At 37.3% G+C, this 72,089-nt stretch overlaps 3 protein-coding genes and 1 long non-coding RNA gene across 5 annotated transcripts; all 4 read right to left on the reverse strand.

Annotated features, from left to right (window-relative positions):
- Nucleotides 1–1,492: 1,492 nt before the first annotated feature.
- LOC109215607 lies at nt 1,493–3,389 on the reverse strand. Its single transcript, XR_002066377.1, has 5 exons — nt 3,195–3,389; nt 2,648–2,758; nt 2,108–2,230; nt 1,960–2,024; nt 1,493–1,804 (listed from the first exon to the last, which is right to left on the reverse strand). It is a non-coding gene; the product is annotated as an uncharacterized LOC109215607 (long non-coding RNA).
- Nucleotides 3,390–18,492: 15,103 nt separating this feature from the next.
- Nucleotides 18,493–18,870, reverse strand: LOC109215606 (uncharacterized mitochondrial protein AtMg00810-like). The gene has a single exon (XM_019379707.1). It carries the CDS (start codon nt 18,868–18,870, stop codon nt 18,493–18,495), a length of 378 nt encoding a protein of 125 aa, XP_019235252.1.
- A 3,852-nt stretch (nt 18,871–22,722) lies between these two features.
- On the reverse strand, nt 22,723–32,163 carry LOC109215608 (L-ascorbate oxidase). Its single transcript, XM_019379709.1, has 5 exons — nt 31,760–32,163; nt 30,894–30,986; nt 28,491–28,703; nt 26,293–26,487; nt 22,723–23,929 (listed from the first exon to the last, which is right to left on the reverse strand). The coding sequence occupies exons 1-5, from the start codon at nt 32,036–32,038 to the stop codon at nt 22,973–22,975; spliced, it is 1,737 nt and encodes a 578-aa protein (XP_019235254.1). The 5' UTR covers nt 32,039–32,163; the 3' UTR covers nt 22,723–22,972.
- Nucleotides 32,164–47,289: 15,126 nt separating this feature from the next.
- On the reverse strand, nt 47,290–53,082 carry LOC109215609 (signal peptide peptidase-like). 2 transcript variants are annotated; one of them, XM_019379711.1, is made up of 12 exons: nt 52,973–53,082; nt 52,341–52,434; nt 51,125–51,240; nt 50,883–51,034; nt 50,680–50,765; nt 50,449–50,576; nt 49,775–49,825; nt 49,346–49,432; nt 49,150–49,219; nt 48,355–48,491; nt 48,186–48,263; nt 47,290–47,529 (listed from the first exon to the last, which is right to left on the reverse strand). In XM_019379711.1, the coding sequence occupies exons 2-12, from the start codon at nt 52,378–52,380 to the stop codon at nt 47,455–47,457; spliced, it is 1,020 nt and encodes a 339-aa protein (XP_019235256.1). In that variant the 5' UTR covers nt 52,381–52,434; nt 52,973–53,082; the 3' UTR covers nt 47,290–47,454. The 2 variants fall into 2 exon arrangements, with proteins under 2 accessions (XP_019235256.1, XP_019235255.1); XM_019379710.1 differs by having other exon boundaries at nt 52,968–53,081.
- Between the last annotated feature and the right edge of the window lie 19,007 nt (nt 53,083–72,089).

The raw sequence follows: 72,089 nt of genomic DNA on the forward strand, positions 1-72,089 counted from the left end.
TGTATGTTGTAGAATTTAGCTAATTTAGTGTAGTGTAGTAGTTGTGGAAAGGTGAGTAACATATGCCTCTTGCTTGCCTTAAGGTGAATTCACTAAGCCATGAGCAATCACTTATATGTGTAGCATTGATTAGTGCCCTTTGAGCTATTGTGTGAATTCACAACCTTAGGCATAATTCTTGATGAGTTCTCACATTCATGATTATTTGTCTTGTAGGATATTATGGCTCATGATAGTTCTATCAAAGGCAAGGGCATTGGAAATTCCTCCACCACTTTCCCCGCGCCCAAAAAGCGAAAGCAAGGAGAAGGATCATCGCGGCAAGCTAAGGTTGCCGAAGGATTACAGCAGGCACCATTGAGACCGAGGCCTCGCTTGGATTTTGTCAATGATGCGGCTATTTCATGGCACAGGGACTTCGTGCCATATGGACGATACATCTCCGAGATGGGAATTAATACCAAGACTTTAGAAAGAAACTTCCCGGAGGTACTTGGCCGGCTACGCACACTAAATATGAACAAGTTCCTACAATGCCTCGGGCATGCAAATCTGAGCATTGTTCGGGAACTTTATGCCAATTGGGATGCATGATGGAGCACTGCACGTGTACGGGGGAAGAACGCGCCAATGGAGAGAGAGTCTTTATGTGCATATTTGAGGGTTGAGAATGCTGACCCGAGGAGGCTCCAGAAATTTGTCAGAAGCCCAAAATACATATTGATATATCACATTCTTTGTGGCATGGATTCAAATTCTAAGTGGACCATGAAGCAAGGCGACATTCACCTTATCGCTCTGATTTCAACAAGATTGCCAAAGTGTGGCAGAATTTCATGCAAGCCAGACTCATGCCAGTGGAGCACAGCAGTGACTGCACTCGAGCAAAAGTGTGTGTCATATTCTTTTTGATGACCACCCATTAATATGGGTGAGATTATACTCGGTGAGATGGCCCGCACGAGATTTGGGCGGCAAATTAAGAGGTTCTTCTTCGACAACTTACTCACACAATATATGCTATTCCGAGGAGTGCCGGAGTACCCATGATATGATGAGCTGGTGGAGGCTCCGTCAGGGCTTTTGGACATCAGAAAAAAAAGGGCCATAAAGCTGTGTCACGATCCAAATCCCACTACAAGAAATATGAGCTACGACGACATTTCATAAATATCGTATTAAGTCACATAAATGTCACAAAGACACTTTCCGACATTTTTACTAATGGTGGTAAGAGATTTACGACATTTATTTATTGACTTTTATGAAAATGTCACAATATAATTTGTGACATTTCATATAATGCCGGTAAAAGAATATTGGTTTCTAATTTATTTTATTTACGACATTTAGAAGTGTCGGGAATTTTTTAGTTTAGTGACACTTATGCAGTACATCTTATTAATGTCAAAATTACTCATCGACGTTTGCACTTACTATTGAAAGGACATTTACTAGAAATATAGAAATCATAACCATCAAATATCAAATTTATATACTTACAAATGTCATTCAACATAGAGAATGTGAAGCGAAATAAACTATTTGTATATAAAAGATCTTTATAACTAATTCCAAGAATGAAGTTGTGCATAATTGTACGTCTTTATAATTGAATAATGCTTGGAACAAACTATTAGTCTCGATTCATGTAAAATGCAACTAGTTCAGCAACAAGAGACTTCTTCACTTCCACAACTCTTTCTTCCACTCTTTCCGTTGCTTCCCTTTAGCAGCTTCCCCTCAAATTCCACTCTTTCTGCCACTTCCCTTTAGCAGCTTCCTCTCCAATTCTGCTATTTCCCTTGAATTGAGACAAGAAGGTTGTTTGAGGTAGACAATCTATATTTTTGTTAAATAGGTTATAAATTAGCAAGTAGTTGAAAGTTAAAAGAATATATCATAATCTACATGCAAGAATGATTTAAAAATATGAAGTTATAGTGCAACTTCTTTTACCAGTAGCATCATCTTTATGCAGTAGAGCAACCAACTGAACTATTCCAGGAGTTATCTTCCATCAACTAATAAAAAATCCTTATGAGTAGAAAAAATAACTTTAAGAAAGAAATAAGGTGTTTGTTGTCAAAATCTATAAGGACCTTACCATAAGATGCCACGCACTAGACCTTCTCACTATGACTCCATATCGCACGAACACAGGCCAATCACATGTGTACAACCTTATTTTTCAGCTAATCAACTAGCATAGCTGTCAGTACATTTCAACCTGGTAAAATGTACACATGTTTAGCTGTTGATTGCACAATTACCATAAGGATAGAAACAATTATCAAAGTAATAGCGCCCTATAATTAGACAATCTGGACAATGACTTATTATAAAGAAAGATGGAAATCTAATAACTTAACTTAATATTTTATCAAACACAAAATCAAAATTCACTTGACCAAAAAATATTTTTTAGCATTGAATATTTTTAGTCTAAAAAATATAAAATAGAAAGAGAAAAAGGAAAAAGAAAACGAGATACAAACTCAAACAGACACACACATATACAGGACACAAAGAACAGAGAAGAAGTATGATTTCTTGATTCCCAATAACATTGAAGGAAACATAATCTTCTCATTGAACAAGTTACTAAGCTTAAAATTTCTCACAGATAAAGCGCAGTGATACTCACAATGGAGGTGTGGAAGGCAACAACAGACAATAAGCATTGTTATCTTTCCTTCTTAATAGAGCAGCATATGAGTTGTGCAACCTTAGATTAGAAGAAACCTTTGTTGGTGGCCTGCACATCATTGAATCGGATATGAATTCAGGAAACCTCATCAATTTAGTTCATATTAGAAAATGAATAAACAATACGGAAGGTCAAATAATTTAAAATGCTCTCTCAATAATTTTGTCAAACACTCGTAGGGCATAATCTGTGAAAGTGATATTCACATCAGTATATTGTACAATAACACCCCACAACTTCTATTTTGCAGATCCATATTAAATAACCACAACATTACACTCACACAATAAAATCACAACATAGATTATGCGTCGAAATTATAAACTTAGAATACTTCTTAACATGATTCAATTCCTCCATGAAATCAAAATACAGAGGAGGGAACAATTCGAATCTAACCAAGAAAGAAAGAAAAAAGGTGATTTCCAATGTGTCAATATCAGTTACAGAAATAGAAAGAGAGAATTAGGCAAGAAGACAGTACTCTAGGTTATAATTCATACTGCTTTTCCTGAAGGTGTTTGAGGTTCACGGTTGGGGTGGAGGGATTTGGATGAGATAGAGAAATTGAGGAGGGAAAAATGAACTTGAATGTTATTGTTATGACTTCTGAGGGATATCGCAGGGAGTAGGGTTTTTTCAGAGGGAAATTTTGAGGGGAAGTTTTTCAAAAAATATTTTTCTCTCTTTTTGGAATTAGTAAGTAATAATTTTCTTTTTACCAAGAAAGAAAAAGTAGTAATTTGTTGACATCTATTATAAATGTCACTAACTAAATGTCATTTTATTACTAATTATGTGACATTTAAATCAAATGTCACAATTTTTCGTCATTTTTAATTAAATGTCTGTATTTTTGTAACATTTTCTAACAAAAGTCAATAATATATTTTTTTTCCGACTTTATTATAAAGGTCACTAACTAAATATCGTTGTAGCTCATACTTGTTCTAGTGTCCTCCCTCAGTGAGATGTCGTGACGACACCTAGTCTCTACGACTAGGTAAGCCTAACATTTGCGGAATAATAAAAATGAAAACATAAACTTAACAACTAACTGCCACATATATTTATATAACTAACATATTGCCGCTCGGCATGTACAATAACCAACTCTTGAATATACACATGATTTCCCAAAACCCGGAACATCATAAGTCACAAGCTTCTAAGAATTTGTCTAACTGTTTCTATACATCAATAACTAGAAGAAATAAAGGAGGAACAACATAAAAGGGATGGAGGGGGACTCCGAGGTCTGCGGATGCGGGCAAATATACCTTAAAGTCTCCGGAGCAGCAGCAGGTATGCAACTAATAGCGAGACTGGTAGGGGGTACTTGGATCTGCACACGAAAAATGTGAAGAAGAGTAGCATTAGTACACCACAACGGTACTCAGTAAGTGCCAAGCCTAACATCGGTCGAGTAGTGACGAGATCGGGTCAGGGCCCTACTGATATATATATAATAAATAAGGCAGAGTAAAAATATCAAAGTGAAATAAGAGACAGAAATTTAACAAAAAGGAAATCACAGAAGAATAACAGTACAGTAAACACGAATAATACAGCAGGGGATCTCCCGAGATACCATCTCGTTGTACCAAAAGTAAATATGGAGGGGGATCTACCGGGATACAGTCTCATAGTCCCAAAGTAAATATACGGGGGGATCTCCTAGGATACCGTCCCGTAGTCCCAAAGTAAATATGCAGGGGATCTACCGGGAACCGTCCCGTAGTCCAAAAGTAAATATGCAGGGGGATCTCACGGAATATCATCCCGTAGTCCCAAAGTAAATACGCAACTCAGAACAATGGAAATAACAGTTACAACAAGAAAATCCTACAGTTTAGACCAAGTACACCTCAAGGAAAAAGCAGGAAAAACCACTAAACATGCTGCACGGAGTTAAGATAAGCGTTTAAGACACGTAGACATGCGATACTAGGCTAAACAGGATAACTACACATGCTAGCTAGTATAACTCAATTAAGATGAAACAGGTTATTACAGTAAAAATTGAATTTTACAACAAACAGCCCGTGTATGCACTCGTTACCTCACACACATGGCGCTCACATATCACAACAGTACCAAATCCTAAGGGGGGTTTCCCCACACAAGGTTAGGCAAGTCACTTACCACGAATCAAGCTCAATCAACTGGTAACAATGCCTTTTCCATGATTATCTGACTCCGAATGGCCCAAATCTAGCCAAAAGCAAGTACATACAATAAATATAACTATAAGAAACTAATGTAGTTAATAAAATCAAGGCTTAAGCAAGAAAATAGAAAATCTCCCCAAAATGTCGACCCAGGCCCACGTCTTAGAATTGGGTAAAAGTCACAAAATATGTATGCCCATTCACTCACGAGTTCACTCGTACCAAAATTATCCAAATCCGATGTCAATATCCCAATCAAAACTCAAAAACATAGTTGAAGAACTTCTCCCATTTTTCAAAAAATTTTCTACCCAAATCCGAAATTAAAGGATGGAATTAATGATAGATTAGTGGGATATAACCAAAAACAAGTGTAGAATCATTACCCAATCGATATCTCTGAAGATCCTTCAACATCTCGTCCAAATCCGAGCTCTCTATCTCAATATTTGATGAAAATGGCTAAACCCTCATTTTTTAAATGTTATAGACTGGCGAGGTACTTCCTTCTTCGCGAAGACGGCCACACCCTCGCGTTCGTGTTGAACAATTAAGCACTGACCAAGAACTCTCCTTCGCCAATGCGACTGACCTCCCACAAACTTGTAGGTTCCACTGCCTACTGCTTTGCGAACGTGATCTCAACTACGCGAGCGCATAGAACAAAACCTTGGGGTCCCAGCTGCTCTATTTCCCCTACGCGAATGCGATGCCCTTCGCCCGTTCGCGATGCACTGATAAACAAACCTTCGCGAACACGGCCCCCACTTCGTGTACGCAAAGAAAAATTCTCCACCTGCCTCCAGCTCCTCTTCGCAAACGCAGGACTCCCCTGCGAACGCGAAGAATGAAATCAGAATTGGAGACATCAGAAAATCTACAATTTTTCCCAAGTCCAAAATGATCCTTTAACCGCCCGAAATCAACCCGAGGCCCCCGGGACCTCAACCAAACATACCTACAAGTCCGAAAATACCATACGAACTTAGTCGAGCCCCCAAAACACATGAAACAAAAACAAAAACACAAATCACCCTCCAATCCAAACTTAATGAACTTTGAAACTTCAAGCTTCAAACTTCAAACTTCTAGGACCGATACCGAGACCTATCAAACAACGTCTGATTGTCCTCAAATTTTGCACACAAGTCATATTCAACATTACGGACCTACTCCAACTTCCAAAATCGTAATCCGAACGCGATATCAAAACGTCCACTTCCAGCAAAAATCTCCAAAACTTCAACTTTCGCTATTTCCAGCCTAAATCATCTATAGACCTCCAATTCACAATTCGGATACGCTCCTAAGTCCAAAATCACCCAACGGAGCTAACAGAACTGAGGAAACTCCATTCTGGAGTCGTCTTCACACAGTTCCAACTACAGTCAAAATCCTAAGACTTAAACTTTCATTTTAGGGACTAAATGTCCCTAAACACTCTAAAACAGAAAACAAAACCTCACCGAAAGTCACATAAGCAGAAAAAGATACGGGGAAAGCAGTAAATAGGGTATCAGGGCTAATACACTCAAAACGACCGAACGGACCGTTACATCCTCCCTCTCTAAAAATAATTGTTAGTCCTCGAACGAGCATAGAGACATACCTGAAGTGGTGAAAATATGAGGATAACGGCTGCACATATCATGCTCGGTCACCCAAGTAGCCTCCTCGACCGTCACTATACTGAACCTTCACTGAAGTAATTACTTTCGTACCTACCTGTCCAAAATAGCCATCGGCTTCTCAACATAAGATAAATCCTTGTCCAACTGGACCGAGCTGAAATCCAACTCATGAGACGGATGACCGTGATACTTCTGGCGCATAGAAACATGGAATACTGGATGAACTCCTTCTAGACTGGGAGGCAAGGCAAGCTCATAAGGAACCTCCCAACTCACCGCAACACCTCGAATGGGCCAATAAACCTTGGGCTCAGCTTGCCCTTCTTTCAAAACCTCATAACGCCCTTCATGGGCGAAACCCGGAGCAAGACCCGCTCTCCAACTATGAATGCCACATCGTGAACCTTCCAATCCGCATATCTCTTCTGTCTGGACTGCGCTGTGCGAAGTATATCCTGAATCAACTTAACCTTCTCCAAAGCATCCTGAACCAAGTATGTACCCAGTAATCTATCCTCACCCGGCTCAAACCAAACAACTGAGGACCGACACCGCCTACCATACACAGCTTCATACGGTGCCATCTGAATGCTCGACCCAAAATTGTTGTTGTAGGCAAACTCCGCAAGTGGCAAGAACTAATCCAAGAACGTCCAAACTCCATCACACATGCACGAGCATATCCTCTAGCATCTAAATAGTGCGCTCGGATTATCCGTTCGTTCGAGGGTGAACTAATGTGCTCAACTCAACCCGGGTACCTAACTCATGTTGTACGGCCCTCCAGAACTGTGATGTAAAATGTGTACCCCGGTCAGAGATGATAGATACCGGCACGCCATGAAGCCTGACAATCTCGCAAATTTAAACTCAAGCCAGTTGCTCGAAGGAATAAGTAGTCATCATAGGAATGAAACGAGATGACTTGGTCAGCCTGTCTCCAATCACCTAAACTATATCAAACATTCGCTGAGTCCATGGAAGCCCAATAACAACATCTAAAGTGATACACTCCCATTTCTACTCGGGAATCTCTAAATTCTGAAGCAACCCACCCGGCCGCTGATGCTCATACTTCACGTGTTGTCAATTTAAACATCGAGCTACATGTTCCACTATATCCTTCTTCATTCTCCTCCACCAATAATGTGCCTCAAGCCCTGATACATCTTCGCAGCACCCGAATGAACGGAGTACCGCGAACTATGAGCCTCCTAGAGAATCAACTCACGCAATCCATCTACATTGGGCATACATAGCCTGCCCATAATCCTCAATGCACCATCATCTCCAATAGTGACTTACTTAGCATCACCGTGATGAACCGTGTCCTTAAGGACAAGCAGATGGGGGTCATCATATTGACGCTCCCTGCTAAGATCATAAAGAGAAGACTAGGAGACCACACAAGCCAAAACTCGACTCGACTCAGAAATATCCAGTCTAACAAACTGGTTGGGTAAGGCCTGAACATCCAATTCTAATGGCCTCTTTGCTGTTGGTAGATATGCTAAGCTCCCCAAACTCTCCGCCTTACAACTCAAGGCATCGACAACCATATTGGCCTTCCCGGGATGGCATAAAATGGTGATATCATAATCCTTAAGCAACTCTAACCACCTCCGCTGATACAAGTTAAGATCCTTCTATTTGAACAGATGCTGCAAACTCCGGTGATCAGTGTAGATCTTACAAGGGACACTTTACAAGTAGTGTCACCAAATCTTCAAGGCATGCACAATAATTGCTAACTCAAGGTCGTGGACAAGATAGTTCTTTCCATGCACCTTCAGTTGTCTGGACGCGTAGGCAATCACCCTACGGTCCTGCATCAACACCGCGTTGAGACAAATCCGCGACGCATCACAATAAACAGTATAAGAAGCCGAACCTGTAGGCAATACCAATACTAGGGCTGTAGTCAAAGCTGTCTTGAGCTTTTGTAAGCTCTCCTCGCACCCCACTGTCCACCTGAACGGAGCACCATTCTAGGTTAGCCTAGTCATAGGTGCTGCAATAGATGAGAAACCCTCTACAAATCGACGGTAATACCCTGCCAAACAAAGAAAATTTTGGATCTCTGTAGCTGAGGACGGTCTGGGCCAACTCTGCACTGCTTCCACCTTCTTCGGATCCACCTTGATCCCCTCACTCGACACTACATGACCAAAAAATGCCACTGAGTCTCACAAAAACTCACACTTTGAGAATTTTGCATATAAATTCTTTTCTCTCATGGTCTGAAGCACAATCCTCAGGTGTTGCTCATGATCCTCCCGACTCCGGGAGTACACTAGAATGTCGTCAATAAACACAATGATGAATAAATCAAGATATGGCCGAAATACACTATGCATTAAATGCATAAATGCTGTTGGGGCGTTGGTCAGCCCAAATGACATCACAAGGAACTCGTAATGACCATACCGGGCCCTGAAAGCAGTCTTCGGGATATCTGGCTCCCGAATCTTCAACTATTGATAACCTGAACGTAAGTCAATCTTGGAAAACATGCTGACACCCTGTAACTGATCAAATAAGTCATCAATGCGAGGCAATGGATATCTGTTCTTCACTATAACATTGTTCAACTAGTGATAATCAATGCACATACGCATAGAACCATCCTTTTTCTTCACAAACAAGACCGGAGCACCCCAATGTGACATACTAGGCCGAATGGAACCCTTATCAAGCAATTCCTGTAAATGTTCCTTCCACTCCTTTAACTCAGGATAAGCCATACAATATGAAGGAATAGAGATGGGCTGAGTGCGCGACAACAAATCAATACCAAAGTCGATATCTCTATCGGGCGGCATGCCCGGAAAATCAGCTGGAAAAGCATCAGGATAATCCCTCACTACTGGAACTGACTCAACTGTAGGGCTATCAATACTGACATATCTCACATAGGCTAGATACGCGCCACACCCTTCTGAACCATTCGTTGAGCTTTAAGATACGAAATAACTTTGTTGGGAGTATAATCCAAGGTACCTCTCCACTCTAACCGTGGTAAGCCTGGCATAGCCAGCGTCACGGTCTTGGCGTAACAATCAAGAATAGCATAATTGGGTGACAAATATTCCATGCCCAAACTAATATCAAAATCTACCATACTGAGAAATAATAGATCGGCTCTGGTCTCAAAACCACTAAGAACAACCAAACACGACCGATACACACGGTCAACAACAATAAAATTTTGTACGTTAAAGCTTCGTCGTATGTTAATCGATGTAGACTCGGGGATGAGATTATCTTGAGGTTATAAGTATTTATGCTATTTATAACAAGCGATAAGTAAGTGCCGTGAAGGTTAATGGGTAAACGAATCGAAGAAAACGAGTTTCGTTGAAGGTTGTCGATTTGGAATATAATATGATCCGAGCCATAATATCCAGTATTTATGGATTAGTGCTATACACATGACCATGATAGTAAGGTATATGAAGTTTACTAGTATTTAAGTGAAATGAGACATAGAAATTATTATGTGGCTAATTTGATAAATATGGGATAATAAAATAAATAAATTTTATATACATTAAGTACTTAAATGTGGGGATAAGCATGTGGTGTATATATTTTGTCTTAGTAACCACTATTTGTCATAAATGTATGACTCCCACCGCCAATACATGGCTAGGTTGATGCCAAACTTTTAATGACCTTTTGCTCTCATTTTTGGAGGCTATTATAACATTCACCTTTCATTTGGTGTGAAGAAGGAGTTAAAAAACGTTCAGCACCCTTAGTTAAAGATTAACTCAATCATTTTTAGGAAATTCATGCCAACACCATGAGGATAATTCTTTGGAATATGTCCAAGTTTGAATGTTCAAAAACGACCTTCTCAAGTTCTTATGAGTAATTAAGGTATGATAAGGCTATCCATTCTTTTCTTTTGGTATGATCTATGTAATGAACGTAAACGTAATGTTATTCCATAAATGATTATACTCTTAGCAGTTAAGGATGTCTTTGTTATTCATTCTTGTAAAGTGATATTCAAGCATGTCTAAGTATGTTCCTAAGTTTCTATTGAGGTAGTTGATAAAGATGTTAATGTTTATAATATAGTGATACATGCATCTTCATTTACAACCATGCTATAATCGGTTGGGCAGACTTGCATCTCCATTTATCACCGGGCTACGGCCGGTCAGGCAGTTACCACTGGTTGGGTAGTTATGTATTATTATTTACTACTGGCTGGGCAGTTATGCATTTACCACCGAGCTACGGCTGGTCGGGCAGTTACCACTGATCAGTTGGTAAGTTAACGTCACGAGAATGATGTAATCGAAACTATTATATGGTAGTTTAATTTTTATATACGAGATAGGTCTTATGCTATATATTATGGCCCTCAGTGGAAAGTTAGAGGTTATAAGTTGACTCTTATCCCTCCCCGACAGAGTATCGTTTCATTTCTGCCTTACATACTTGATACATTCTTTGTACTGACGTCCCTTTTTCTTGGGGCGTTGTGTTTCATGAAACACAGGTGTAGATAGGCGAGGTGAGGATCATCCACTATAGGTTGCCTCCAGATATCAGCTTTTGGTTGGTGAGCTCCACATCTTCCTGGAGTATTGCCGAGTCATGTTCTATATATGTTATTTAGTTATATGAGGATGTTGGGAACCCTCCCGACTTATATATATGGTCATGATGTCTTATAGGTTTTGCAGACAGTGTCCTGTGAATAGTTTTAGGTATGACATGTCAACGGCCTTGTCGACCTCTATGAATCTATATAAATCTTTATGAATTAGTTATGTGAGTTAAGTTCTAATATTGTTAATTATAAATATTGGTGAGGCCTATCATGGCCCGTGATGAGTCTTATACTAAAGAAGGATAAGGTACGTGGAGTTCGGTTGAGTAGGCACCGGGTACCAGTCGCGGCCCTCCGATTTGGGTCATGACAAAGTTGGTATCAGAGGGATCTGTCCTAGGTTTGTCTGCTAGCCGTGTCTAGTAGAGTCTTATTTATAAATGTGTTGTGCACCACGTTGTATATATAGGAAACTACAGGGCATTTATGGATCAGTTACTCTTCTTTCTTGATATTAGATCGTGCAATAGAGCAGAGTCGTAGGGAATATAGCCCTTGACCTTTGACTTGTTTTATATATACAGTGATGCCTATGACCAAGAAAGCTACAGCTAGTAAGAAGGGTAAAGCAGTGGTAGAAGGGGGCATTAGTAGAGCACCAATGTCTAGTGAGGGCCAGAGTAAGTCCCCGAGGGGAAGTCTGACAACCTCGCATAGTTCTCCGATTTTGTTAGCACCCGAGGAGATGAGGAGGAACCCAGTACCTCGACATATTGCTCATGAAGTGTATATGGATATGCGGAGTGCAGTACGGTAGTCGACTAGATTGGTGGCCCCTCAGGCTCAATGCCAGGTAGGTACAAGTGTTGGTTACATTGACAAGGTTATTAGCGCGAGAGTTGGTGACTTCATGAACCTGGACCCTCCAGTGTTTACCGGATCCAACAAGGATGAGGACCCGTAAAACTTTATTGATAGGATGCGGAAGACTTTGAGGGTGATGCATGCATCAAACAATGAGTCAGTAGAGTTGGCCTCTTACTGATTGCGGGATGTTGCGGTTCAGTGCTATGAAACTTGAGAATTGTCGAGAGGGACATATGCATCTCCAGCAGTATGGGAAGAGTTCTCAGGGGCTTTCTTGCGTTATTACTTCTCGGCAGATATTCGTCAAGCGAGGGTAGACAGGTTCTTGGCTCTTAAACAAGGGAATATGAGTGTGTGGGAGTATAGTCTCCAGCTTGATTCCTTGGCGAGGTATGTCCCCTCGATTGTGGCTGAAATGAGTGACCGAGTGCATCGGTTTGTGGTAGAACTTGGCCGCACCTAATTAATGAGTGTTTCACGGCCGCTCTGCTCGATAGTATTGATATTTCCTGCATCCAGGCTTATGCTCAAAATTTGGAGGATCGGAAACGGAAGCAATACGAGAATCGTGATGAGGGTCAGCGTAAGAAGGCTAGGTATGCTAGAAAACCTGAATATTTTCCGGGTGATCCTATTCCACCATATCCTGTTGATAGTGTCCGACAGTTTCAGAGGCCGTATTATGAGGGATCTTTCTATTTTGGATCAGGTTAGGGCTAGAGAATTTCAGGTGTTCAGAACCGGAGGGATTCAGCGCATATGAGGGTGCCTCCTCTGCGGTGCAGTCAATGCGGTAGAGCTCATTCCAGACAATTTCGTGAGGGATCTAATGTATGCTATACCTATGGAGACCCTAGTCCTTACATGAGGGATTGTCCTATGAATGATAGAAGCGGGATGGCTCAGCCCACCAGATCTATAACAGTCTCCTCCTCTTCAGTACGCCCTCTAGAGCGAGGCCCTCAGGCATCAGCTGGTAGAGGTAGAGGCCGGGGTGGAGCATCTAGCTTCGGCGGTAGTCAAAACCGCATGTATGATTTGGCAGGTCATCAGGACCCAAAGGCTACACCGGATGATGTGTCAGGTACTGTGACTATGGGTAATGTTCGATCTTATTAACACAAATTACCTAGTTAATATGAATAATATAATAGTGAGTTGGCATTACGTATGAAGGGTTAAGGGAAACCAAGGCTAGCTTGAAAGCAAAGTAAGAACCCGAGGATAGTGGACTAAGGGAGGAAAGGGGAGTAACCTAGGACATTAAGAAGTTAGAACTCTGATAGCTCTAACGCACAAGGGAGGAAACAACATATAGTACGCAAGATTTTGGGAAAGTTAGTATAATGGAATAGAAAGTTATGAACCCGGTTATTAAGATTACAACTAGTAGGTGACGAATGGATTAGGAAGTTGTTATATGGAGGGGTAATGTCCTGACCCCGTGAGAGTCTGATATTTGTTTCATTGGATTATAGCCCGAGAATATATATACATTTATAATTTATGAGTATGATATGTACATCTTGGAAGTTTAAACATTCGAGGACGAATGTTTCTAAGGAGGGAAGGATGTTACATCCTGCGTTTCTCACGTTAAAGTTTCGTCGTAAGTGTTATATCCCGCATTTCGTACATTAAAATTTTGTCTTAAGTTGATCGACGTAGACTCGGGGATGAGATTATCTTGAGGTAAAAGCATTTATGTTATTTATAACAAGCGATAAGTAAGTTCCATGAAGGTTAAAGGATAAACGAAAAAAAAAAAATGAGTTTCGTTGAAGGTTGTCGATTTGGAATATAATACGATCCAAGCCATAAATACCCGGTATTTACGGACTAGTACCATACAAGGTACCCAATGACCATGATAGTAGGGTGCACAAAGTGTGTTAAGTGTGTAGTATTTTAAATAAGTTGAGGTAATTCTTAATTGTATGGATAATTGATCAATTATTGGGTAATGGGATATTACCTAATTAACTAAGAAATTATGGGATAAGATTAACCCCCCCCCCCCCCCCACAAAAAAAAACATTAAAATGACTCTTAATGTCTTGCATAGATGTCACATTTTGGAGATTCAATAATAATAAGAGAGGGAGAATCTCAGATGGAACCGGATGGAGAAAATGAAGAAGGAAGGTGAATAAATGAGGAAGAATGGTGAATAAGTGAGGAAGAAAGGTGAGATATAAAAATTATTAGGAGAAAATTTAAAAAAAAATGAATGAGTGTAGGCTAACTAGCTGTTACATGCTGTTAGGTGGGGCATTTTTTTATGTTTTTTTCAGCCATCACGCGCTCAATAGCATGTTATTACACACGATTTGTCAGAAATACGACAAGGGTGTTTTAATATGAAAGAGAATATAGTTTGAGGGGTTTTGGGGACACAAGATATTTTAAGCAGAAAACTGACAAAAACGTTACAGCTTAGGGGTTTTTAGGGTATTAATTCGGAAAATATTTCAAGAAGTTTCAAAACTCTACGTCGAAAGAAGTTTACGAATAATTATAACCGATGACAATTACCAAAATCTACAAAGAGCAACAAAGCTTCTAGGTGTTCATTACATGAGAATACATGTAAGATTACATTATGATGTAAATTTTGATAAAACCTTCATATATATGTAAGTGTTACGGTACAAATATGAGGATTACTAATTAACTATATGAGAAGTTGAGAACTATCATATAATAGAAGAAGCAAAGCGAAATAGCATCTAAATAAACATGAGATGCAATAATGATATATAGGATAGCTAACTCTGGGGAAATCGGTAGTACCAACATGATAGAGTGTAAGTGAAAAACTATTTTTAAAAATGATGTTGAAATCTCAAAAGTTAGATGGGAGAAAGGTCCTTAATATAACTCTGTTGGTTTACTTAAAAAGAATATTCTATGATTGAAGGTCAAAAAAGGCATTCAACTTTTGATGTCTATTTTAGTCTTTTTAACGTTACATTTTGGGGCTTTCCACTTTTAGTATGATGATGTTTAATTTCATCTAATTTATTGGCTTCAGCAACGTGTTTCTGTAAACTTAATTTTATACTTTTATTTTGGTTGGAACAAGAGCTCTCTTCTGACTTACAAGAATATTGAATGATTGTAATATACTATGAGATCATAGAGGAAGTAATTATTACTAAATGTCAGGGAAGGATTTGATAGATGTGAACCCATTTAGTTACGTTGCTGATGCCAACTAATTTGGTCCTTTTACTTTTTTGACATTCTTGTAGGCATCTGCCGCGGGAGCTCTCTCCGTGTGTGTGAAAGACCAGCCAAAAAATGTGATACTTTACCTAGATGGACTAGTTAACAAACTGCTTGTACTTGTAGTGTAATAGCAATATTGTTCGCTCTAGGCATAAACCCTGTCGGGTTTAAAACGCGGCACTACGACTTGTTAACTTATATACCCAGCTTCCCTCTTGTGTTTTGCCGATGTGGGACTCTGTCTAAAGTCTGAAGTGTTACATACACCCCTCTTATTACAAGTGGAGGGGGATGATCCTCCTACTAGGTACTTGCTAAGGATATGTGTAAATCACTTAACTTTTTAAGATCAAATTTCTTTATAGTTTGGCCCTCTTTCTATTTTCGTAATTTCACTGCAGCGATGTGCTGCAATTTGCTTCTGCCTGGGACAGGATTTTCTTCCTTTAATGAGAAAAGTCATGCCCTTTTTTATTCAATGTGCTCAACCTGATCCTACTTCAGCATGTTTTATCTTATACTGCTACGCTGAGAGATTAAAGGAAGACTTCTACCCCCCCCCCCCACCCCCCCCCCCACCCCGGTTGCATTCTGCTAAATTGGCTGTTGAGAAAGGGATTGCTCAAGGTGGAGCTGAGTCATATTTCACAAAGTTTCCAGGCGATATAATACTGTCTCTGTATAAGCTTTGCATGAGGTTGTCCTTAACATCAGTACTTATGTTGTTTCTTCTTTTCTTTTTTTATGGTGGGAAAAATATTTAAAAGTTTGGTCTATTTGGATAAAGAGAAAGTGATACTTCATTTTTATCTCATGCAGGAGCCTATGATAGAAGTATGTGCAGTCATGTTGTATGTATTGAATGATTGTCTGAAGGTTTGCTTATGTCTAACAGAATTTCTTTAATATTCTTGATCCAATTTTTATAGCATTTCCTATTTTTGTGGTATATTTCTTTTGAATTTTTATTTACCAACTTATTCATACTGTTGGCCTTTACATTCCCACACAGTAAATAACTCCATTTTTTTTCTCCTTCAAAAGATATCTAAAGATAACACCTGTCCAAGCTAATATTAGTTGGTATTCTCTACTAGAAGTAGAAGAAAGCTCAGTACAGCTCTTATACAGAGGAAGACATTAGACAAAGAGCAATGACTTGCATTCTAACATTTCCAGGGTATCAAGTAAAGTTGGTGTGGAATTAAATTCACGACAGATAGGGTAATCACATAAGGTCTCTCGACATAACTAGATAAGAATAGAGAGTCTGACGAACATCTTAGCAACTTTTTATAACATTGACTCCAATGGGAACCTTCTTTCCTGTAAACCCCTAATCCAACTTCTAGCTATTGGCTGAAATGTTCCATTAGTACTACCAGAGCGAGAAACAATAATAGAAATCTTAAATTGCAATTAGCTTGATCAATGACTTTTGTGGCATCAAAGGTGATGTCAATTTATGTATAGAAATCATAAATTGCATAAATAACTCGCTCGTGTAATTGTATTCATGAATAAAAATCATCAGCTTCTACCATTAAATTACATGGTATCAGAGCCGCTAGGGCTCAATTTATGCTCCGAACTTTCTCCGGCATCAGGGTGGACAGCGAGTGAGTCACACGAGCGAGTGTTTTATTGGTTAAATTATCTCTCTTGGTTCATTTATTTTTGGCTAATAGCTTGATTAATGACTTCTGTGGTATCAAAGGTGATGATTAAGAATTTGGAGCAATTTTGACGAATATGGTTCTGAATTAAGTAAGATGGGCAACTATTTATGCAATCATAAATTGCCATTGATAGAAGGAACTGGACCTTCACAATGGGTATACATATACTACATACTGATACTATTGCAAAATCTTACCATTGACATTTAGCAGTACTTAAAATTCAAATGTATTACAATTTTTATGCACGAACTCTTTTGTAATGTACTAGAATTGAAAGAAGAGAATAAGGGCTGAAATTCAGTAGTTTTATTGATTTTGTACTATTACAATCTACTCTCACTCAATCACTACTAGGAATTACAACGATTAGTAATGGAGCTTGAGCGGATCATCAATGGTGGAATCATGTAAGAAGAAGAGAAAGTGAGGTGAGGAAGATGATCAGAAAGAGAAGAAGAAAGAAAGAGAATCGAAGAGAAGGAAATGGAGAATACCAGATTTGATAACTGCCAATGCTCTCCTTTAGTTGTTTATTTAACGACCCAGCTGTAATTAACAGCCCAACTGTAACGGCCAAACTACCCAACTCATCTGGGTCTTTTATTTTATAACACTACTTTTAATTTGAACCGTCTAAACTAATAAGAGTAATCTCATCTCATGCTGCCACGTCATCTCTTCACTAATACACTTCAAATTCCCAATTTAGCAATAGGGTTCCCAATTCCAGCTGAGTTCCGACTAACAGTACCCTCCCATTCAGAACGACCTTGTCCTCAAGGTCGGAGTTGGCTGATAAAGTCGGGAAATTGACTCTTAATGTACCTCCAATCCTCCCACGTAGCTTCTTCTGGGCTCAAATTAGACCATTGTACCAAAACCTTCACAACAGCTGCATTATTAATCTTTACCATGCGTCTCCTTAAGATAGCCACCGGCTGCACCATTACACGACCATCATTGTCGCAAAGGGGAGGCTGATGCTAAGAATTGATTTTAGGGCCAACCCTCTTCTTTAGCTGTGAGACGTAAAAGACATGGTGGATCTGGGTCCCCGCTGGAAGTTCTAGCCGGTATGCCACTGCTCCTATCTTTTCAAGAATCTTGTAAGGACCATAGTATTTAGCATTCAGCTTTAGGTTCCTTATAACTGCTACAGATGCTTGCTTGTAGGGCTGTAATTTTAGGTAGACCATATCACCTTCATTTAATACTCTTTTTAGTTCTATTTTTGTCTGCATAAAATTTCATACGGGCTTGGCCACTTGTAAATTTTCCTTAAACTGTTGTAGAATGTGTTGTCTTAGAGACATGCATGCACCCACTTGAGTGTTTGTATAATAAGGTAGGGATCCTAACGGCACCTAAGAAGGGGGAAATCCATATAGGGCTTCAAATGGTGTAGCCTTGAGGGTTGTGAGGTGGTTGGTGTTGTACCACCATTCAGCCATTGGAAGCCATTTCAACCGGTGCTTAGGATTAGCAAATACCATAGATCTCAAATAAGTTTCTAGGCACCTATTAAGCCTTTTAGTTTGGCCATATGTCCGGGGATGGTAGGAAGTGGACATAGTGAGTTTGGTCCCCATAGACTTGAACAACCTACTAGCCTTTTAGTTTGAATTCAAGCTTCTCAGTCTGAGTCACAGTAGGCTAGTAGTTGATCAAAGTTCTGTGCAGGCATGAACAATCCTAGTCCAGGTGCTTCCTTTATGTACTTAACCACTCTCAAGGCAACTTCCATATGAGAAGTCTTTGGACTATGCATGTACTGACTCAGGACTGTAAAGGCCAGGCAGGTCTGGTCATGGTGAGATATAACAGCCTCCCCACTAATCTCTGATAGGGGACCTGCATCCTTGAGACTTTCATCCTTGCTACTGCTTTGTGTGTACTTGACATACTCTTGAGAGGACAGCTTTTGATTCAGTTCTAGAGGAGTAACAGCTGGTTTGGCTCCACCTAGTCCAGCCTCAGCTATCAGTTCTAGAACATACTTTCTTTGACACATCACAATACCCTTCTTTGACCTCGCAAACTCAATCCCAAGAAAGAACTTCAACTCTCCCAAGTTTTCATTTTGAATTTGGTTTGCAGCTCATCTCTTGTTTGTTGTAGAAATGCTGACTATTACCTGTAATCAGTAGATCATCTGCATAGACTAATACCACTGTTATGTCACCATTGGTTTTCTTGGTAAACAAAGAGTAGTCATAATGACTCAGCTGAAATCCCATTTGAACCAAGGCTTCTGTCAACTTTTTGTTCCACTGTCTTGGGGCATGTTTGAGGCCATATAGTGATTTATGGAGTTTGCAGACCTTCATATTCTCCCCCTGTCTAGCAAATCCCCGAGGGATATGCATGTAGACCTCTTCTAGAAGATCACCATTCAACAATGCATTATGCACATCCATCTGATAGATCAGCCAGTTCATAGAAGCAGCAAGTGCAACAATGGATCTCACTGTGACCATCTTAGCCACAGGTAAGAAGGTTACCAAATTTCTCACTTGTAGGTCCAACAGAGAACTTTTGGGTCCCAAGGCCATCAGTACCTTCCAAAAGTTGTTTCAGTTTTTGTAGAGGTTAACCTTTTAGATCCTAGATTGAGTTGTTCATTTGTGATAGATATAAAGATTTTGCCTTTGTGATTCTTTTATTTATTCTTACAAGAAAAGCATTAAAACGGCCTTATGAGATTTTATGACGCAGATTCTTTCCCTTTTGCTTTAAATTTTCATAGACATAGCTGATGGATCAGCTGATACGACTAATTCTTTTGTGGAATGTGGCCTTTTACTAAACTAAATTTAACGTAATCAGCATTGACATATCTTTTGCCTCGACAGGAGATGGAATTGAAATCCCTTCTATCACCTGAAGAAGATGCTAACTTTTAAACAATTCAATGAAACCGCTGCTACTGCATTATTGTTGGATCAAACTTTCTGATGGTCAATATTCCTCCAATATAATTTCCGCATAATTCTTTTTCTGAGTCCTTTGGTAGGTTATTCCAGCTTTGGTTGAATAGCCTGCCTATAAAAGCTGGCTTGATTGAAGCCAAACATGTTCCTGAGTTGTGTTAGAAATCATTCTGTCCTTCCTGAATTTTTGAAGTTCCCTCGCGAGTGCAGTGTCTAGTTTCCTTTTTTTTTATAATTTGGTTCGGGGTTGGGGTGGGGGGGGGGGCAGTACCTCTCGAGTAGGGGTGACAAAATCAACCTAAGAAAATATGACCCGCTCAATGCAAATAAAACGTACACTTGCTTGTTACTGCAGCAACCAATTAGTTCTTCACTTTGGACAACTCTTTAGTGTCGCGCGTATGGCTTGAAGTTAGACTAGTTTTTTGGCAGATCTTGCATTGTAGTTAGTGTGTTTAAAGTTAGTTGACGCCAAGGATTTTGTAACCTTTCCCCTCCTATCAATTTCTTATTGGTACATAAATGTCCAACTAGATGTAAAAAGATACACCTGTAGCAGAAAATACTAGAAACAGAGTTAAATTTCTGAACAACAAACTGTGGAAGTGATTGTTGAGAGTCACGTTATATAGCCCATGAATAGCCACAAATCTCAACATCTTCCTCCACTTTGCACCCTCCTTCCAATCAAATCTATTCTAAGGTGTCCGGAGGCAGGGGAAAGAAAGGAGGGATTGATCGACCAACTTGAACAGCATATCTCGTTGAATCAGTCTTTTTCGCCACATCGCGTATAACGGGAATCGAACCCCCTCCGCTGCTGGCGGGCAGATGTATAATGTACTACTTCGATCCAGCAACTTGTTAGGAGTAGGTTTTGGCTTGCCCTTTTCTTCTTATTAGTCAGATAGGTTTTCCACCCTTTCCCCTTTTAATATAATAATAAGGTAAGCTTCCAAAGCTCCTTTCTTCAGCTGGTGCGCAGGAGCACACTTTCGTTTTCCCCTTTACAAGGGGCTTTCATGAATAGGGATTTCCCGCCAGCAGTCTTCTCTTCCTATCTTTGAATGAATCCATTTTCCTCTCCTCCCCACTTCCACCTTCTTTGTATTGGTTTTTGTGGGAGATCATGTCGAAAAGAGCGAAGGGGTTGGCTTCGAATCACATGAAGCCCATATAGATGTCCACTCCTATTTCCTCTAAAGCTCTCCCTGTGGGGAACACAATCAGTCCATACAAGGACCTACTGAGTCATCCACCCTTGCATCTATTTGATGCATCATCACATGGCCGTCGTGTAACTCCTCGAGAATCATGTCATTCGCCTGTCACGTGTCTTTAAGGCGGGGGCACGGGGTTATGGTCTTGTTACTTTATGTTTCGGAGTCAATTGATCCCTCGATCAAGTCCTAACTAGAAATATCTTAAGAGAAGAAGAGAAATCATTTGGATTCGAGGCGAAACCCCTCTCCTTACAGTCAAGTGGCTTTCAGCTCCTCTCCGCCGTTACGGAGTTCTTCTGCTCTAATCTCCGAAATCGAAGGTCAGCTGACTGAGGAGTTAGTATTGATTCATGCAAAGATGCTCCTTTGAAGCTGGAGTAAGGAATTGTCCACCTCATCACCCCGAAGAGCAGTGGCTCTGTTGTTTTGCACGCCTACAGAGAGAGACTCCAAAAGTACCGACGCTAGCTATTTCTGACGGATAGCTATGTTAGCTAGGCCACCTTCCATCCTTCAGCCCTTCGCCTATCGGCTCCCCTGCCCCCGGCCTCTCACTTCGTTTCGTTCTTCTTCTGTACCGTCGCTTGAATGAAGACACCCGATCGGCCCGACTTTCCCAAATGCCCCCCACCGGCCCTTCTCCTTTACGGGTCTGGATTTTTCGCGTCGTTTCAGTCATCGTGGTCGACGGGCGAGGAACTAAGAAAGGCGCCAGCGTGTGTAGTCTTAATGTTTCTTTCACAATACACTGCAAGTAAGGAAATTTTCCAACATCAGCTTCATATACCAATTTGCCTCTCCCATTTACATGTGAAAGTTCTTGTTGTATTATCTCTAAAATATGTGGATTCTTGAGTAGTTCTGCTCCAATGTTTTTGATGTAGTATCTATCCCTGCTACAACCAAGTCCAATAATATGTGCTCAATGTGAGCTCCATCAAGCTCTTCTAGCTATTTTTGCTTATGTTAAGAAGCTCGTCTAAAACATCATCCTTTATATCGTTTTTGTAGTTGCTCAATGTTTAGAACGAAGACGTAGTAGTTTTTGTTGGATGTCTTTTCCACCTTTGGAATAATAATAGCTCATGCATTAATATACTCTATTGTATTAGTTTTGTTCTTTTCTTGACTTGATGTAATAATGTGAATTTTATTCTCACATGATTATCAATATAGAGGAATTATGTTTGTAAGATTAGAGAGATCCTAATTAAAACCCCTTTTGTTAATTAGCTTTATTTTCTTATATGGTCATCAATGTGCACGCTTAATATCATGAATAATGTGCTTTATGTAATAGCTCAGTTCACTAGTGATATTGTCCGCTTTGAGCTTACGCCCGCACGGCTTCAAAACGTGTCACTAGGGTCTAAAGCTTGTTTACTTATATAGCCAGCTTCTCTCTCGTGTTTTGTCGATGTGGAATTCGACTAGGGTGTCACATACACCCCACATTAGGGACTCAGCATTTGCTAAGGTTTGTCCCACCACCATTCAAGGTTGCGTGCGAAGTAGCTCTGATATCATATATAACTGCCCATCCCACTAGTGATATTGTCTGCTTTGGATTTAGGCACGCACGGCTTTAAAACACGTTACTAGGGTGTCACACTTTATTTCACTTACTAATTTTCCTTTTCTTAATTTGAACTGTCACCTTACAAGGTTCAAAGAGAGTAATAGTGTATGTCTAAAGTATACACAAATGCATAATCTTAATCTAAAAGAAACTTAGAATAATGGCCAAGATACACAAATGAAATACATTTTTCCAAACAGCCTTGAGGCCATTGACCTCTTAATAGCATAGCCACACTCACAAATAAATAACCACATCACACCACTTTCTACACATTTCTTCTCACCTTCAACAGCCAAAATTAAATTACAAAAATCATCACACAAAAAAAGACCTCTTTTTTTAAACTTCATCAGTAACCAAATTTAATTTTAACAAGAATTAATTATGCTTGTTACTCATGAACATTTTCCCTGTCAAACCACAAGCCAAAGCTTCTTTAGGTATTTTCTTGACAAGATGAACACCTTCAGCAAATATAACTCCCATTCCCATATGTAAATGTGGCTCAATATGACAATGAAATGCCCAAACTCCAGGATTATCTGTCACAAATCTTAGTGCAGTCCAACCAAAGGGAAAAATCACAGCAGTATTTCTCAATGGTGGATTCTTTAAATTGAACTTCTTGACATCTTTTTCACTAAATTTCCCTTCTCCATATCCTAAAACCCAAAAATCATGTCCATGCAAATGCCAAGGATGAATTTCACTAACATCTTTAGCTAAGGCATTTGCATTTTGTAGGATAATGTCAATTGTAGTATTGAACTTTAGCATATACACACCATTACCATATGTAGAATTAGAATTTGGTGCTTGTTTTAGGACATCATAGTCTCTAGGGAAGTTGTCTGGTGGAGGTTTCGTGTCAAACGCGTTTATGCCATATCTAATCGAGCCTAAATAAGGCGTCGTTGGCAAGACCAACGACACATTATTTATAGCCCATTTCGTGTAACCATCGATCTTGTTCTGAGTATTGAGCAGGATAATACGACGATGGTTCTGAGGTGGTGGCTTAGGTGATCCCATTAGGGCAAAAATTTTGTTAGAAAATGACTTACTATGGTTATAATCATTCCAAAGGGGTGCTATAGGTGGTGGTAAAGTTGGAAATTTGGATGCAGAATTTGGAATATAGTTTAATAAGGTGAGGCCTTGAGGTGTTTTTGGTTCTCTTCCTCTTACATTTATTGAAATCCAATAGTTTTTGGTAGGATCTTGATCTGTTTTGAAAAGAATTGAATAGCTTTCACCTGAATAAATGTCCATGTCTTGTACTGAAAATGGTTGAACATAGTTTCCATCTGCTTCTACTACCACCATCTTGTGACCCTATATATAAACACAAATACATGTAAGAACTACAACAACAACATACCCGGTGTATTCCCACAAGTATAGAGAAAATACACTTGTAGTCTGGGGAGGGTAGAGTACGCAGTTTTACCCCTACCTTGTGCAGGTAGAGAGATTGTTTATGATAGACCCTCGCCTCAAAGCAAGAATGCATAATCACAATAGTATAAAGAAAATACATGTAAGATTTGATTTTCTTTATTTTAAAAAAAAAAAAAGTTTAAAGGGAAAATATAGCTATTCATGAAATTTAATATGGAAGAACGCGTAATGATGCATCATGCAATTGGTCAATTGTAAGCTATGTTGTTCAGACTCTGCAAAATATTATCACACTCATGTTGAATATTCCAAATACATATTTTTAGAGAATCTGACACATATCTAACGACATTTTTGAGGAGAAAAACAACATTACAAGTATATGACATGGAGAAAAAATGCAAGAATCGCCATCTTTGTTCTCTCTATCTATATATATCATAGCATACTATATTATAAGTATGACGACGTAAAAGGAAAGTTTAAAAGACCAAAATTCCTATTAAAGCTGAATGACTATTTTGCCCTTCAGGTTACTCCTAAAATTTTATTGTGTTCATAAATGTAATTATATATTTATGTTTTGTTTCTTTCATATTCCATATTAATAATTAAGCTTTCTATACTTTTTGCATTCTTTGCAACATTATAAATTTTCTTACTTATCACTGGTTGTTATATTTTTCATCTTCCACTGTAATAATTTTCTTGCACAACCTTTCACATTTTTATAGCATTTTATAAAAGTGCACAATAGGGTGTCTAAATATTTATATATAGTAAAGTAAAATAAAATACATCAAAGAAAGATGGCTTCCTCTTCAAAAATAACATTTTTAGTAAAAAAGATTTTAAATTCTTCTCTAAGTCACTATCCCATTGAGACCTATTTCTGTGGTCATAAAGTGTTGGTCGTTTTAGATTTCATATTAATTTTTCTTTGTTCCTTCCTACAAGTATTCATAGAACTGTACAAGTATTTTTCTTTTTCTGAGGTATAGCATCATCCATGTTAGAACTAGTAACCACAATAGATAAATGGTGATATTCAAATCAAATTTTATTGTGCAAGTATCTTCTTTTTTTGAGAGATAGAATTATCCATGTTAAAACTGATAACTATAATAGATAATGGTGATATTCAATCAAATTTTATTGTGCAAGTATCTTCTTTTTTTGAGAGATAGAATTATCCATGTTAAAACTGATAACTATAATAGATAATGGTGATATTTAAAGTTTAAAATCTACTCTAATTTCAAGTCATGTTACTATAACAATTTTTACTTAACAAATTGTATTTCTTCTTTTTGTCAGTTCTTGGAAGAGTTTTAAAGTTAAAATGGTATATCAATGCGAAAATAACATGTAAAAAGTCACAAGCATGATAAGCTAATATGGATAATTTTCAGGACAATACTGAAGACCTTCATCAAATTGAGCTTGTAATTTTTCCATTTTTAAATTTTTATTACTCATTATATACATGCTTTAATATATTATCTATATCGTTTTAAGAATCTATTTTAATTTATATGGGACACACGTACAATGCAAGTATATAGAAATTAGTCTATATATATATATATATATATATATATATATATATATATATATATATATATATATCTTTTGCACATATTATAGAGTTCGATATGAACCGTTAATTATGTCAAATCTACTGTTTAGATCCACTACTAAAAGGCAGTGCTATCTTTGTCCAAGGGGAGTCAATTAACACCTTCTTATTAGAAAATTATGTAGATAGGTAGCAAATTTTTAGATGTATATCTATACTATATGTTAAAACCTTCTTCATTTATTTAATTTTATATTTTGAATCTCGTGAAAATTCGGACTCCGTCACTTTCACCACTATTCCAACTATATACCCTACACCATAGCTCCACCCCACAAAGCGTCTAAGGGAAATAGAGAATCTACCACTCATCATACTACCATCCAATAGCAAAATTATAATACTGTATCTTTTTTGGAAAGTGGAAAGAACATAATGAAGGAAAAGATAAGGTTAATTTTGTATGTTTACTATTAAAAAAATTAGAAAAAGGGAGCCTTGGTATAACTGGTAATTAAGTTGTTGCCATGTGACCAGGAGGCCACGGGTTTGGACTGTCGAAACAGCCTCTTGCAGAAATATAACGGAAGGCTGCGTATAATAAACCGTTGTGGTCTGACTTTTCCGCAGATCCGCGCATAGCGAAAGCTTAGTGCACCGATATTGTCCTTTTTATAAAATAAAATATAAAAGAAATAAATAAGTTTTGTATATTTACCCCAATGGCCAAGTTGAGTGAAGCCAATGCAGTAGTACTGGCAATCCTAAGCCTGTAAATCTTGTTGGGACGCACGCGCAGAATCTGGGGTGCGTACTGTTCGCCCCCTCTTAACTTGCACTGTGGAAGTGGTGGTTTGCTAAACTGCGCCGCAAGTGAACAATTGTATTGACCTCTCCCATTTATCAACAATGTCTGTTTTTTCACACCATGAAAAGGTTAGATCAAAACATGATTTGAAATTTTTAAACATAAATGGTAAATTATAAAAGGAAACTATACTATTATTTATCATGACTAAGTTCGACACTGAATATGAATTTATATAAAAAAAATTAATTAAATTTCAATAAATATTAAATTTAGACCCATGATTTTAACAGTAGAATAAAATAGTAATAAAAATTTAAATAACTGAACCTATTAAATTTAAATTTTGAATCGGCCACTAATAATGTATATTTGAGGTATAATTAAACACAAATAACCTAATCATATTTTGATGATAAACCATATATGTAGGACACATGTTGCACTCATTTGTTGAGTGCATAAACCGGCCGAATAAGTTTTTTTTTTTCCACCATTTGTTTAGTTTTTTCGTCTCAAAATAAATTATTTCTGTAAATATAGCAGTTCTTTTTCCGAAAGATAAAGTGGATTTTTTTATAATTATTTTAACATATTTAAGGGGAAGGTATCAAATAAAAGCACCAAGTTGATTGTTTTTTTCGTTTTCCAAGTACAATGTTGTATTTAATTTACAATTCAGAAAAGTATATTGAAAAGAAAAAAGCAAGTAATTTGATTAATAGTCTAAGTCTTTATTACCTGCAATAATTACTTTTTTGGTCTTAAAAACTACGATATCATTGTTGTTTTAAAGAACTTTCTTACTCCCTCCGGTCCAAAATAAGTGATTTTTTGGCCTTTTTCTTGTAGTCCAAAATAAGTGATTTTTCCAGATTTCAAGAATGAATTAATTATTTTTTTCCTACATTGTCCTTGGAGTAAATTGTGTTGGAATATGTGTTAGGAGTGTTGATATGAGATGGTAATGGTTAATATGGTCAATTCCATTGCTAATTAATGCTAAAAGGTGCATTTCTTAATATGTGTGAAAACATCCAAAAAATCACTTATTTTGGACCGGAGGGAGTATATTATATTTTTTTTCTATCATAATTGTTTATCTCATCATTTGAAAACAACAGTCAGATGTTGTCAAAGTTTAATAATTAAAAAGCTTCAAGGAGATTACTGTCGGAAACGCTCTTCAAAAAGTCAAGAACAAGAAATTGAAGATCTTGTTTTTAGTCTAAGGAAAAGAACAGAAAGATTTGAATAAACTAATAAGCGAATAAATATTGGCATGTTGCGTGGATTTATTCTTAAATTAAGTCTTTTACTACTAATATAATTGTGGTGGGATGGATAGGATTCTCGGCTTCGAACTTTGATAATGAACCAAAAAACAATTAGGAATGACTTCCTCTTTAACTAGTCTTACGCGACATAAATCCAAATTAGTCGAGATCTCAAAAGAAATATCAAATATCGCATGAGAAACTAAAAAAATCTCAAAAATATCCCAGAATTTAGATATTGGCTTATAAAGAGGCAGATCTATGCACGTAGAAGAGGGGTCACCGGATCCCCTTAACTTCAATCTTTTTTATTTTGAATATATAAGAGTGTATGTGTGTGTGTGTATATATATATATATATATATGAAAATAATCATATATTTTGATTAGAAACCTTAAGATCAAAAGTTCGATGGAATACTAATTGAGCAGTTCATTTTTGTGTCCCGTCACCTTCAAATCCTGGTCAGCCGCTAGGCTTATAATGGCTAGAGAAAGACATCATCATTCAGAAAAACATAGGGACCAAAAGTCCATTCAAATCACTACTTGTCAAACGTAGTGTTTACTCCAATTTGCATTTTTTTTTTCCTGTGCAAAGTGTTTTGACTATGAAAAAAAAAACGTAACTTTTTTGAAGTATGATTTGCATAATTGAAGCGTGTACGAAAAGGATGGGGAGACAAACACAGAGGGCTTTGTCAAAAAACACAAAAGCAAAAAGAAGGAAAATATAAACAAAACAAAATGAGGAGGATATTCTTAGAATTTGAACTTAATATTTTTGTCGCATTTTTTTTAAAAAAAAAAAAAAGGAAAATATGAGTATACCTGGGGTTCACCAATCCAACGAAGGGGATTGGAAGAAAGGTCAACTTCTTGTTCATGGGAACCTTTGTGCCACCAATCACTTAGCAACAAATTGAATTCACCATCATAATGGAATGGTTCTTTTTCACCATCTCCAACTTCCACTATTAGTGAACCATATAGCCCTGCTGATCTTTGCATCCCATAGTGTCCATGGTAGAAGTATGTCCCTGCCTGTTGTAATAATTTTCACACACACACACACTAATTAATCCAACATGCATTGCAACCATTGAAAGTGCATGGAAATAGGGACCGCCGGAAAGCTACGTTGCTCGGATTTTCTAAAAATATTGTTGTACATGCCGAAAAGGGAGCGTTGGAGCAACAGTAAAATTGCCTCCATGTGACTTAGGGGTCGTTTGGTAGGGTGTATAAGAATAGTGCGGAATAAGGTGTATTAGTAATGCATGGATTAGTAATGCATGTGTTAGTAATGCAAGCATTAGTTATGCAAATATTGTTTCTTATCTATTGTTTGGTGTGATGTATTAAAATTATAATGTATTGCATAATTTTTTAAAAAAATAGTTGCTTACAAAAATGCCCTCCATATTCTCTAGCTTTAAGAGACATTAAGGACAATTTTGTCTTTAACCATGCTAATGCATGCATTAAAGCCTTGGTATTACTAATGCCATGGTTTTCTATGCATTACTTATGCATAGGATAATGCCAAGTATAATGTATAACTAATACAAGTATTAGTTATACACAAGTTGAAAAAAGGTACCAAACAAGGTATTAGTAATGCATAGAGCTAATGCTTGCATTATTTTTTCTAATACCTCCTACCAAACGACCCCTTATAGATCACAACAGTGTTAGAGTCATGGGAACAACCACTAATGCTTGCATTAGAGTATATTGTCTGCATCACATATATAGTACTCCTTGGGGTGCGGCCTTTTCCCTGAACCTACTTGAATGCGGGGTGCATTGTGCACTGGGCTGCCCCTTTTTATTGTTGTACATGCCGGATCCTTCAAAATATACTACTTTTAGAGTATCGAATATATACCCATGACAGTATTTTTGAAGAGTCCAAGCAACATACAGAAAGTATAGCTTTAGGTTCTAAAATATAATGACACGAGTTTTTAATTTTTTCCATCTTATTAGTCAGACAAGTTAAATGCAAATAAAATAATTATTTGATGTTTGCTCGCGTGATAAAAAGAGAAAAGTACGAAAAGATAGTAAATGAAACATACCACAAAATTAAAGATTATAACACAAATTAATTAAACCTAACAGATAAGATATCAAATAGCTCGTATTTTATACATTTAGAAGTATATTGAGATCATACTTTTGCAAGAACGTTTTGGCTATTTAAAAAGTGTAAAGATTGAAATAATAATCTGTCTTTTTAATTTTAACCCAAATTAAGTTAAACAAAGTTGAAGAACAAAAGCACTTTTGTAGTTTGAACTTTTTAATCTTTTTACACTACTATAAAACAACATTTTCCCACGTCAGACCAAATCTGACGACTTTTGCAATATTCTAATGCAAGTTGGCAAAAAGTTAAGAATAAGTAATAAAAATAAAAGTACCACTTGATAACAAAGATATAGTTGGTGAAACTTTTAGATACTTGGACCTACTTTAAATTAAATAAAATTGAGGTACTATACTAGTATATCTCCACTAACTTAGTAGCATGATGAGTCCAAATTAATAAAGTAATTATTTACTTCATTGAGAGGTTCTTATGCTTTGTCTATTTATAATTTAAAATATATTTGTCTTTTTTAAATGCACCAGCAGAATAATCAGCACACAGTAACTTTTGGCTAGCAGTAAGCTTTGCTACTTGAGCCGTATGCGAAAACTCACACGTGTGATCATAGGCGGATCTGGGATTCTACGGTCGCGGGGCACTATAATATTCAATATAAATTTATCACTGCTCATAAGGATTGGTACTAGAACTTATGCTAATATCTTATTATTTTTAAAGATATTTACAAGTATGTATATATAGAATTTTTGCCGAAGTTTTCGGGTGCTAGTGACCCCTCAACTTATAGGGTAGGATCCGCCTCTCTGTGTGTGATTCTTGGGGGGGGGGGGGGGGGAGTCATCTTTTTTTCTTTTTTCTTTTTTTTTTTGCTTCGGTTATCTTGTTTTTCTCGCTGTTGTTAGTGCTGGTCCTTTTTTCATGGCTTCTTCACTATTGTATTTCCGCTTTTCTTGAGTCGAGGATCTATCGGAAATAGTCTTTCTACCTTCATAAGGTAGAGGTAAGGTTTGCGTATACATTATCCTCTACGGATCTCATTTGTGAAATTATACTAAGTATGTTGTTGTTGTGTGTCAGTGTCAGAGATGAGTAAGAGGAGAAAAAGAAGAATGTACCTTATCAACTTTAAACCTATAGAGAAATGTCTCTCCAGGGTTAATGGCACATTGGGAAATTGCTGCAGTTCCATCAGCCCATGGTGTTCCAATCTACAATTAAAATTTTATTTAAAGGAAAACACAAAAAGAAAAGAGAAGAAATGTCAGTCAAATTAAAGAAATTTTTTTTAAAAAAAAGGATAATAAAGAAACAAATATACCGAATAATAAGATACACAGTGCTTCTACATTTATCAATTTTCAAATTCTTTAACGAAAAGAAATCCTCAAATAATTGGTTCACCTTTTACTGTAAAAAACATAAGAACCATTGAACCTAACACTAATACTAAATATAGCTCTAAAACAATAAAAAATACGAAACGCATTCCACGCGTATTTATACTCAACTTTATTTATCTCTGTGCACAAATAATAGAGATGTCACTATTTCTATACTACTACAAGTTAAATAAGTTATTTAGGTGGATTGAAGTGTCCAGCTCAATGGTGAAGAGGGTTCAAATTTTATTTTAAAAAAAAGAAAAAAAGTAAAACACCAAGAAGGAGAAGAAAGTTACCTGCTATAGTGTGTTAAAATACTTTATAACAAATTAAATTAGATCCTTGCTATTCTCTTTTTCCTAATCAATGAGGGACGGGACATATAAAGTAAAAAAATAGTTCGGTTCACTAAGAATCTCGTGTTCACGCAAGGTCCGCAAGGGCCGCACCCAGAAGGGTATGCTGTAGGCAGCCTTCCCTGATACAAGTATCAATAGCTGATTCCACGATTCGAACCCGTAAACTATAAGTAACCAGGAGACATATATAGAGAGAGAGTAAAATAATATATATTTATACTGTCGGTGTATATAACAAACCTGTCGGATTCCATGCCAATGAATGACAACACCTTCAGTATGTAGCTTGTTAGTAAGATGAACAGCAACAGTATCACCAGCTTTTGCCCTAATAGTTGGACCAGGAAACTGTCCATTGATTCCCATTACTACACTTTCTTTACCATCTGGTGACCAATGAATATACTCCACGTCCCATTTAAAATGCCTTGTTTTTGCTGCCATTACTGACCTAGATGAAGATAACTCAAGCAATATCAATGGCAACAAGAAGAAGAACAAGAAACCTAAGGAAGCCATTATTTCTTTAAATAATATCAAGTAGAATGAAGTGACAAATTAATAGAGTAGAAGAAAAGAGAAGAGGAGAGTTTTATACAAAGCTCACACTAATGGAGCTTTGTACTTCATTTGTGGAAAATGTTGGAATATTAGATCATATATATATAAGGGGATGGGTGAGGGTTTAGAGGGAAATATATGAGTAAGGCAGGGCCGGAGTTAGAATATATGTTATGGGTTCGGCCGAATCTAGTATTTTTATTAATTCAAACTTTATATTTGTCTTAAAAAATTTATTGAATATGTACACATTATTAATTTAGAATCCAGTAACTTAAATGGACTAGAATATTCCGAATTATAAATTTCAAATTCTGATTTCGCCTCTAGTCCAAGGGATAATACAAGTTCTAATTATTTTATATTTTTTTTAGATGAAAGGGTAAGCAAGTCATAGTATTTTTTAAATGTATTTTGAAAAACAAAAATATTAATAAATTTATAAAGGGGAGATACCAATGAGTTTTATATCTAGGGGTTTCCTGTACGCAATCGCGTGTTTGTCTGTGTGTGATTTTATATTTCAAAAAGGGTAGTATGGTCAAAAAGGGTAGTATGGTGCATGATGCATCTCGTGCTCATTCAGGTTCTGGAAAAGGCCGTACCTCAAGGGAGTGTGATGTAGGTAGCATATCCTAATATAAGCATCAGTGGCTGATTCCACGGTTTGAACCTCTGACCTAGCCGTAGGGGTGTGCATTCGAATCGGTTTATCGATTTATCAATTTTCATTTCGAAATTTTTCTTATCGTTATCAATTTCGATTTCGATTTTGTCCTCTTCGGTTATCGGTTTATCAATAAACCGATAAGAAATACAAAAAAAAAATTAATTGTTTTTTTTTTTTTACCCTTATTCTATAATACCCTTTCCTTTACCCTAAGTCCCTAACCCTATTATTTCATCTACCACATTTAAGGAATGATCATATTTAAAGCTCAAGGGAATGAAATTCAAATTAATGGAAAATAGAATTAGCCGTGATGATGTATTTTTATTTTTTTATACCGTTGGAGTGTTGGTGGCATACATTTGATCCCTTACTTTAGTTTCGTTGCATGTGCTTGTTGACACAATTTTTATTTATAAACGGTGTTCGTCTTATTTTAGCTTCTTTTGGTCCATATTAGTTAGGCGTGTTTATAGCGATATACTTTCCGTGGAATCCCGCAAATTTTCTTATTGGTATAATCGATAACCGAATCGATAAGCCCCAAAAATCGATAAATCTAAATCGAAAAAATCGAAACCTTATTGAAACGATAACGATAAGCATATGTACAAATCGATAATCGATAAGTAATTATCGATAATGGTCAAAATCGAATCAATAAATCGAATGCACACCCCTACCTATAGGTCACATGGAGACAATTGTCAACAAAATAAGTATCAAACAAAATTAATTATAAATTAAATTAAGTGAAATTGTCTGTGCTTTACACAATTGCCAAAAAAAAAAAAAAAATAACTAGTTAACGTGTTTTTTCGAATAAAAGAAAATAGTAATCAAACACTCTTCATGGTTCTATATATCATCTCTTTATGATTCTGTTAATATCCTACATAAAATTCTTTGACCGAAAGGATTTGTGAAAAACATTTCAATCTAATGAAAGGACCCGTTTAATATGGAATACTTGAATTTTAAAGAAATAATAATGTAACATACTGGATTTCCTGGTGGCTAATAATTGTTTTTAAATGTAGAAAATCGCATTAGTGCCTTAGCTTAGTATGGACTAGATTTTTTTAGAATTTTTTTTTTTTAAAGAAATTTTTCAATCTTCGCACCTTCATATTGACTCTCTAGAATTTTATACGTAACTTAAATTTGAACACAAAAAAAAGAAAAGGGCAGCAAATAGATAAGAAAGAAACTAAACATTATATAGAAACAGGGTATATCTATTTTTCTGTTTAATTTTTATATGAAAATGAGAGATAATGCAAAAACCTGGGGAAAGAGATGAATGGTAAAACTAGTCAGAAATAGTGAGAAATTAATAGGTATAGTTATTTTTTCACAGACCTTTATATGAAAATGAGAGATAAATGCAAAAAACCTGAGGAAAAAGAAAAATGGTAAAGTTAGACGGAAATAGTGAGAAATTAATAGGGATTATTTATTTTTCTGGGAATTTTTATGTGAAAATGAGAGATAAATACAAACCTGAGGAAAATAAATGGTAAAACTAGTCAAAGAAAGGTGACAATTACTTCTTTTGATACTAGCTTTATAGCGGAAAATTTAAGTGCTACATTAATCTAATAAACGTAAGATATATGTCTTGTGTATGCGTTTTTTAACGCTTAACCATGGTTAAATGATGTATTTTTACATTGACTTACTTATTATTAAAGTTAATTATTTAATTAGGTGTAATGGTGATGGCAAATATCTACCGGTATAATTTATGTATTTCAGGTGTATAAAATAAGGGCACATATTCCTATCATACATTTCATATTATATTGGTTGGCTTTAATCATTTTCTTCTTTTTCTTTATCTTTCGTCCTTTTTTTCCTTTTCCTCTCTTTCTTCCTTTTTTTTAAAACAATTGTGCTATCATGTTAGCTTTAGTGTAACGCTTAAAAAAGAACAAATATATTACCACGTTGGTCATATAAATAGAATTTTATGCCAACATATTCATGAGCCATAAACATCTTTTTTGGTGTAAAGAACAAATGAATTCATTATTCCCTTTGTTATTTTCCTTTTTTAAGGAAAAAAATCACATAATAATTGATTGGAAAATAGAATCAATTGTACCACTTGACCACTGAAAAAATCCAGCTCACACTATGATATAATGGACTATATCCGAGAGAAAAACAACAAAAGAAAAGAGACAAGAAGGAAACTTCATGAAGATCTTGAAAAACCTTTGTCAATAAAGTATCTTTGATTTTTTATCTTATTTTCTCATATATCAAAAAAAAAATTCCAATACACGACGCATCTCGCCAGGGGTGTTCATAACAACCCGAAAAATCGAACCAAACCGAAAACCAAACCAAACCGATCAAAAAAACCGATACTTTTTGGTTTGGTTTGGTTTTGGTTTTGAATTTTAAAAACCGATCAAATTTGGTTTGGTTTTGGTTTTAATAAAAAAAACCGAAAAAAACCGACTATCGGGGTAGCTATTTCAAATTTATTATTACACCTATATATATGTATATTTTTATACAACGTTTCAAAAAAAATTTGGTGAATGTTAATCTTTTGCACTTTTAGTACAGTTCTTTATCTTAATATTCTAGTTTGATTGGTAGTTTTCTTTGTTAAGTGTAAGAATCCATTTCATGTTTAAAAAAATATATTTTTTAATCGAGTCCTTACATTATTCATCACTATTTGATTCAATTATCATCAATATATTTTAGTAAATAATACATTTCTCAAAGGGCAATTGATTTGATAGTGTTACGTTGAAAATGTGATCGCCGGAATATGTGTTTGGTAGTGTATGTCTTATATTTAAGAAAAAACCGATAAATAACCAAAAAACCGACAAAAACCGACATAAACCGAATCGATCATTAACCATGTGTTTACACCAAACCAATATATAGTTTGGTGTAAACACCCGATGTGGGTAAGTATTTACCGTATCGTATTATTTGGCAATTCTATCATTATTTATTTTTTTAATCAGATAATGCGATATTATTACACACTATAAATTTGGAAAATCTGATGTAGGATCGCACTTAATTTCTTTGTAAGATGGGAAAAATATGCTTCAGACAATAAGATATATATAGAATCTTGTACTAAAATATTTGTCGTTTTTACTCCTAAAGTACTCCTAGTAAAATAATAGTACTGAGTTTCTGACCAAGATGCACGAGAACATTATATTGAATAACGTGAAAACAAAAGCTAAGGAACAGAATGTGAGTGATCAGTCTTACTATTTCTGTCTGGTCAAATCTCCCAAAATCTATTTATTTTGAAAAATATTTTTTGTCAAAAATATTTATTGACAAATACTTTTAAAGAGTAATAATATGTTTGACTAATCAATATAAAAAGTAGTTTTGCAATATTAACAGCAATATCTGCTTGGCGAAGGTTTCAAAAATGCTTCCAGAGAAAAGGTTTCAACTTCTGAAAACTAACTTTTTCGACTACTCAAAAACACTTATTTTTCTCCTAAAACCAAATTCTTCAAATCTCTAAAATAAGTACTTTTTTAAATTCAAAAAAAAAATAATTTTGAGTCCTCGGAAGCTTGGCCAAACAGACTAATATATGTTACACAAATTCTTTTATGTGTATGTATTTGATACAGGTTTACGCAAGTCAAGTTTTTCGCTAATTTTAAGTGTATTTTGAAAAATCTGCATGAAATCTGCATACTTTATCTGACGTTTTTCGATGCGGATACAACAAATCAGTCATAGTTGTACCTCGATGCCAAACAAGTTAGGGGGTATTGTGAGGATTCACTATAAACTGGCAAATTTTATGTTGGGTGTTGATCAGCCGCACTCATTCTCCTTTATCCAAACTTGAGACCGGCAATGTGAGCAAGTTCACACAGATACCTCAAACAAAATGAAGAATTGGCGCAATTATTGCACCTTGTTATATATGGTCATTAATTCGTAAAAATTGAATAATTGTTTGTGCATATTTTCCTATTACAATATTTTAGTTTATCAAACACACAGATAATCCATACTATGACTACATTGGCTAGGGTCATATTTCATTTTTCACAAGTAAAAACAAAACAAGAACCAAATTTGTTAATCAATTTACATGTGCTAAATATGGCTCCTTTAGCCAAATTGTTGACTGATTTTCATGTTTGTGTCTATCTTTTGGTGAAATAAATATATGCCACCAACCAAAGGCGGACCTATGTATTAAGCAAAGTGGTCATTCAGGGCGGTTCAACGAATTTTGTGGTCTAAAGTCAAAATATATTAAAAGGCACTTAAATTCTTTTTGTAAAATCCATATACCAATGAGATACAAAGCAAACTCCTAAGACTTTGGCCTAGTGATAATTGTACAATACGTGATGTATGAATTATGTGCATGTCAAGGTTAGAACTCTATTGTAAATGAAAATATGGCATTAATTAAGTGGAAGAAGCTAGAGGGGGCACGGTGATAATATGTCGACTTTCGAACTGTGCGCCCAACTGCATTTGGGGATTTCTCTTAAAAAGATGAACACAAAATAATTGCCTTCTAATGGATGGATCAATAAATTATGGGGGCATTTGCATCTATACCTGCTTTTTGTGTCACATTTTAACTTGTGCCCGCTTTGCAAAAAAAATTGCAAGCGTACCCGCTTTTTCGCATAACTTCAGCACACGGGGCTAAAGTAGCAAAGGCAATCACGCAAAACTTCAGCATTCTAGTAGCCGGGCCTGAAGTTCAGCTCTAGAGCTGAAGTTTTTGTGTTGTAACTGGAAACTTCAGCTCTAGAGCTGAAGTTTTTGTGTTGTAACTGCAAAACTTCAGCTCTAGAGCTGAAATTTTTGTGTTGTAACTGGAAACTTCAGCTCTAGAGCTGAAGTTTTTGTGTTGTAACTAGGAAACTTCAGCTCTAGAGCTGATGTTTTAGATTTAACTTACTACAATAAAATCACGAAATTATATTTTCACACATTTAAATGATTATGTTTGGATATATGGCAGTTTATAGGGACAGAGAAAGAAGTGTTTCTAGGTACAATGAATTTCGCAGAGGAATTCCAATACCAAGATATATAGGAAATATATCGAAGCGGATAGTACATGCTATTTGATCTTAAAAACTTGCCGCAAACTTGAAAAATAAAGGGGAAGGTCCAAATCTGAAACGCCACTCGTTAACATCAAGCATAACAAGAGAATCATATACAGAATGATTATAAATATGAAGAGTTGAAAAACTATAAACATCTTAAAAGGAGATTATCCAAGATTTCCTTTCTTTTAGGTTCTTCATGTAACCCCGAACTAACCAAATCTTAGGTGAAGCATATGGTGATGATGTAGAAGAATTGGATCTGATGGTTGGAATGGCTGCCGAGAAAATGAAGGAGGAGAATGGGAGGAGAAAGGGAGCTGAAGTTGTTTAAAAAGTGGGTATAAGTTAAAAGTTTTTGAAAAAATGGGTATAGGTTAAATGGGGGCGACCAAATAGGACGCCCCGTGCAATTTTTACATAAACTATGGTGAGAAGAAATAGCCAACTCAGAGAAACTGATTGAAAATTAAAAAGTAAAATCATTAGAAACATAAAAAATATGAGTGTACATAGAGGAGAAAAATTAGAGTTGATAATGTTCAGCATTTAATTAACTGAGAGAAAAATTTATTGTTATTTATCACTCAACTGTATAACTTTAATTAAAAAATTTAAAATATTTTATTAATAACAATTACATAAAATATATATGATACATAGTACTTAAAAATGGGACCCTTAATATTTTGGGGGCCTAAGGCAGTGGCTTTATTGCCTTACCCTTAGACCGACCCTGGGGTCAATAGACCACCCTTCCACAAAAAATTACATTATGTATATAAGTAAAATATTAGGTTTTAGAGGTATATAACATATATTAAACACCTTTTGTCAGGAAATTTTTTTTCTTCTTTCAAGTTTAAACACCTTTATGAAAATTTCTGACTTTACAATTTGTATATAATAGTGAAAAACTTGCAAATACGCACACCGGTTGCTGACTATTTCCTAAGTAGGATCTAGGTTAACGCACAATTTGGCACCGCAACTTAATTTTTGATTCATTCCGCATCACCAGTTAATACTGCTTACTAAAAAGGTACAATTGGAGCTTTCTTTAAATATTTCCTAACTTTTTTTTGGAACCCCAGAAAAATCCGCAACCGCTACAGCCTCTGTCCTTCGGGTGAGTACTCTGTGGTGAGCATTTTTTACGCATTGGGTAAACCCCCCACTGTGTAATAGCCTGCAAACCACATAAGGGATGCAAATCGCACTAAGCAAGCCATGTGTGACAGACTCGACCCAGAAGATATTCAAGGGAATTGATCTCAGATCATATGTATGGATGACCGCCCTCCAAACCAACTAGTATCCCCAATGGAATTAATATTTCCTAACTTGTTAGGATCATTTTCCAATTAGTACTTTTTTTTTAATCATTTTCCTATTAACTTATATACATTTTTTGGTACTATCTGAACACTCCACATGCATGTAAACTATACATATGCCTTAGTGGGGAAGGGGTTTATTCTTTCACAAGAAAGAACAAACAATAATAAAATATATTGCTCAATTTTCATGTACTAAACATGCCTACTTCAATCAATCCCCTTGTCTACATTCTAATTTTGAACCAGACTCACACGTGTTCCTCAATAAAGTGTATTTTTAAAAAAAGAATTAATGAATCTTAACTACTACGTACTATCATTTTCGATTATAGAAATGTGAGTAGAAGAAACAACATATTGATAAAGAAAGTCTTTTTTAAAGTCAAAATAGTGTTAGGTTGAAAAAATAAAGGATTTTTACCATCTCGTTATATATATATATATATATATAGTTCAATTTAATTAAATGAAAAAAGGAAGAAAAAAAAAAAGATGATAGAGAATGCATAGAGAAGTTCACATGTATCCGGAGTACCTATTCTTACTATAATACTTTGTTTTAACTGTATCGTACTATAAATCATTTGACAATTCTAAACTAATTTTATTTAAGACCAAATTGAATTTTCAAATGGAAGAAATACAAAGATATTTACAGCCAAATATTTACATCCACGGTCTATTTCTTAAACCAGTCCAAATTAATTTAGGTACACACATATTTCTACCCTTTTTAAAATTTTAAGGGAAGAGAAGAGAAGAAAAAATATAATTGAAATTCTAACTATTCCCTCCATCTCATCATATCCCCACCTCTACCTACTACAAAGACTATAAATTAGGGTATTACTCATAATGCAAATTAACTATTGTAATTTTTAATCAAACATTAGATTGAAAAAATCAAAATAGATTACACAGCTGCTAAATTTTTTTATTGTAATAAAATCTGCCCTCAGCATATCTCTGGAAATTATATTAGACCATATAGCTATTGACCCTCTCATTTTAAATCTTTGCCAGGATCTTTTAAGACTTCATAGATCGGAACAAAACGGGCAAACTTTCAGATGAATCTGAAAAATCCAAAATGCAGATATATTCCTTAAAAATAACAAAGAATATCAATAGATAGTTAAATACTAACCTAAAATCAAAAACAAATTAAAGAATATCGATGTTGTCTAAGGTTATCTAATATTTATTTTAACTGTGTAATCTAGTACCGTCAGCTCTTAATAGCACATTCGTTTGTTTCGATATTTTTTTTTTACATTTATTGTTATAAAACAATAAATGAAGAACAAGAGTATCGCAGAGAAAAGTAGAGAGGGAGAATTCTTATTGATATTGGATGAATTATAATAGAATAGAACCCTCTATTTATAGGGAGAGAGTGACTTAGCCACCAAGCAATGAACCCTAGAATCTATCTAAATATAGACATTCACCATAAATACAATTTTTATAACACTCCCCCTTGAATGTCTATTCAACAGATAATGTGCCTCGTTAAAACCTTAACTAAAATAAAACCCAGTGAGAAAAAAATTCTAGAGAAGGAAAAAGAGTACACATATCTGACAATACGCCTTTTGGTTGTCTCGTTTAAAACCTTGCAAGGAAAACCCAGTGGGACAAAACCTTGTAAGAGAAAAAGAGTACAACGCGTATTAACTCCCCCTGATGAGAGCATCAATTCACATCATTAAGCATTTGCATTCCAATCTTGTGCACCATCTTCAAAAGATCTTTGGTAGAGATTTGATGAACAAATCAGCCATATTAACTTGAATGAATATATTGCACATTGAAATCATCATTCTTGATAGAGATGAATTGTCTTCATATGATCTTGTTGGAATCGTCAGTTCAATATCTTCACATAGAGGTGAAAACTCTTGCTATCATATTATCATGCATATAGTTATAGCAAGATACATTTGTGCACAAATTGCACTGAGGATGTAGTACTTCATGACCATGAATTCTATATGTTTTAAACAATTTAAATCCTTCAAGGATTGTTAAGTCATATAAGCCATATAATAGACTTTAGATGCATATCAAGTTTTCATGTCATGCTAGACATATAAGATATCGAAAACTGATTGCATATACCATTGACTTTATACTTTCAAGTGTTTGAACTACATGTTCAAAACTATATGTCTTTCATATGAAACCAATTCTATTCAAAATTATTTCTCCAGACTTAAGATCCTCATATATATTTAGCGGTATCATAGATGTCGTCGATGAATATTTTATATCGGTTTCAATATTTTTAAAAAAGACATAACATAGTGATCTCTTCATTTATATTTTCAAGTACCCGAATCTCTCCTGAGATTTTATGAAGTGTTATGTCATGTGATCTTCTAGATCACTTGCCTCCTTTTGTTATGATCATTTAGATCATTTGCTCATCTTCTTTATCAAGAAGTTTATTTGAAACCGATTTGTCTATACGCTTTAAGCGTACCATAGACTTTGTCCTTCTAGGACTTAATATGAGCATTTGCAACGAGAATATAGTTACTTTCTTTGGGCCAGCAAATGCGTCTGGCATGCTTTGTAATATATCGCACATGAATTATCCTTTTATGAACTTCAAGTTCATATTATCTTATTCGCGGATCTAGATGTACAAATGATAATTCATTCCACGTAACTTTTTCTCAACTGTTTATCATGTCTCCCCCTCATGTTAGAAAAACTAACTTATTACCTCAACTTTGAGAATCCACCTTTGTGTGTTATGGTGTTAATCAAAATATACACCGCACATCAATAATAATAAGATGAAATTATTTGGTTCCTGACCCTGATCCACTTGTGAGGGGAGAAAATAATATACTTTGGTATATAACGTATATCAAACTGATATAGATAACTTTGTTCTCATAAGCAATTGTTTAGCTATTAAGTAGAGACACTTAATAAATCATTTTGCTAAATCAACTGTGATGTAAACCAACTTTTTAAGATGAACTTCTTGAATAGAAAATCTGGAAATTATGCTAGAAATTAAATTATTGAGCAAGTTACCTCGCAAAACACCATGTTGCGGGTTATTAATAATCGCACATGTAACCATCTCATAGATGCATCTTATGTGGTATACATGGCAGGTGAATGAGCCCATATTCACCTTTGATATTTCCAGCATTCATGAGATTCAATCCTAATTTTAGTTGGTATATTAATTAATGAAAACAGGCAACATAAGAGAATTCGTAAAGAACTTTCTAGTTCTTTAATATTTACCCATGTGAATTCTCTTTTATTTTTGCACATCATACTTAAATTGATATGGGTAAACCAATTATGCCAACTGAATAAATTATCAATATTGATAAACTTCAGATTTACACCATGACGTGTACAATTATCAATAAACTCCAAGTTTATTATGATATGGGTTTTTATATCAATAAACTTCTCTTTATTGTGGCATTCTTTTATTTGTGTAGTACAAACTGGAGAATAAAGCGGGTAGCTTTTCACATACATATTACCCCGCTACAAGTTGTAGTAATAGAAGATATTAAATCTTTCCTTTATTTATAGTCTCAGTATGACCAACCGCTTTCGCGAATACTTTAGAAACTCAATAAGTTTCTTTGAGACTTACTACAACACAACGTCTTATTGATAATCAATTTTCTCCAAAATAGTATAAGTGGCTCTTCTAGAGCTCTCAATTAATTTTGTACTACCACACATTCATCAACATCCATATGGTGAATATCTCCTTTAAAGAGAAAGTTATACCATTATGGTTATGGTCAAAATTATATGCAAGATATGTTTCTTGCATTAATGTTATTCTTTAATAATCACATTACCAAAATATTTTAGCGTGCAATAGGTACGTGACCAATGACCATTCATGCCATAATAATGACATTATTTTCTTATATCATCTCAAACCTCCTTCTAGAGGTGAGTGCGTGGTATATTCACTACCACTAGCACGTTCATATTCTTCCAAGAATGAATATGTATTCATAAATCAGATGTTGTCACATTCACATCATGAATTGACCATAGTCATCTGTATGTGCTTTACGAAATCTTATGTCAAATCGATGACAAACATTAACTTCATAGAGTGAAGGCTTATTTTGAGAATCTTTATTAAGGGAATGAGAATGGAGAAAATTCAAAGGGACGAGTTTTCAATTCTTTGCCCACAATCATACCTGAATTTGATCATGGCAAGACATAGAAATTTTACCACTTTGAGTGGTTATAATTTCTTTCAAACTCCATTAGAGTTAAAATCAAGATTTATTATCTTTGCTTGTATTAGAAATCGAATTATAGAATGTCAAGAATCTAAAAGAGAAAAATAAAGTAAGATACTTACCTTAAATTCAGAATTTAATCATGAAGGAAGTTCATGGAACAATTGACAATCATTATGCTCAATCCCAAAGCTTCTACTCAATTGGTTAGAGTCTCGTGCTAATAACGTGTTATGAAACAATAAAAGAAGAAGAAGAGTATTGCAGAGAAAAAGAGAGAGAAGATTCTTATTGATTTTGGGATGAATTACAATGGAATAGAACCCTCTATTTATAGGGAGAGGGTGACTTAGCCACCAAGCAATGAACCCTAGAATCTCTCTAAATATAGACATTCACCATAAATACAATTCTATTTGTAACATTTATGGCGATTTGATGTTTGAATCTATAACAGTATTTGGCGTGTGAGGGGAGAATGTAATATACTTTCGTATATAACCTATATCAAACTGATATAGATAACTTTGTTCTCATAAGCAATAGTTTAGCTATTAAGTGGAGGCACTCAATAAATCATTTTGTTAAACCAACTTATCAAGAAGAACTATCTTGAATAAAAAATCTGGAAATTATGCTCTATATTAAATTATTGAGCAAGTTACCTCGCAAACACCAGGTTGCAGGTCAATAATAACTGCACATGTAACCATCTCATAGATGCATCTTATGTGGTATACATGGCAGGTGAATGGGCCCATATTCACCTTTGATATTTCCAGCATTCATGGGATTCAATCCCAATTTTAGTTGGTATATTAATTAATGAGAACAACCAACATAAGAGAATTCGTAAAGAACTTTCTAATTCTTTAATATTTACCCATGTGAATTCTCTTTTATTTTTGCACATCATACTTAAATTGATATGGGTAAACCAATTATGCCGAGTGAATAAATTATCAGTATGGATAAACTCCAGATTTACACCATGACGTGTGCAATTATCAATAAACTCCAAGTTTATTATGATATGGATTTTTATATCAATAAACTTCTCTTTATTGTGGCATTCTTTTGTTTATGTAGTACAAATTGGAGAATAAAGCGGGCAGTTTTTCACATACATATTACCCGCTACAAGTTGTAGTAATAGAAGATATTAAATCTTTCCTTTATTTATAGTATCAATATAATCAATCGCTTTCGCGTATACTTTGGAAACTGAATAAGTTTCTTTGAGACTTACTACAACACAATACCTTATTGGTAATCAATTGTGTTTCTCCATAATAGTATAATTGGCTCTTGCAGAGTTCTCAATTAATTTTGTACTATCACATATTCATCAACATCCATATGGTGAATATCTCTTTTAAGGAGAAAGTTATACCATTATGGTCATGGTTAAAATTATATGTGAGATCTGTTTCTTGCATAAGTGTTATTCTTTAATAATCACATTAACCAAATATTTGGGCGTACAATAGGTACATGACCAATGACCATTCATGTCATAATAATGACATAATAATGACATTGTTTTCTTATATCATCTCAAACCTCCTTTTCGAGGTGAGTGTGGTATAATCACTACCACTAGCACATTCATATTCTTCCAAGAATGAATATATATTCATAAATCAGATGTTTTCTCATTCACATCATGAATGGACTGTATGTGCTTTACAAAATCTTATGTCAAATCGATGACAAACATTAACTGCACAGAGTGAAGGCTTATTTTGAGAATCCTTATTATTCTCATTACCACGATAATGACGATTATAATTTCGTCTATTACCACGTCCACATCCATTGATACCTTTACGGTAATAAGTTTGTCTTCTTTCAGACTTATTACATATTGCTTTCACATTCTCCTAAGGGAATGAGAATGGAGCAAATTCAATGGGACGGGTTTTCACTTCTTGTGCTCATAATCATACATGAATTTGATCATGGCAAGACATAGAAATTTTACCACTTCAGGTGGTTATAATTTGTTACAAACTCCATTAGAGTTATAATCAAACTTTGTTGTCTTTGCTTATATATAAAATTAAATTATAGAATTTCAAGAATTTAAAAGAGAAAAATAAAGTAAAATACTTACCTTAAATCCAAAATTTAATCATGAAGGAAGTTTGTGGAATAATTGACAATCATTATGCTCAATCCCAAAGCTTCTACTCAATTGGTTAGAGTCTCGTGCTGATAACGTGTTATGAAACAATAAAGAAGAAGAAGAGTATTGCAGAGAAAAAGAGAGAGAAGATTCTTATTGATTTTGTGATGAATTACAATAGAATAGAACCCTCTATTTATAGGGAGAGGTGACTTAGCCACCAAGCAATGAACCTAGAATCTCTCTAAATATAGACATTCACCATAAATACAATTCTATTTATAACATTTATGGCGATTTGATGCTTGAATCTATAACAGTATTTGACGTTTAAATATTATTTGGCTGTTAAAAATAAAATTTATCCAAATAAATATTTTTCAATTTTTCTAATGTTATAAAAGATAAGAAAAATTAATTAAATTTATAATCTCAAAAGATATGCATATTTTTCTAATTAAATTTAAGAAAGTTAATACATCATTGTAAAATTTTCATGTGACACCCAGTTTTGCGCCATCCACTGAATTTGTAACCACTTTTTAAAAAAAAATTATACTGATACGCAATTTTTGGATAACTTCATTTATATACACTATTCTCTTCTTCTTTGTACTTAGAGTTTCTTCTTCTTCTTCTTAGTTGCAAATGTTTTTGTTAAATTTGTTGTCGTTTGACAATTTGATGATTGAGATTTGTTCTTTATCATATTTTAAAGTTAAGTTTCAAATTTGAACTCATTTGGAGCGGATTAGGACATTAAATCGTGTATTGGATTGTAGAAATTCCCAAAACAACTTTATGTTTCAGAACTTAAAATCCAAAATCTAAAATTGTATTCAATAGATTGAACTGCTTGAGATTTGAATTTCTGAAGTTGCATTAAAGAGATTGAACTACTTCGGATTCGAAAAATTCTAATGTTGCATTTGAAAGATAGAACTTCATATTTGGAAAAATTCTAATAATTCTAATGTTGCATTTGAAAGATAGAACTTCATATTTGATTCTGGAAACTGCATTAAAGAGATTGAACTACTCAAGGATCCGAACTGATACACTTTGCAAAATTTTATACAATACGGGTATAACTTCAACAGTGCCCCCAAAAGTAAGCATATATGAAAATGGCAATTTTCGGTTAAAATTGATGAACAGTTTTTTTTTTCTAACAAATACAAAACATTATATAAAGTAGCAATTATTAGGAGAAATAAGTATTTGGAAAAACTCAAAGTAGTTCCTCTTGCAATAGGATTCATTAGACTTTGTCTACTTTGGAGAGGTATATATCAAGGGGTTGCTCCACGCTAGTAGTTTCTCTTTAGGGGCTCGAACTTGAAATTTCTGATTAAGACATAAAAATCTCATCCAGACATTGACCAACCTACTCAAACTCGAAATTTCTGATTAAGAGACGAAAAATCTCATCCATTCGACCACACGGTGAAAGACATTGACCACCCTACTCAAACTCGAAATTTCTTATTAAGAGACGAAAAATCTCATCCATTCGACCACACGGTGAAAGACATTGACCACCCTACTCAAACTCGAAATTTCTTATTAAGAGACGAAAAATCTCATCCATTCGACCACACGGTGAAAGACATTGCACCAGAGGCTGGTCAGTAAAACCAGCAATCTGTAGTCTCTAGAGCAGTTGAAAGATTCTACTAATTGCACAGCAATGAGAAAAAACTAGAAACAAAAAAAGACCAAAAATGAAAAAAAGGAGTAAAATATGACATTTGAAAATATAAACTTGAGGTGTAACATAAAAGGCCAGTACTATTTGATGTTCAGTCTAAAAAATCTAGTACAACAAACTTTGTTGCTAAAACAACAATCTCTGCTTTCATGTTCTAATTGTCAAGAGTCTATTTAGCCTCATTCTACCTTCTTGCTTTCTTTGGCATCGGCTTCTTCAGCGTCTTTTGTCTTTCCCTCCTCGAACTCCAACAACTGCTCAGCCAAAAACCAAGAACACAAATTCAGCATCACAACGAAAAAAACAACCAACCCAATGGATTCCCACAAGTGGGGTCTGAGGAGGGTAGGATGGTATGCATCCCTGGGGAGGCAGAGCGGTTGTTTCCGATAACTCTACATCTTGAGAAACTAGAAAAGGAAGTGAAGGTTTGGCTTGTACTCTCTCTATAAAAGGTTAGGCGAAAAGACGTTTTTGATCATCCTATTGTGCTTCCAACTCGGAAAACAACAACACACCCAGTTTTATCCCACACCGTGGGGTTTGGGGAGGGTAGTGTGTACGCAGACATTACCCCTACCTTGTGAGGATAGAGAGGCTGTTTCCAATAGACTCTCGGCTCAGGAAAGCGTAAGCACTTCCAACTCGGAAAAAACAAGAAAAAATGTCTTCCCTACCTTTCCCTTTTTTTTCCATAGTTCCCATACAAACCATGACACATGCATTTTTTTTTTTTCGCGATGAATAAAGGTGAACATAAGATGCATTTTCTCATATATACTAACTCCTAGAAAATATAATCTATAAACAGTATGGTAGCTAAAATGGGAGCAAACAGCATATTAGGAACATAAACAGCAATATTAGCAAGTGGATGAAGTTAAAACAGATTGTGAAGAGAAAAACGTACAGGCTTCACGTCCCCATTCCATATGCAGTGTACGGCTAAGAATCCAATCACAGCTGGAACAATATATAGAAGAGCGGGCTGGAAAAAACAAAGGCCAAGTCAGATGTAAGGGCGCTGTGGTTCTTGCAAAGGAAAATAAAGTATAAAAGCTTTATTTTAAGACACCAACCTGTGCAGCTTGAAACCAGTTCATAACAAATATGGTAAGAGCCAAACCAAATGTGTATCCTAAAAATGCACTCTTAAAGTATTGGGGCCCCTTCCCTCTGGAGACGTCAAAGCGAAGGGCCAATGCAACAAAAATACCTGAATGATTGAAGTGATCAAATGATACCAATTGTATCTATTCAAGCAAAAAACAGTTGAAAGATGAAAAGTATGCAACATCATGGCAAACGCTAATAATAAGCATGCATAAGAAACAGAAAGATACATTCAGTAGCCACTCACAAAAAGTAAGCTTTTTATTTTTAATAATATGGTAAACCTCATCCCAGTTGGTATTAGGTTTCTATGACTACCTGTCGTTTCTTTCATTTCGGTCATTTTACTATCTCGTTGTTATTTATGTTGCTTTTACATGACTTCTCCTTGCTGCCCCTTCTGTTTCATTCATTGTGGTGCTTTTGCTTTCCTGAGCCGAGGGTCTATTGGAAACAACCTCTCTATCTCCACAAGGTAGGGGGTAAGGTCTGCGCACACACTACCCTATCCAAACCCACCCCACTATGTGATATTATAGTGGGTATGTTGTTGTTGTTGGTAAACCTCATCCCACCTCCACCCCCATCCCCACCCCTTTTTTTTCTTCCAGGGACCGACAGTGGCTTTTTCCACTATTTCCCTTACTGCCTCAAACCCCAAACCACATGGTTTGAGGTGGAGGATCCCTCCCGCTAGGCCAAACCTCTCTGTTCTAATCACATAAAGTATAATGGAGTTTTTATGCAAACGGAGGTTATACCAGGGATAACTATATCTCCAAGACCCAACATTGAGAAGGGGCGTTTAGCATCTGCTGTGGGGAACAAAAGCTGCAGAGAAAGCGAAGTTATAATCAGGACTCTGTAACTAATAAAGGCACAGAATGAATCGACCAAAAAAAGGCATGGAATGAGAAATTAAAAGAAACAGCTACATAAGAAAATCAGTATGCACACCTTGATAGGAGCATCAAAAGATTTAGCAACACTGACCATCACCGGGGTAAAAAAGACCCAGAATATGTCATACACAAAAAGTCCTGCCTGCATTCTCGAAAGCCATGTGCATTCAACATCAGCCACAAGTTAATGGATATAAATAGTTGCGTAAACAAGCAAAATCGCCTACATAAAAGAATACCTCAAAAATGTCTAAAAGTTCTACAATTAGGGATGATCCATGCAAATGTTATGTATTTTTGTATGCAAAATCATTAATTGCTCAACAATAATAATCACTACTAGCTCATTTCATGAAATTGTTTTCCCGCTTGAACAAAGGGATATGTGGTTAGCATCAAATTCAAAAAGACAAGCAATACGCAGTTCAAGGCTAGAAACATAAACAGAATACGGCTGTCAACCATGTAAAATTTTCTTTCTTACCAATAGTATGGCACCAGTCTTAAACGATCCAAGTGAGAGCATTTCAATACCCTGAAAATCAAAATGGCAATGGGAAAATCAATATCAATCCGTAGACATGACATAAGAGAGAATCAAACACTTCACCCCTGCAAAAATCTCCATTAATTCAATGTACATAAATAGAAAATCACAAATAATAAGCCCCTGGGGCTCTGGTTCAATGTAATGACACAATGTAAGAATATGGGTGCACGTCATGAGTTAGAACCCTATCACTAACAAGGAACCCGCTATGTTAGTGGGAGCATGATAGAGGGGTAGGCCTATACTCCCCTAGTATAATAAATGTAGGCCAACTCGTGGGAGAATTCTAGTTACCAAACAAATTAAAGAGGAAGACATCAAGTGCTATCATGGATTCAAATGCTAGATATAAAGGCAGGTAGCCTTTGCATCTAGTATTAAAAAGCAACCGTGCTTGGTTACGAGAACATGTATAGACAGACAAGTGCAACTTTTTTATTGATGAAATATGGTACTTCCTCTATCCCAATTTATATGATACTCTTTTCACTTTGAAATATCCCAAATTATATAATACCATTGTACTAATAATACTATTTTACACAACTTTTCATTTTGAGATATCCTGAAGAATGGAGAATGTAACTAGGATGAATATGCCGACAAACCTGAATGCAAAAGGCAAGGCCCAAAACGTTGTTAGCTAGCCAATGCTTCTGTTTAGCATACCAAACACAGAAGATGGTTCCAGGAATTGCCGCAACAATCTGAGACCTTGTGAACTCAATCTCCAAAGCTGACAAAGAGACAAAACAAAATAACTAAGATGAGATCTGTACGCCCAAGGATTCTAAAGGATCAATTGGCATTTCAGAAGAGACAAGAAAGGTGGTGCCTACAGCGGAAATATGGGAAGTGCCATATTATGAGATCATCATTCCACTTTTTCGGTAAGAATCGTCTAATAGCAGGTAACAATGTCGCCCTGCAAAGACACAAAGAAAGAGATGACATCCAATACACCCACAGAAAAACTAATATTTAAGAACTTGTTATAGAATATATTAAGCATAGCAGAATGATCCATACGGAGAGAACATACGAAAGTGCAGCAATGCCAAGTACGAAGAAGTAGCACGTCAAGACGGCATTAACCAGGTCTTTTGACAGGAACTTAAAAAGCAAGAACAATGACAAGAGCATTGCGCTTCCAACCAAGGGAAACCTCATCGCGTGCTCATTAGACATTGTTTCCTAGAAAAAAACAATAGAATATTTAAGTGACATCAAAACAGATGAGACCTAGAAAAGGGGAACCTGCAACTTGGAGTACAGAAGATATACCGAAGGTGGAGTAGGCTTGACAGAACGGTAGCATCCCACAAAGACAGTAAGGCAAGCTGTTACTATGACATTTACATTTGGATCCACATTCACCACCAGTGGTGCCAGACTCAAACCTGAAATCCACCAAAAAAGCAAGAGTTTCAAGGTAAGGGCGTCAACATAAGATTTAGAAAGTGATATGAAATGGCCATGACCAACTAATTGTACTTTCTAATCACCAAATGGCATATATTATTCGAGAGATGAGAGATAAGCTCCAGCAAGAACAAGAAGCATTTTGGAAAAGGGGTTTAAAAAGGGAGAAAAACAAGGGCATCAGAAACAAATATTCCTTGAGGGTACTTGTAAATTTCCAAGAACAGCATAGCTACTATAACGTAGTGAAATGCCCTCAAAAAGGCAATATGATGAAACAAACATCCAACATATAAGAAAATGCTAAAAATGTTATAAAGAACCCACTTGACCATCAATGTCTACCCATTGAACTGGACTGTGGAAGTGGAACCTACTGTAACATAAAGGAAAGCGGGTAACAGTAGTAATATGACCACCTAAGAGGATTTGAATATCCGTTCCAAACCGTTATGCGACCTACTCCAACATACTGGATAGATATATTTACGGTAATCATCAACCACACCTCAAATTCCAACTACACAATATAATTAGCACCTTTACCTACATTGAGTCTTCCAATTAACAACAACAACAACAATAAACCCAGTGAATTCCCACGAGTGGGGTCTGGGGAAGGGTAAGATGTACGTAGCCTTACCCCTACCCAGGAAGCAGAGGCGGATGTAGTGTTCTACCGGTGGGTTCAACTGAACCCATAACTTTCGACGCGGAGTAAAAATTTGTATGTAAAAATTTATTAAAATTGCAAAAATAGTAGATATGAACCCATAACTTTAGAAATATAATGGGTTCAATGCTTAAAACCTTAAAAGTTGAATTTAAACTCCTGGATCTGCCTCTACTGGAAGGGCAGCGTCCTTCCAATTAACATAAAAAGCTTTAGCAGTCTATCTAGCGGAAAAATGATCTGAAGGAGTAACCAACACAAACTAAGGGGCAAAGGGAAGCTAGAAATCAAACAGGATTTACTTTACTTTCTGGACTTCACAAGCACAAATCAAACAAGTATACTGTGCAATTCAGCTATCATCAAAAGAAATAACGTATGATTCAAAATCAAAAGAAACCATACCTAGTAAAGCAACATTTGCGAGACGCTCGACGTTCTTCATTCTCACAGGCTAGTAAAAATCCACTCCGTTTTCGACTCCCCCAACAAGAGGAATCTATAAGAAAACCAACAACATGAGCAAACAATGTCAAAGTTTACATCTTTTCCAAGATTCCTATAGTCATTCACAGAAATGTGCAAAAGGGTACAACTGAATCATACTAAAAATTGCTCACATAACCAGAACAAAAGCTTCATATAGAACAGCAGAAAAGTAATATAATCAAGAATCACATGCTAAAAGATCACAATTTTAGCAAAAAAGAATCAATTTTTAAAACAACAAGATTTCCACAGAATAAACAACCCAATTAAATCGCAAAATTAAAAATAAAAAAATTATTTCAGGATAACCCCAATTGGCCAAAATGCCTAAATTTTGCTCTTAAATAACAAAACTTTACGAACCTAAAATAAAAATTCAAACATCAGATTCAATCATATTAACATAAACCCATTCCCCTAAAAGTTTAAATTTCAACAAAAAAAGAACAGTAAAAACCAATCAAGTGAAAATATAAATTCTATAAATATTTCAAGAGATCAATTAAAAAACAAATATTTATGCAAATATATTCATCTTTTTACCTTACAAGGAAAAAAAATTGATTTGCTTCCCTCTCTTTCAACTGATCTTCAAGCACACGGATCGGGGGAGATTTTTTTTTATTTGGGAATTTTGTTTTGTAAATTTTTTATTTATTTCTTTTCATTGCTAATAAAATAGGGTTTTAGGCTTTTCGTTACAAAAGACACGTCAGTATAGGGTGTTCAAACCAATGAGATATTGCCACGTCAATTTCCCAAAATATCTTCATTGTAGTAAGTTACTTAGGGTAAAATCGCGAATACCAACTTACTCATATGAATATTTGCATTTATTTAACTAAATAATTAGCCGTAACAGTCAACAAATTAAAGTGAAAATATGTACCACTTAGACATAGTTAAATGCTTAAAGTGTTGGGAAACTATTAGCTATGTTCATTTATAAGTAGCTTATTATAAATATTAGCAAATTCATTAAATATTACTGATATTAGCTAAATGTTATCAACATTAGCCAATTAGTTGTAGCTACAAAGGGTCAAATTTTTGCTTTCTTTTTAGTGAGTGTTATTAGAATAGATTGGGTACATCTTAAAAAGAGTTTGAATCTCAACTTGGGATGATTTGGAAGAGTTTTGAGGTAGTTTGAAAAGATGAAACATGAAAAGAAAAAGAAAAAAAAAAAGATGTGATCACACGGTATATCATTTGTGTATCACGTATGTGTCATATTTGTATCATATGATACTAGTGTATGTGATACGTGTGTCACAGAAGAATTTCTTGAATTAGATTTTAAATATGAATTTTGATACCAAATCAGTTCAAGTCACATCTGATCTTCCTCAAAATTTATATATTGACCCATCTATATGTTTTTAATAAATTTCAACCATACCATTGAAAAGGGTCTTTTTTGCTTACATTTTGTGGAATCTTTAATATATATATATATATATATATATATATATATATATATATATACTTTCATTTTTTTTATATTTCATCACCTTGTTTGCTACCTCATCCATAAAATTTTCTTACCATCTTGCGTCTAATGTTGCTGATCACACTTAAAAATTTGGAAGGAGATCTTTGCGTGTAATTCTTGGATAGAAAGAACCTTATTTATTTGGGTTTTCAATTTTTATTTTTGCTTGGCTAGTATTGATAAGTCTATGAATAATGACTAGGGGTTGGTAAGTTAAAACTTATTTGGGACATTTATGTAAGATTCGCTAAATTGTATTTGCAAGACATATGGCTTACATTTCTTGACACGGTGCGATCAATTTTTATTGTTACCGAATCGTATTAAATAAGATGAAAGTGTGAAAGGTCAATTTTGTAATTGTTTTATGTGGTTGAATGAATTTGATCCCTTCTAGACAATACAAATTCGAGCTTTGCGAATGAAAAATTATAATAGAAATTACTTTCGTATCATGTGAAAACAAATTTGTTGCATCATAAGTTTCAAATATATTAATGGTTAAACAAAGAAAGAAATTCTTACCATGATCCAAACATTCTTTGTTGTTTGAGCTTGTTCAAATGAAAAGAATCTATCATCTATCACAATTATTTGTATAACTTAAATTCGAGAGTTGTAACTAAAGACGAAAATTTTGGAATTTTTTCACCACAATCTTGATGATGTATTTTTTCCTAGTATTTACAGTGTCATGTGAAATCTCTATAAATACATGCTAAATTGTATTCCCCTTTGTTGAGGATTAAAGTTAGTTACAAGAGGGTATTTTAGACAATACACACACATGTGAGAGACACGTGAGTGGTAGTTATGTTGTTAAAAACTATTAAACACTGTAACACTGAATTAAGAAATGAAATCATTTTCTGCTTCTTCCTCTCTATTCTCCGAATCCTTTAGAATTAGTGTTTGAATTGTTCATGCAAATCTAGATTCTATCATGGTATCAGGGCGGGTTGTTGCAATTGTGACAAAAATTTGTAAGATCTGAACATCGAACACTGTTAGAAGCTTCAATTCAATCGGCCATGGGAGAAACGGCGAGTCTTCAAATTGATCACAATCATCCTCTGTTTTTAGTAGCTACAGATACGCCTGGAGTTGCATTGCACAATATGAAGCTCACCGGACCTGAAAATTATGGTTTGTGGAGTAGATCGATGCGGATGGTACTTTTGGTGAAGAACAAGCCAGGGTTCATAGAAGGAACCTGCTTGAAATGCTCTTACAAAGGAGAATTGGCGAATCAATGGGAAAGATGTAATGCGGTTGTTCTTTCATGGATAGGACGCATAGTATCTGCAAATTACAGCCGAATATCATTTATGCATCAAATGCAAAAATAGTATGGAATGAGTTCAAAGAGAGGTTTGATAAATCTAATCTCACTCATTTTTATCTTCTGTGGATACAAATTGGATCATAAAAGCAAGATACTGACTCTGTAACATCATACTATACGAAAATGAAAAACCTTTGGGATGAAATTGATCTGCTAGTTCCAGCACTTGGTTGCAATTGTGAAGAGACTAGGCCTTTCATTGAGCAATTTAAAAATCCACGTGTACTGCAGTTCCTAGTTGGCCTTAATGAAAGTTATAGCCAAGTAAGAAGGCAGATATTGCGTAAGACACCAGTGTTAACAGTAAACCAGGCTTATGCTTTGGTTATTCAAGAGGAAAGCCAACATGAGCTAAGTATGCTTGAAGTAAATAGGGAGCCCTTGACTATGATGGCAGGACAAAATCAAGGATATAAGGCTAAGAAGATTGGGATATTTACGAGCATTATGGATACAAAGGACACCTCAAAGAAAATTGTTACAAAATAATAGGGTATCCTCCTGACTTTAAAAGCAAGAAGAAACAACAGGGCCAAGGAAACAGAGCTTATGCTAACATGATATCAGAAGAGGCTACAAGTTCTTCTCAAAGCCAACCACTGGGACAACCTTTCACTGAAAGTCAGTACAAACAGATATTAGAGCTTTTGAACAAAACACCCGGAGGTGATGGTCATACACTTATGGCAGGTATAACCACATTACTGTCCGATGCATCATTTTGTGATTCGATAATAGATACAGGAGCATCTCATCATATTACATGTCATGAGGAGATTTTATCTAACTTAGCAGCAAAGGAGTCATAAAGTACAGGTTCCAACAGGTAGCAAGTGCTCAGTAACACACAAAGGAAATGCTTCTATACTCGGAGGCTGTGAACTAAAGGATGTGTTATATGTTCCAAATTTTAAGTTTAATATATTGTCAATCTCCAAATTGACCAAGGAGTTGAGGTGTTGTGCCCTATTATTCCCTGACTTTTATGTAATGTGAGGTCTTTACAATGGGAAGGTGATGGGGATTGGTAGAGAGGACTGTGGACTTTATGTACGCAAGTAGAGAGACAAGCTTGTAGCAGCAATGGTTACCAAGGAGACTGATGAATGCAATCTTTGGCACATGAGATTAGGACATCCATCAATAATGGCAATGAAGCACATTTCTGTCTTGAAAAATAAAGTAGTAGAGAACCTGCAGCATAATTGTGAAATGTGTCCTTTAGCTAAGCAAAGTAGAATGAAATTTTCTCTTAGTAGCAGCAAAACTGACTGTATTTTTCAGCTTATCTATCTTGATGTTTGGTGTCCTCACAAGTTACCTACATATGATAGAAAACACTACTTCCTTACAATTGTGGATGATTTTAATAGGTATACCTGGGTGTGCTTATTGTAGTCAAAGTCTGAAGTTGTAACAATGTTGAAAGATTTCCTTATAATGATAAAGACTCAATTTGACATGAATGTGAAAGTGTTGAGGTTTGACAATGGGAAAGAGTTTTTTAATTCCAACTACAGTAGTTATTAGAATCTTTAGGCATTGTACATCAAAGTAGTTGTCCTTACACACCCCAACATAATGGGGTGGTGGAAAGAAAACACAGGCATATACTTGAAGTAGCCAGAGCATTAAATTTTCAGAGTTCTGTGCCTAGCAGGTTCTGCGGCGATTGCATCAAAACAGCTGTATATCTGATCAACAAGTGGCCTACATCTCTATTACCAAGAAAGACTCCTTATGAGGTATTGTATAATAAACCACCTGTTATTGATCACTTGAAGGTGTTTGGATGTTTATGCTTTGCTAGCAATCTATCAAAGAGAGACAAGTTTGCAAAGAGGGCAAGAAAATCAGTCTTTATAGGGTACTCAGAAGTTCAGAAAGGGTATAGGTTGTTTGACTTAGAAATTAAAACTAACTTTGTGAGCAGAGATGTCAGCTTTAGAGAACATATTTTTCCTTTCAGAGATAACGCAACCACTTTAGAATACTACCTTCCTACCCAAGTATCTGTGCCAATACAGCCTGACTCCTCATTATCTACACCTACTACTGACTTACAGGAATCACATACAGCCACAGATGCTCATATTCAACCTACAGACACCACTCCAGTCATAGGAGATATCAGTACACCTGCTGCAGAAGAACTGGAGATTGACCATGCAACTCAAAACACAGAAGCAGTTGAGGTTGAGCATAAAGTGCAAGATACCAGAGCTGAATTGATCCCAAACACTGAATCAGATATCCTTGTTGTTCCTGACACCAGCATGCTGGAACCTATTGATGCTCAAGGTTCCAGGAAAATCACTAGAACCTCAAAACCTCCACTTTGGCTAAAAGACTATCAAACTACCAAGAAATTCTCTGGTCATTGCTTGTATCCATTGTCTGACACCCTGACTTATGCTAATCTCACAGCAGGCTATCAAGCATATTTGCAGGCTTTCTCAGTTGAAGTTGAACTAGTACTTTTCAGTAGGCTTGCAATGATAGCAGATGGGTTGCAGCTATACAACAGGAGATCAAAGCCCTTGAGGACAATAACACTTGGGAGATAGTGGACTTACCAGTTGGGAAGCAGGCCATTGGGATACAAGGCTAATGGAGAGGTAGAAAGATACAAGGCAAGGCTGGTTGCCAAAGGATATAATCAAAAAGAAGGGATGGACTACCATGACACATTTTCCCCTGTAGCAAAGATAGTCACAATCAGGACTATTAGTAGCATAGCTGCTGCCAAGGGTTGGCTTTTATATCAAATGGATGTTAGCAATGCCTTCCTACACAGAGATCTCTATGAGGAGGTTTATATGCAGTTGCCTCAAGGATTTCATAAGCAGGGGGAGTTGAAAATGTGCAGGCTTATGAAATCTCTCTATGGTCTCAAACAGGCATCCAGACAATGGAACATAAAGCTCACGGATGCACTAGTTTTGAGTGGTTACAAATAAAGTGCATTTGATCACTCCTTATTCACAAAGCATCAAAGAGAAGAGATGGTCATCATACTAGTATATGTTGAAGATTTACTGATTACTGGAAGCTTTTCCAGCTTAGTCAATAATGCCAAGACAATTCGGCATAGCAAGTTCAAAGTCAAGGACTTGGATCAATTAAGATATTTTCTAGCAATTGAGGTCTCAAGATCAAAAGGGGGATCTTACTCAATCAAAGAAAATATGCTCTGGAGTTAATTTTAGAGGCAGGCTTAAGTGGTGCAAAGCCAGTTGCAACTCCTATAGAGTTAAATCAAAAATTGACATCTGTGGCGTATGATACATGTGTTGGGAAGACAGGTGATTCAGAGTTAAAGGATAATTCAGCATATCAAAGGTTAGGGAGGCTGTTATACCTAACTATCACCAGGCCTCACATAAATTTTGCAGTTCAAACTTTAAGTCAATTCATGCAAAAGCTCAAACAGTCACACGTGGAGGCAGCATTGAGAGTGGTAAGGTACATCAAAGGAGCACCAGCCCTAGGGTTATTGATGGAAGCAGGAGTCATTGATCATCTCAGTGCATATTATGATTCAGATTGGGCATCATGCCTCAACACAAGGAGATCTGTGACAGGGTATATTGTGAAACTAGGTAATTCTTTGATATCATAAAAATCAAAGAAGCAACCTACAGCGAGCAGGAGCTCAGCAGAAGCTGAGTATAGAAGCATGGCTCCTGCAACTGCAGAGATCACATGGTTAACCGGAATGTTGGAAGACTTGGGGATAAATGTGTCTAAACCCGTTTCTTTGTTCTGTGATAACAAGGCAGCAATACAAATAGCTGGGAATCCAATATTTCATGAGAGAACAAAGCATATCGAGATAGATTGTCATTTTGTAAGAGAGAAGATCAAGACATGGCTTATACATCCATGTTATGTTTCTTCTTCCTCGCAATTAGCATACCTTCTAACAAAAGGATTGACTGCTGCACAGCATTGTTTCTTTGTATCCAAGCTTGGTGTGTTAGACATCTTCCACTCTCCAGCTTGAGGGGGAGTATTGAGGATTAAAGTTAGTTACAAGAGGGGTATTTTTGTCACGACCCGGATTTCCCACCCTCGGGAGTCGTGATGGCGCCTACTAATTAGAGCTAGGCAAGCCAAGTTAATTTACTTCTTTTAGCAATTATCGATCATTTAATAAAAACAAAACTTGATATGATAAAGCGGAAGTCTCAAATAATAAATAACTGAAAGAAAATGCGGGAAGTTTAACAAGATCCTTTACCCAAGACTGGTGTCACAATACTCACGAACGTCTAGAGAATACTAAATACAAGGTTTGAATAAAACATAAAACTGTCTGCTTCGGTACAAATGATAACAAACTGAATAAAATAGAAAGGGACTCCGGGCCTGCGGACGTCAGCAAGGCTACCTCGAATGTCCCTGGACTGAAGTCAACTCCCAATCAACTACTGCTGTCCAAAAGCTGCTCCGGCACCGAGATCTGTGCAAAAAGATGCACAGAGTGTAGCATCAGCACAACCGACCCCATGTGCTGGTAAGTACCTGGCCTAACCCCGGCGAAGTAGTGACGAGGCTAGACCAGACTACCAAACAAGCCTGTGCAGGTATATATACAAGTACAACGAAATAATAGCGGAAAGTAAACAATTAAAACTAGGAGGGGGAAACATGCTTATGGGGTAGCAAATAAAACAGAATATCAGGAATAACCAAAAAACTACATCTGATTTCTTCTAACATAGAATAAGGGAGAACAAACCACTTTCACTTATTTCAATTTCTCTCTCGTTGCAGGCGTGCAACACGATCCCATTTCCTCATATCACGTGGTAGGCGTACCACACGATCCCATTTCATAATACTACGTGGTAGGCGTACCACACGTTCCCATTTCATAACATTTCGTGGTAGGCGTACCACACGTTCCCATTTCATGATACTACGTGGTAGGTGTACCACAGGTTCCCATTTCATAATACTATGTGGTAGGCGTACCACACACTCCCATTTCCTCTCAACACAATAACACAGAGAAATCCCGACAAGGGAGTAAGGTCACATAGTAAATTCCCGGCAAGGGATCAAGATAATACAATAAGTAGCCCGGCAAGGGAATAGGATATCAAGTCAACTACCCCGGCAAGGGAGATCCAGCTATAACCAAACTTATTCAATTTCTACTTAACACAGTGAAATCAATACTCAGCCTCAACAAATACTGGCTCAGTGTTAAAGATTTCCAACCAAGTCCTCATAAACAACGATTAAGAATTCGATAAATTAGCAATTTAGGATTCACGGTCATGCTCGACACCAGTGTATAGATACTCGTCACCATGCCTATACACCGTACTCGACAAATAGCAATTAACAAATAAGACTCTACTCCTATTCCCTCAAACCAAAGTTAGACCAAACACTTACCTCAACTTCCACAGCTAAATCAATCCACAACGACCGCTTTCCCTTTTGAATTCGGCTCCAACTCAATCAAATCTATGAAATAACGACTTTATAGTATCAATAATAGCTAAACAAATCAAACCCAATGCCTAAATATAGATTCCCAACCTTTCTTCCAAAAATTTCAAAATCGACCCCGAGCTCGCTTGGTCACAACACGAGGTTCGAACCAATTCCATATCACCCATTCCCCCACGAGCCCGAATATACAATTTATTTTCAAATTTGACCTCAAAACGAGGTCTAAATCAAGAAAATATAGAAAACCCTAACTCTACCCATTTTCCCCAATTTCAACCCTACATTACATGATTTGAGCCTAGGAATTTGATAAATGATGAAGGAAAATAAAGGAAACAAGTTAGATAATACTTACCCAAGAATATTTGGTGAAGAATCGCTCTACAAGTCGCCTAGGGGCTGTGGAGAAGAAGAGCTCGTGTGTTTTGTGGAGTTTTTCCCGTCACTGTTCTGTTTTTAGGCTTTTAAAATCACTGGGCAAAATTGCCCTATGCGATCGCAGAAGAGGGGACGCGATCGCATAGGGTCAGGTTGGATGAGCTCTGCGATCGCAGGAGTGTGGTTGCGAACGCATAGAGGAAAATAAATGTGGGCTGAGCATTGTACAATGCGATCGCGGAGACAATAATGCGATCGCATAGAGGAATTTCTGAACCTTAGCAATTTGCTCTATGCGATCGCGGCCTATCCTATGCGATCGCATAGAAGGAAAAACTGGACAATTGACAGCAGCAATTCTGCTGCATTTCCTAAGTCCAAAATACTCTAACACCTATCCGAAAACACTCCCGAGCCCTCGGGGCTCCTAACCAATCACACACACTAACTCATTAACATCCTACGAACTTAATCGTGCGATCAAATCGCCAAAATATCATCAAAAACGAGGAATCAAACCTCAAAGTCATCACTTTTTCATCAAATTTCATAAACTTTCATTTTTAGATATTTAGGTCCGAAACACGTCAAATGAGGTCCGATTTCGACCAAATTTCACAGAAAGCGCTTAAACCATATATAAGACCTGTACCGGGCGCCGGAACCAAAATACGGACCCGATACCAACACGTTCTAATCAATTTCCTTTTCAAATTTCTATATTAATTTTTGAAAAACAATTTCACAGAAAAATTTATTTCTCGGGCTCTAGACCTCGGAATTCGACTCCGGGCATATGCCCGAGTCTCATATTTTTCCACGGACCCTCCGGGACCGTCCAATCACGAGTCCGAATCCGTTTACCCAAAATATTGACCAAAGTCAACTTATTCATATTAATATCAAAATTCATCATTTTTCACACGGAATTCATATTTAAGCTTTCCAGCTACGCGCCCGGACTGCGCACGCAAATCGAGGCGACTAAAAATGAGGTTTTCAAGGCTTCGGAAGCACGGAATGGATGAGAAAATAGGTGATGACCCTTTGGGTCGTCACATTCTCCACCTCTAAAACAACTGTTCGTCCTCGAACGGACAAAAGAAAGAAGTACCTGAGGCGGGAAATAGATGAGGATAGCGGCTCCGCATATCGGACTCGGACTCCCAGGTCGATGCCTCAGGGGGCTGACCTCTCCACTGAACTCGTACTGAAGGAAAACTCTTCGATCTCAACTGTCGAACCTGCCGGTCTAGAATAGCCACCGGCTCCTCCTCATAAGACAGATCCTTGTCCAACTAGGCAGTGCTCTAATCTAACACGTGGGCTGGATCGCCGTGATACCTACGAAGCATGGACACATGAAAAACTGGATGCACGGCTGACAAGCTAGGCGGCAAGGCAAGCCTATAAGCCACCTCTCCCACACGGTCGAGAATCTCAAATGGACCAATTAACCTAGGGCTAAGCTTGCCCTTCTTCCCAAATCTCATCACGTCCTTCATAGGCGACACTCGGAGCAATACCCGCTCACCAACCATGAAAGCTACATCTCGAGCCTTACGATCTGCATAACTCTTCTGCCTGGGCTGAGCTGTCCGAAGCCTATCCTGAATGTCTTGACCTTGTCCAAGGCCTCCTGAACTAGATCTGTACCCAATAACCGAGCCTCTCCCGGCTCAAACCATCCAACTGGAGACCGACATCGCCAACCATACAACGCCTCATATGGAGCCATCTGAATGCTAGACTGGTAGCTGTTGTTGTAGGCAAACTCCGCTAAAGGAAAGAACTGATCCCACGAACCTCCAAAGTCAATAACACAAGCTCGGAGCATGTCCTCCAATATCCGAATAGTTCGCTCGGACTGTCCGTCCGTCTGAGGATGGAATGCTGTGTGCTCAACTCAACTTGGGTGCCCAACTCTCGCTGAACTGCCCTCCAGAAGCGCGAGGTAAACTGCATACCCCGGTCCGAAATGATAGATACCGGCACCCCATGAAGGCGAACAATCTCTCTGATGTAGATCTCAGCTAACCTCGCGGATGAATAAGTGGTTGCAACAGGAACAAAATGCACTGACTTGGTCAGCCTATCAACAATGACCCAAATCGCATCAAACTTCTTCCGGGTCAACGGGAGTCCAGTAACAAAATCCATAGTAACCCTCTCCCACTTCCACTCGGGAAGCTCAATCCTCTAAAACAGTTCACCAGGCCTCTGATGCTCGTACTTAACCTGCTGACAGTTCAAACATCGAGCCACATATGCAACAATATCTTTCTTCATCCTACGCCACCAATAATGCTGCCACAAGTCCTGATACATCTTCGCGGCGCCCGGGTGAATAGAATACCGGGAACTATGGGCCTCCGCTAAGATCAAATCTCGAATCCCATCGACATTGGGCACACAAACTCGCCCCTGCAATCTCAAAACACCATCGCTATCTAAGGTCACCTTCGTGGCACCTCCACGTTGCACCGTGTCTCTCAGGACACACAAATGGGGATCATCAAACTGCCGATCACGGATACGCTCCAATAATGAAGAACGAGCAACTGTGCAAGCTAGCACTCTGCTAGACTCAGAAATATCCAACCTCACAAATCGATTGGCCAAGGCCTGAATATCCACAGCAAGCGGTCTCTGGCTGACCGGAATATACGCAAGACTACCCATGCTGGTGGACTTCCTACTCAATGCATCGGCCACCACATTGGCCTTCCCCGGGTGGTACAAGATAGTAACATCATAATCTTTCAGCAACTCCAACCACCTCCTCTGCCTCAAATTCAACTCCTTTTGCTTGAACAAGTACTGAAGACTCTTGTGATCAGTGTACACCTCACACGTCACACCATAAAGATGATGCCTCCAAATCTTCAAAGCATGAACAATGGCTGCCAACTCTAGATCATGAACCGGATAATTCTTCTCGTGGATCTTCAGCTGCCTCGAAGCAAGGCTATGACTCTGCCGTCCTGCATCAATACTGCACCAAGCCCAATATGGGAAGCATCACAATAGACTGTATAAGGCCCTGAACCTGTGGGCAAAACCAATACCGGTGCCGTAGTCAGAGCTGTCTTGAGCTTCTGAAAGCTCGCCTCACACTCATCCGACCATCTGAACTGGGCACCCTTCTGGGTCAACCTGGTCATCGAGGCTGCAATAGATGAAAACCCCTCCACGAACCGACGATAGTAGCCTGCTAACCCCAAGAAACTCCGAATCTCTGTAGCTGATGCTGGTCGAGGCCAGTTCTTGACTGCCTCTATCTTCTTCGGGTCCACCTGTGCTGATACAACGTGACCCAGAAATGCTACTGAACTCAGCCAGAACTCACACTTGGAGAACTTGGCATATAACTGACTATCCCTCAGAGTCTGAAGAACCACTCTGAGGTGCTGCTCGTGCTCCTCCTGGCTGCGGGAGTACACCAAAATATCATCAATAAAGACTATCACGAACATGTTCAAATATGGCCTGAACACTCGATTCATCAACTCCATGAATGTTGTTGGGGCATTGGTAAACCCAAACGACATGACCAGGAACTCATAATACCCGTACCGAGTGCGGAATGCTGTCTTAGGGACATCGGATGCCCTAATCCTCAACTGATGGTAGCCAAATCTCAAGTCTATCTTTGAAAACACCTTCGCAACCTGAAGTTGGTCGAACAAATCGTCAATCCTCGGTAGTGGATACTTGTTCTTTATCGTCACTTTGTTCAATTGTCGGTAATCAATGCACATCCTCATTGAACCATCCTTTTTCTTCACAAATAACACTGGCGCACCCCAAGGCGAAACGCTGGGTCTAATGAAACCCTTCTCGACCAAATCCTGCAACTGATCCTTTAACTCTTTCAACTTTGGCGGGGCCATGCGATACGGCGGAATGGAAATGGGCTGAGTGCCCGGAGCCAGATCAATACAAAAATCGATATCCCTGTCGGGCGGCATACCCGGCAGGTCTAATGGGAAAACCTCGGGGAACTCCCGAACAATAGGAACCGAATCAATAGAAGGGACCTCTGCGCTGGAATCGCGAACATACGCCAGATAAGCTAAACACCCCTTCTCGACCATGCATCGAGCCTTCACATATGAGATAACACTGTGAGTGGCATGACTTGGGGTCCCTCGCCACTCCAAATGGGGCAAATCTGGTAAAACCAAGGTCACGGTCTTGGCGTGGCAATCCAAGATGGCATGATACGGGGACAACCAATCCATCGCTAATATGACGTCGAAATCCACCATGTCTAAGAGCAATAAATCAACACGGGTCTCAAGACCCTCAAACACTACCACACAGGAACGATGAACTCGGTCGACCACTATAGAATCACCCACCGGTGTGGACACATATACAGAAACACCCAAGGCATCACTAGGCATAACCAAGTACGGTGCAAAATAGGATGACACGTACGAACACGTAGACCTAGGGTCAAATAGCACTGAAGCATCCCTATCACAGACTAGAATAGTACCTGTAATAACTGCATCTGAAGACTCATCCTCTGGCCTGGCTGGAAGAGCATAACACCGGGGCTGGGCCCCACCTCCCTGAACCATATCTCTGGGACGATCGGCTGCTGGCTGGTCTCTACCTCTGGCGGTCCAAGCTCCACCTCTATGATCTCTACCTCCACCTCTATGGCCTCTACCCCCGCCTCTAACTGGCTGGGCAGGTTGTGGAACCTCCGGTGCCTGAATCATAGCACGAGAAATCTGATGCTGAGAGTTGTCAGAAGCTCGAGGGCAATACTTGGCAATGTGCCTCGTGTCGCCACACGTGAAACAAGCCCTCGGCCGCTGGGAATAATGAAGTGGTGGTGCACTGATAGGTGCTGGTGGTCGCTGAAAGACTGCTGATCAGAATAATGCGGCTGAGAACCACTACCGCCTGGAGTACCATGAGAGACCTGGAGAGCTGACTAAAAGGGCCTCGGAGGATAGCCTCTACCATGAGAATCTCTACCTCCAGACGAGGTACCACTGAACCTACCTGTATGACGGGGCCTCTTATCTGACCCATGACCACCTCCCTGTGCAAGAGCCATCTCAACTCTACGGGCCGCATTGGCCGCCTCCTGAAAAGAAATCTCAACCCCGGCTCCCATAGCCATCTGGAGACGGATCGGCTGAATCAAACCATCGATAAACCTCTGCACCCTCTCTCTCTCTCTCGGTGGGGAGTATAACAATAGCATGGCAAGCTAGATCAGTGAACCGGGTCTCATACTGAGTGACTGACACGGAGCCCTGCTGAAGGCGCTCAAACTGCCTGCGAAGAGCATCTCGCTGAGTAACTGGGAGAAACTTCTCCAAAAACAACTCTGCAAACTGGTCCCAAGTCAGAGATGGCGACCCTGCTGGTTTGGCTAAGTAATAGTCCCTCCACCAAGTCTTGGCGGATCCTGCTAGACGAAAGGTGGCGAAGTCGACCCCATTGGTCTCCACAATACCCATAGTCCGAAGAACCTCATTGCAGCTATACTGAAATCCTGGGGGTCCTCTGAAGAAGCACCGCTGAATGTGGTGGTGAAGAGCTTGGTGAACCTATCCAGTCTCCACAAAGCATCTGCGGACATAGCCGCTCCATCGCCGGTCTGAGTCACAATATCCGACTGAACTGCCACAGCTGGCTGAACCGCTAGAACCTAAGCCTGGGGAGCTACCTGCTCCGGAGTACGTGTAGCAGGAGTCTGAACCCCTCCTCCAGCCTGGGAAGTGGCTGGTGCTACTGGAAGCAAACACGCTCGAGAGACGCTCTCCATAAAGCCTACCAACCTGACCAAAGCGTCCTGAAGAACTGGGGTGGCTATAAACCCCTCTAGGACCTGAGTTGGGCCCACCGGAGCTGCTGGGGCTGGAACCTCCTCATCATAATCAACATGAGGCTCCACCTCTGAGACTGCTGCTCGGGGCTGAGCTCTGCCCTGGCCTCGGCCTCTGGCACGGCCTCGGCCTCGCCCTCTACCCCTCGTAGGAGCTGCTGCTGGGGGCTCGGGCTGCTGCGCGGTAGAAGAGGAAGCATGTGTTCTCGCCATCTGCGAAAGAACAGAGTAGAAAGACAATCAGTATTTGAGAAATAGAATCGCACGACAAGAAAGAACAAAAGTGAAGTTTTTCCTAGCTTTGTAGCCTCTGGGGGATAAATACATACGCCTCCGTACCGATCCCTCAGACTCTACCGAGTTTGTCCGTGAGTAGTGAGACCTATGTAACCTAGTGCTCTGATACCAACTTGTCACGACCCGAATTTCCCACCCTCGGGAGTCGTGATGGCGCCTACTAATGAGAGCTAGGCAAGCCAAGTTAATTTACTTCTTTTAGCACGTGGTAGGCGTACCACACGATCCCATTTCATAATACTACGTGGTAGGCGTACCACACATTCCCATTTTGTAACATTTCGTGGTAGGCGTACCACACATTCCCATTTCATGATACTACGTGGTAGGCGTACCACAGGTTCCTATTTCATAATACTACGTGGTAGGCGTACCACACGCTCCCATCTCCTCTCAACATAATAATACAGAGAAATCCCGACAAGGGAGTAAGGTCACATAGTAAAATCCCGGCAAGGGATCAAGACAATACAATAAGTAGCCCTGCAAGGGAACAGGATATCAAGTCAACTACCCCGGCAAGGGAGATCCAGCTATAACCAAACTTATTCAATTTCTACTTAACACAGTGAAATCAATACTCAGCCTCAACAAATACTGGCTCAGTGTTAAAGATTTCCAACCAAGTCCTCATAAACAACGATTAAGAATTCGATAAATTAGCAATTTAGGATTCACGGTCATGCTCGACANTTGTGACCATGCCTATACATCGTGCTCGATCAATTAGCAAATAGCAAACAAGACTCAACTCCTATTCCTCAAACCAAAGTTAGACCAAACACTTACCTCAACTTCCACAGCTAAATCAATCCACAACGACCGCTTTCCCTTTTGAATTCGGCTCCAACTCAATCAAATCTATGAAATAACGACTTTATAGTATCAATAATAGCTAAACAAATCAAACCCAATGCCTAAATATAGATTCCCAACCTTTCTTCCAAAAATTTCAAAATCGACCCCGAGCTCGCTTGGTCACAACACGAGGTTCGAACCAATTCCATATCACCCATTCCCCCACGGCCCGAATATACAATTTATTTTCAAATTTGACCTCAAAACGAGGTCTAAATCAAGAAAATATAGAAAACCCTAACTCTACCCATTTTCCCCAATTTCAACCCTACATTACATGATTTGAGCCTAGGAATTTGATAAATGATGAAGGAAAATAAAGGAAACAAGTTAGATAATACTTACCCAAGAATATTTGGTGAAGAATCGCTCTACAAGTCGCCTAGGGGATGTGGAGAAGAAGAGCTCGTGTGTTTTGTGGAGTTTTTCCCGTCACTGTTCTTTTTTTAGGCTTTTAAAATCACTGGGCGAAATTGCCCTATGCGATTGCAGAAGAGGGGACGCGATCGCATAGGGTCAGGTTGGATGAGCTCTGCGATCGCAGGAGTGTGGTTGCAAACGCATAGAGGAAAATAAATGTGGGCTGAGCTTTGTACAATGCGATCGCATAGAGGAATTTCTGAACCTTAGCAATTTGCTCTATGCGATCGCGGCCTATCCTTGCGATCGCATAGAAGGAAAAACTGGACAACTGACAGCAGCAATTCTGCTGCATTTCCTAAGTCCAAAACACTTTGACACCTATCCGAAAACACTCCCGAGCCCTCGGGGCTCCTAACCAATCACACACACTAACTCATTAACATCCTACGAACTTAACCGTGCGATCAAATCGCCAAAATATCATCAAAAACAAGGAATCAAACCTCAAAATCATCACTTTTTCATCAAATTTCATAAACTTTCATTTTTAGATATTTAGGTCCGAAACACGTCAAATGACGTCCGATTTCGACCAAATTTCGCAGAAAGCGCTTAAACCACATATAAGACCTGTACCGGGTGCCGGAACCAAAATACGGACCCGATACCAACACGTTCTAATCAATTTCCTTTTCAAATTTCTATATTAATTTTTAAAAATAATTTCACAGAAAAATTCATTCTCGGGCTCTAGACCTCGGAATTCAACTACGGGCAAATGCCCGAGTCTCATATTTTTCCACGAACCCTCCGGGACCGTCCAATAACGAGTCCGGGTCCGTTTACCCAAAATATTGACCAAAGTCAACTTTATTCATATTAATATTAAAATTCATCATTTTTCACACGGAATTCATATTTAAGCTTTCCAGCTACGCGCCCGGACTGTCACGCAAATTGAGGCGACTAAAAATGAGGTTTTCAAGTCCTCGGAAGCACGGAATGAATGAGAAAACAGGTGATGACCCTTTGGGTCGTCACAATTTTAGACAATACACACACACATGTGAGAGACACGTGAGTGGTAATTATGTTGTTAAATACTGTTAAACATTGTAATAGTGAAATAAGAAATGAAATCATTTTCTGCTTCTTCCTCTCTATTTTACGAATCCTCTAGAAATTAGGGTTTGAATTGTTGATGTAAATCTAGATTCTATCACCCTTTTTCTATATACTCCATTTTATTAGATCTTTACCTTTCTCCTTATCTAAAATTCAAAAAAATTAAAGTCAAAATCAAAATGGTATTGAGTACGTGTAGATCATTATTTTTCCCAAAAATTATTAGTATTTGTGTTGTTTCTGCACATTATCCAAGTCAAATCAAGTCAACTCGTGCTAGCAAAAAGAATAAAATCAAGGCCAAATACATCGGCAACTCTTTAAAGTTATCCTCACTTTTCACTTAGGCGCTCCATTTTAACTCTGTCCCATTTGAATAATTTAACCGGGTATTAACTATGACAATTAGACACAAAATTGATAGGCAGCCAAACACAAAAGATACGTGTAACTCACACGCCAGGGTGACGAATAAGATGGAGACACGTGAATTTAACTTAAGCAAATCAAAAAAGTTTTGACAAAAGAAAAATTAAAAGATAAACAAGAAACCCACCCCCTTGTCATCTTCCTGACGACCCCCCTCCCTCCGTCTTCTTCTGCCAAGAACGAACCAACCCATCTAATCTTCTCACAGACTCACTCCTATTCCTCCTAATCTCCACCCCCAATCATCTACAACATTAAAAACAAGTATTAAACATAGAAATCAACTAGTAATAATTTTTCTATCATTAAGGATAAACCCCAAATTGCCGGAAAATAAATCCACCAGCAACAACCATTAATGATTTAATTTGTTTCCAATGGTCAAATCTGGAGCTTATAAAGATACCTATGTCACTCGGATAGGGGCTGTAATGAAGTTTTTAGTGATGCCCCAAAGTAAAAGCACTACCAACAAGCTCGTCGGTGCCTGAACCTCCGTATTTCAGATCCGAAAAAACTATTCTTCCATAATTATGCTGATATTGACCTCATATCTGAAGGGAGAAGGGTTGGAATTGGGTGATAAGCACGAATAACTTGCATAATGAATTAATGGCTTTTGTTTTTGATAAATTTAGATAATCGAGAGGGTACATGGACTGGCAAAATGGGATCCGGGTATGGCGAAATAGGGCAGCGAGTCTTTAATGGTGGCTAATTGGGGAAGAAAGAATTTGAGTTGAGAAAAGAGTAGAGAGACGAAGAAGAATAAATGTGTGAAATTTTTCCGGCAATCTTCACTTATTCCCGCAATGAATGTGTGAAAGAACAGGAAGAAAAAGAAAGAGAAAACTTTTTTAAAAAGAAAAATAAATCTCTCACGCTCTCAAAAAAGGTGTAATACACGCATTATGCCACATCACCAAATTGTGTCTAAATGGCACATATGAGATATGGTTGAAGTGTTCGGGGTTGCCGATGTATTTGGCCTAAAATCAAATACATGCAATGCATGGGCATATTGATTTGCGTTTCTGCATATTAAGATGGAAAATATCAAAGTATAAGATGATTGTGTAAAAAATGTAGCTCAAAGTAACAATATAAAACAAGAAGATAAGTAGAATAAGAGAAGAATAGATAACTTTCTTATTTCATCAAGTGTTCAAGTCTATCACATATCACATTTCATGCCTCTATTTATACTATTACATAGAAGGTTACAAAATGATTGTCTTAAACATGACATTAACAATTGAGATCATGGGGGAAGATCATGGGGAGGGGTTATGGAGGTGTGGGAGTTACAATCATAATAGTGATGAGTAGTGGAAGTAATGGACATCCACATCTACTAAAGATTTTATAACACTCCCCCTTAGATGTCCAAAAATAGATAATATGCCTCGTTAAAACCTTACTAAAAAAACCCTGTGGAAAAAAAATTTAGTGAAGGAAAAAGAGTACACATATCTGTAATATGTTTTATTTGCTGCCTCGGTAAAAACCTTACCAGGAAAACCCAGTGGAACAAAACCTAGGCTCTTGAAAAAGAGTGCAGCGCGTATCTTACTCCCCCTCATGAAAATATCACTTTATTTCTCGAAGACGCCGCATTCCAATATTCTGTCTCAACTTCTCAAATGTTGAGGTTGGTAATGCCTTAGTGAACAGATCAGCCAAATTTTCACATGAACGAATCTGTTGAACATTAATTTCACCATTTTGTTGAAGATCATGCGTGAAAAAGAACTTTGGTGAAATGTGCTTTGTTCTGTCTCCTTTGATGTATCCTCCCTTTAGTTGAGCAATACAAGCAGCATTGCCTTCATATAGTGTAGTTGGATTATCCTTTTTCATAAGTAAGCCACACATTTCCTGAATATGTTGAGTCATTGATCTCAACCAAATACATTCCCGACTAGCTTCATGAATGGCTATTATCTCAGCATGATTTGAAGATATGGCAGCTATTGTTTGTTTCATTGAACGCCATGATATAGTTGTACCTCTATATGTAAACAAATATCCTGTTTGAGATCGGGCTTTATG

Source organism: Nicotiana attenuata, unplaced genomic scaffold (assembly GCF_001879085.1).
Source record: "Nicotiana attenuata strain UT unplaced genomic scaffold, NIATTr2, whole genome shotgun sequence".
Taxonomy (NCBI): Eukaryota; Viridiplantae; Streptophyta; class Magnoliopsida; order Solanales; family Solanaceae; genus Nicotiana; species Nicotiana attenuata.

Coding starts and splice junctions, on each gene's coding strand:
- LOC109215606 (XM_019379707.1), bottom strand. CDS start 18,870: ATGTGTCAAAGAAAGTATGTTCTAGAACTGATAGCTGAGGCTGGACTA.
- LOC109215608 (XM_019379709.1), bottom strand. CDS start 32,038: ATGGCTTCCTTAGGTTTCTTGTTCTTCTTCTTGTTGCCATTGATATTG. Junction 30,987..31,759: donor ATTGGCATGGAATCCGACAG/GTTTGTTATATA, acceptor TTTTAATTGTAG/ATTGGAACACCATGGGCTGA. Junction 23,930..26,292: donor CACTCAACTTGGCCATTGGG/GTAAATATACAA, acceptor GTTTATATATAG/GGTCACAAGATGGTGGTAGT.
- LOC109215609 (XM_019379711.1), bottom strand. CDS start 52,380: ATGAAGAACGTCGAGCGTCTCGCAAATGTTGCTTTACTAG. Junction 50,766..50,882: donor CTTGGCATTGCTGCACTTTC/GTATGTTCTCTC, acceptor GTGTCTTTGCAG/GGCGACATTGTTACCTGCTA. Junction 49,220..49,345: donor CTTTTGATGCTCCTATCAAG/GTGTGCATACTG, acceptor CTTTCTCTGCAG/CTTTTGTTCCCCACAGCAGA.